Source organism: Aquarana catesbeiana, linkage group LG05, assembly GCF_042186555.1.
Source record: "Aquarana catesbeiana isolate 2022-GZ linkage group LG05, ASM4218655v1, whole genome shotgun sequence".
NCBI classification, from domain to species: Eukaryota; Metazoa; Chordata; class Amphibia; order Anura; family Ranidae; genus Aquarana; species Aquarana catesbeiana.
In genome coordinates, this window is record NC_133328.1 from 558,673,563 (window position 1) to 558,745,651 (window position 72,089).

The 72,089-nt window shown below is 41.9% G+C and overlaps 1 protein-coding gene across 1 annotated transcript; it reads left to right on the forward strand.

Annotated features, from left to right (window-relative positions):
- The first annotated feature begins 9,923 nt into the window (after positions 1–9,923).
- On the forward strand, positions 9,924–54,481 carry ATP6V0D2 (ATPase H+ transporting V0 subunit d2). The gene is made up of 8 exons (XM_073631907.1): positions 9,924–10,300; positions 23,430–23,601; positions 28,539–28,717; positions 30,246–30,325; positions 31,798–31,875; positions 40,103–40,279; positions 46,655–46,732; positions 51,641–54,481. Exons 1-8 carry the CDS (start codon positions 10,174–10,176, stop codon positions 51,800–51,802), a joined length of 1,053 nt encoding a protein of 350 aa, XP_073488008.1. The 5' UTR covers positions 9,924–10,173; the 3' UTR covers positions 51,803–54,481.
- The last annotated feature ends 17,608 nt before the right edge of the window (positions 54,482–72,089 follow it).

The window sequence follows — 72,089 nt, forward strand, 5'->3', positions numbered from 1 at the left end:
ATGCGTGGACTTTTTTGCGACGGACTTGTGTACACATGATCTGACTTTCCGACAACAAGTTTTGTTGTTGGAAAATTTGAGAACCTGCTCTCAAACATTTGTGTGCGGAAATTCCGACAGCAAATGTTCAATGGAGAATACACACGGTGGGACTTTCCAACAACGAGCTCACATTGAACATTTCCCGTAGGAAAGTCCGACCGTGTGTACGCGGCATAAGTGGTGTCTCCTCCTCTCCCAGTCTGAGAGCTGCTGTACAGGGGATTATAGGACACAGATAGCAAGACATATTCAGATACTCTCACTTGATTTTCTGATATCTTAACCAATACACAACTGCATGGATTGATGTTTTTTTTATATCTGCCTAGAGTTCAGAGCCATTAAATACTACAATCTTAAGTGTCGATTGATGATTTAATGAGATGAATACCACATAAGCTCTGACACAAGTGATAATTAAGACCTAGAATCAAGTTGTGTATTTGTATCACAGTGCTAATTACTTACCTTTTCCAGTGCACTGCTAACTGCTTCTGAATGCATAATCAGGTTTATGCAAATTAAAATGACTAAACTGCCATTGACAAAGCAGCCTATTTATAAATGGTCGAAATTAACATTTCCTTATTCTATTATGGGATCATGTTGATTGTGAAACGTTCACTTACTTTAGCAAAATATAATCCTATGAAGACTATACTGTGGATAAATTAACCTATTCAGAGGAAGGAAGACAGATATCAGATGCAATGAAAAATCTTCCAAAAACATTGTTTCCACTGCATCTTTAATTTGATATTTTAGCTGATGTACAAAGGATGAGGGAATCAAGATTTAGGCACAATAAATTATAATCGGTTATTTTGACGACTAACTCTAAAGAAAATGAATATACACTATATTACCAATAGTATTGGGACGCCTGCCTTTACACGTACCTGAACTTTAATGGCACCCCAGTCTTAGTCCGTAGGGTTCAATATTGAGTTGGCCCAACCTCTGCAGCTATAACAGCTTCAACTCTCTTGAGAAGGATGTCCACAAGGTTTAGGAGTGTGTCTATGGGAATGTTTGATCATTCTTCCAGAAGCGCATTTGTGAGGTCAGGCACTGATGTGGACGAGAAATCCTGGCTCGCAGCCTCTGCTCTAATTCATCCCAAAGTTGTTCTATCGGGTTGAAGTCAGGACTCTGTGCAGGCCAGTCAAGTTCCTCCACCCCAAACTCACTCATCCATGTCTTTATGGACCTTGCTTTGTGCACTGGTCCAAATCATTTGGTGGAGGGGGGATAATGGTGCGGGGTTGTTTTTCAGGGTGTAAGTGAAAGGAGACTTCGCGCTACTAAAAAATTTGTCACAAAAGGAAGAAAAAATAAACACACAAATAAACAAGTGAAGAAATAAAATAAATGAGCGTTCAAAGTGTACAAATATGAAGTGCTAATGTGAATACACCTGCTGCAAAACCTGATGGTGTCCACAATACACAAAGTAAAAGCAAATATAATAAAGTGATCTTGCGCAATAATTGATTAGCACTAAACCAAACAAAAGTGAAACAATCAATGAATAATAAAGTCCAGAAAAAAACTAAGGGATGGTGGGTCTCCAAACACTAGACGTTAAAAAGATGGAACAAGAAAAAACAGGGGTCCATAAAAGGTGTAGGTAGATGTATCAATATGGTGACCACTTCTTCAATATGTCAAATATTAAACTTCAATCCCATCTGTAATGTATATCCGATAGAAAATGAGCTTACAGAATTCTCACCTCGATTTTGTTAATAACCAGCATTAACACCATATCCGCAGCCTTAAACGTTCCAATACTCCATCCTCCACTAGGGCGTCTCCATCTTTAGGCAATCTTCCACGGTATCATACACCAAATGACTAAATGGGATGATGGATGTACCGTGTCCGGCCCTTTGCAGAACAGGCTGATGTTAGGCTTAATGACTATAGTTGTAAGCAGGACTTTCAAGCACGCTCCTTTACCTCCCCAGTGGGCAGCATTCAGCTGTGATGGTAGATATGATCTTGCGCTGTAAGGACATATGTGAGAGTGAGACTTTTTCACAGCCTGGCCACATAGAGAGGCCCTAGGCTCCTTGGCTGTTGGGCCTCTCTATGTGCTTACAACTATAGTCATTAAGCCTGACATCAGCCTGTTCTGCAAAGGGCCGGACACGGTACATCCATCATCCCATTTAGTCATTTGGTGTATGATACCTGGAAGATTGCCTAAAGATGGAGACGCCCTAGTGGAGGATGGAGTAATAGAAGGTTTAAAGTGGTTGTAAACCCACTTTTTGGACTTTTACCTATAGGTAAGCCTAGAATAAGGCTTACCTATAGTTAGTGGAAATATCTCCTAAACGTGCGCCGTTTAGGAGATATTTCACTTGTAGTCCGCCGGAAATTCCAATGGCGTATGCGTGGGGAAGAAACGAAACTAAGTGCCGTTTCTTCCCTAGCCTATGCCGTTAGTCGCGGCTCCCGTGCACATGCACGGGAGTGACGTCACGCGGCTCCGGCGCATCACAGAGCCGGAGTCCGCGGCCCGGAAGGAAGAGGGCCAGAAGATGGACGCTGCCCACACAGGGAACATCGCTGGATTCTTTTGCAGGTAAGTGGCACATAATGGGCTTGTATGCGATGCATACAAGCCCATTATACTTTTCATTTGCAGGCTGCAGCAGCGAGTGTGGCTCGGGGTTAAAATTCAGGACCATTAGCGGTAACCCCGAGCCACACTCGGGATTGCATCGCAGGATCCTGGTGCCTCCTTACTTACCTTGTCCCCGGGATCCTGCGATGTCCCCCGCAGTGTCCGCGGGCTGTGTCCTGTTCCGAAGCCTCTCTGTGCCAGGCTCCGTTCCCTGCGAGCGTCGCGACGCACGGGGGCGGAGCCTGGCAGCAAATTCAAAAAAATGTAAAAAGCATAACACATACAGTACTGTAATCTTACAGATTACAGTACTGTATGAAATCATTTCACATCCCATTTGTCCCCAGTGCTCTGGCCCATGCCCTGCATGCAGTTTTATATTGCATATACTGTTCTTTCTGCCTGGAAACTGGAGATTGTCCATAGCAACCAAAAAGTGTCCCTTTACGTCAAAAATGGCTTTAGACCAGCTAGAAGACAGCGATAGTAAATTAGAACACTTGCAGAATTTAGCGATAGTGAATCGTGTGGAAATTTATTTTATTACTATTTATTTTTATTTTTTTTAATATTATTTTTTTTTTTATTATATTATAATTTATGTTTTTGTGTTTCAAACTTTATCATACCCGGGATATCTACTAGACTCTTGTTTGGACAGATTTAAGTGTGTTGTTGTTAAGAATTACAGGCCTACAATATAAAACGCCAAATTTCCATGCAAAATAATTGTACCGCTTTCAGCACCTAAAATCCGAAATAATCATACCGCCAGGGAGGTTAAGGATGTGGATATGGTGTTAATGCTGGTTATTAACAGAATTGAGGTGAGAGTTCTGTGAGCTCAAATATACATTACAGATGGGATTGAAGTTTAAGATTTGACATATTGAAGAAGTGGTCACCATATTGATACATTTACCTACACCTTTTATGGACCCCTGTTATTTCTTGTTCCATCTTTTTACCGTCTAGTGTTTGGAGATCCACCATCCCTTAGTTTTTTTTCTGGACTTTATTATTCATTGATTGTTTCACTTTTGTTTGGTTTAGTGCTAATCAACCATTGCGCAAGATCACTTTATTATATTTGTTTTTAAGGGTGTTAGGGCTTGGCCCCTTAATTCCAGTGAAAGGAACTCTTAAGGCAATATAAATGATATGGTATAAAGGAAGGGCATGACCAAAGGGCTAAAACAGCTATATATCAAGAGATCATCAACCCGATAGTAAAAACTAGAAAGGTGTATGCAATGTGGGCTTTGAACGATGGTCTCCTGATATGTACAGTATCACTAGATATACATACCGTAATTGGTTCATATAAAAGAAGGTTTTTATTACATACAATATATCTTTAAAACAGGACAAAACATCCACTGGGCAAAAACAAACCTATATATAAAATAATAATAATAATTAATAATAAAAATACATATCTGCTTTACTTGCAATAGAACCATTCTGCATGCCCACAAAGGGCACTGTTTCAAGGTAAAAATACCCACCTTAAAGTGGACCTGAACTCAAAAATGGAAGATTTGCTATGTTATAGGGAACATCTAGAAATGTGAATTGTGTAATTCTTGTACTTACTGTACTATTCACTACTGTACTACTGTACCTACTCTACCAATTTGGCTCCATTCGCATACAGACACAGTGCAGAACAATGCATTGTAAGTTAGACATGTGTGATTTGTTTCATTACGCATCAAAGTTTGGTCCAAATTTATTTGGAGATTCGGATGTATCCAAATTTCTAAATCACAATAGTAAACGAGTTTCAACGAATCCGAAATATATTTTTACGAGACTAATTATCTGAATTTGAATTCAAGATTGAATAAAATTGGCAAATTAATTTGAAAATTAATTTGAATTCAAATACTGTATGAATTTGAATTTGAAATGGAAACCTATTGCAATAAATACAAAAAGGTATAAAAGTGAAATAAGATGATACTTTGGCTGGAGAGGAGACAGTAGAATAGAATAGAATAAAATAGAATGAATATAGCCGTCTTCTGAAGTTCAAATTAACAAATATACAAAACAAATCCAAATATATACGAAACAAACTCCAAAAACGAATTATTCTAACATAACGAATACGACAGAAAAAAATGATTGACCTAACGAACAAATCCAAAATGAAATTAAACAATATTTTCCATTGCGCACATCTCTTTTGTAAGCCAGTAATGAGAAAAAGATCAGCTGCAGATAAATCAAAGGCAATATTGCTGAATAGTCCTTTGCCCTCTGCATGTCTTTTTTTTTCTTTTAAATCACAGCTTCATTTCCTCTTTAAGATCGCTGACCTATTAATACTATTGGCAACAAGTTCCCTTTTTACTGAACAGTATGATAAAATATAGGCCAGTCAACAACCCTGCCTCACACACCCTTGTAACCTGTTTCAAGGTGCTAAACTATCATGTGCTAAAGAAAAGGAGGAGTAAGTGGACACAAGTTCATATTTGCGCACATGTACTTAGCAGTTACAGCCTTTAACCTTTCATTGCCACTGCCGAAGCCATAACAACAGGGTAGTCAATAGCTGTGCACCCACCCTGTAACATTAACAAAGTATAATTCAAAAAGTAAAGTGTAATTAAAATGAAATTAGATAATAAAAATAATAATAAAAATAATAATAAATAAAACAAAAAATAAAAAAGTCCACATATGCATGCATGTAAAATCCAGATACACGTAATGAGACAAACACAAACGATATATATATTAGACTTCTCCATATATGCCAAAGGTAAATTCTAAATTGATGAGCTTTACAGGTTTAAAATGAGTGACCTATTTACAATTTTGGGCATCTTCATTTCTGTAAGTGCATGAGACTTTTTACCTGTGTAGCCAGATGCTTAGCTTCTCCAGAAGGATGCAGTTACAAACACTGTGCTGCAGCTTCCCTAAGAACCCATTCACACAGGGGCAACTTTGGATCCGACTTCAAGTCGCCCCAAGTCGCCCCTAATCGCCTCAAGTCGCGCTACATGAAAAAATCAATGTAAGTGAATGGATCTGTCTTAATGCACACTACTGCAGTCACTCCGACTTCAGAAAAGGTTCCTGTACTACTTCAATCCGACTAGAAGGCGACTCGTACCCATTGATTTCAATGGAAGTTGCCTCCAAGTCTGATCACTGTTCATACTGAGGCAACTTTACAGGAAGCAGAAAGGAAACACAAAGTAATTTACTCCACTATGAGCCAGCCCCTTTCTTCTCACACACAGCTGATAAGCTCTGATTGGCCACTTGTAAAGTTCCCTGTCCTGGAGGCGACTTCAAGTTCTGTTGTAAGTTGCCCCAAGTCGTGCTGTGATTCATACTCAAGTCGTGTCAAATTTGCCTCCCAAAGTCGTGCTGGAAGTCGTGTTGCCCCTGTGTGAATGGGCTCTTAATGTTCATCCAGGACTCCTATATTGACATAGTCAATGCTGTTTCACCTATGCCCACTAGAGAGACCCAGTGGGACATGAAGGATTGAAAAATCCATTGATGCAGAATGCACTGGACTATGGGAGCAGTTCATGGAATGGACTTGGTTATGCAAGTGGATGAGATCTTGGACTACAATCCCCAGTGAAAAGGTGTATAAGGGGAAGGGAGAGAGCAGCCCAGAGTGCGTGAGGTTGGACTTTCTCTTTTCTATGGAACGACCAGAATGGTACATATGTCGGTCGCTGTGTGTGTGGCTAGCAGAGACGCCTTCTCCTTGAGCTGCAAGCTGGGTCTTCAGTGGGAGTAGCAGGGAAGAGATTTATACTAAGAGTATAACCAAAGGAGTTCCTGGTTACCAAGCATCTTAGCTGGAGCCTGCCAAGTGCACAGGACTGGTGGGTGGCCATTTTTTGTGATTACATTACCGCTCCTAGCAGAGGGAAACTGATCTTTACTAAGGAGCATTAACTGCTGCATGCAGAACCTTAACGGGATGATAATTACATGCATCACCATACAGACTGGGCCCCACCAAATAGCCAGCAGAAGATTTAGAGCAAAAACAGAAATAAGTAAATTGAGTCTACCAGGTGCAGGGACGAGCAATTGCTCAGAGATCGGACTGCGTGGCTCAGCCGAATATACTGATAGTGGAAATCGCCTAATAGTGGGAAATCCTCTCTCAGTTTCGCGTAACATTTCAGGCCCGTCTCATCAAAAATTTGGGACAAATATTTAACCCCTGTCGCCTCCCACCCTGTGTGACCACTGAGTTTAGCTAGCTCGGTGTAGAACCTGTTCCGCCAGATTGGCGTGCTACTGTAGGTAGGAAGCCATTTATTCCTAATCTCCGTTTGATACTACTCCAAAGTTTTTGAAAAGGCAGACTGTAGGGCATAGTGAAGGGGCCGCGGGGAAACCCATCTCCATATGAGATAGTTCAGAGTATGTCGTATTAGGGCTTATGAGTAAAGATTTTGAGGGATCCGATGCATTAGGCTAATTCCAGCCTGTGAAGTGTTGTATCTGTGCAGCATAGAAATATGTCTGAGCGTGAGGAACAGCCATTCCTCCTTGATCTTTAGGGTACTGTAGGTTGGTAAGTTTTATCCTGGCTACCTTATTTTTCCAGATTAGAGATCTAAATTAAGAGTCAATACGTTGGAACCAGTACTTTAGTATCCACACCAGGGCATTGTACAAGATATATAACAGTTGCGGGGCCCAGATCATCTTAGTCAGTTTAGCTTTCCCAGTGACTGACAGCAGCAATTTACACCAGGCAGCACACTTAGTTTTAAATTTCTGTAGTAGAGGCTTTAAATTAAGGGATATATAGTTCGTAGGATCATTTGTCACTACAATTCCTAAGTATTTAAAGGACTTTACCACCTGTATCCGGGCCACACAGTCTGGCAACGTCAAGGGGAGATCATCCAGCGGGAGGAGCACTGATTTGTGTCAATTGATGGCAAAACCAGAAAACTCTCCAAACAACTCAATGATTCGCATAGCAGCAACCAGGGAACCATCCGTATCCCCTAAGTACAGTAAGGCATCATCAGCATATAACGAAAGTTTATCTTCTCTATGTTTCCGTCTAAAGCCCAAAATATCTGGTGATTCTCTGATCCTAACCGCCAAGGGTTCCAACGCGAGGGCAAAGAACAGGGGTGACAATGGGCACCCCTGTCTAGTGCCCCGGAACAATGGAAAGGCCTGCGATAACATGTAGTTTATTCTAATCTTCGTTGATGGTGCTGCATATAAGAGTTTAATCCAGGATATAAACCCCTCCCCTAGGCCAAATTTAGCCAGCACTGTCCACAGATAGTTCCACTCCACGCTGTCAAATGCTTTGGCAGCGTCAAGGGAAAGAATCGCTCTATTTGCTAAATTCTCTATTGGAAGCTGAACATTCAGGAAAATCCTCCTGATATTCAGTGCCGTGGACCGTGCTGGGATAAATCATGGACCAGTCTAGAAATAGCCAGTCTAGTTGCCAATACTCATGCCAAAATCTTGACATCTGAATTTAGCAATGATATGGGCCTGTAGGAGTCTGGCTGTAGAGGGTCCTTACCCGGCTTAGGAAGCACCACCACAGCTTCCCCCATGGAGTCCGGAAGGCGACCAGTCTTAAAAGAATCGTTTAATACATCTAACAGACCTGGTAGTAGGGTTTCACCATACTGTTTGTATGTTTCTATCGGCAGTCCGTCAGTGCCAGGGGCTTTATTATTCGCCATTTGTGACACTGCTAGAGAGAGTTCTTCCATTTTAAGTGGAGCATTCAGCATTTCAACTTCCTGTATTGTAGCCTTTGGTATGTGGCATTGGTCTAGGAAGTGGGAAAGTGCTTCCTCTGTAGGATTCACCTTAGAGGTAAACACATCTCTAAAGAGTTCTGTGAACACCGATGCAATTTGGGCCTGCTCACCAACTGTGTTTCCAAGTGGGGTCTGAATGGCTTCTATATGCGTAGTGCCCTGTTGTGCTTTTGCGATCACTGCTAGGAGGTGACCCGTATTTTCCCCCTCATTGAAGTAATTTTGTTTAATAAAGAATGTCTTTTTCAGCTGCATTTAAAGAGACCTGTTGATAAAGGGCTTGGGCCTCCAACCATCTACTCTCTGTGTCATCAGTGGGATCCTGTACATATCGTGCTTCTGCTTCACTAGCTTCTTGCATGACAGTGTTTTCCCAGTCCTTAGTTTTAGTTTTGATTTTAGAGATCTGCCTAATGATAAGTCCCCTCATGTGAGCCTTCAAGGCATCCGACACCACTGTGGACCTGGCAGTACCCTTGTTAGTACGCAAAAACTCAGTGATCGTCTGAGGAATGGGATCAGGTGCTGGGAATAACGCAAACCAGAAAGGGTTAACCTTCCAGAGTTTGTTCTGTTTCTGTGCAACATTGAGCCTTGGCCGCCCATGACCCTGTTGCTGATTTGCCAGTTTTCCTTCTTTGGACCACTTTTGGTAGGTCCTGACAACTGCAGACCAGGAACATCCCACAAGAGATGCAGTTTCGTCGTTGCTCTGAGGAAGATTACTGGTCTTCACTCCCAGAAGAAGCACCAGTGAGCAGTGCCGGGACAAGGTTGTCTAGTGCCCAGGGCAAAGATGCCAAATGGTGCCCCCTTCCACAAAATGTTTGAGCATTATGTGTCACCAAAGATCCCCTCCCTCCCTTCCAAAAAAATTTGAGCACTAATCTGCACGTTTACCCCAAGCATAAATCCCTTTTGCAAACCGAAATTCTCCCCAAAGATTCCCTCTGTTCCAGTATATCTGCTAGCTTGTAGATAGGCACTCTTCATGCAACGCTCCCCACCTCACATGACACCACAGCGCCCAAGGCAGCCACCCCTCCTGGTCACCCCTTGTTCTGGCCCTGCCAGTGAGGATCATGTGATGACAGACACGGGTGAGGTTTTTTTAAATGAATGAATGGCAGGATAGGTTGGGGAGGGAGGCAGAATGTTGGTAGACTTTAAAGTACACATCATGAGGGAAATGTGGTATCATTATTGAAAATCCTTCAGAAAATACTAGTTGTCTGTCTGTCTTTCACAGTGACAAACCCAGAATAAGCATGCAAAAAGTGAAGGACACTTTTGAGGACAAGTTGAGAGGGTGAATCTCTGTAATGGGAACAAAAACGGGAATAAAAACCTGACAGGTGTTCTAATCCCTCTCCATTATCCAAACCTAAAAAAAAAAAAAAAAAAGAAAAGAAAAGTTTTGCTTTAAACACAGAGCTTGTATATCAGATATTACTAGCGATGTATACAGCACGCCTCCTCGCCTCGGCAGCAGTCGCAGCAGGTTTTCTGCAGTTCTCAGGCTGCTGTTTTCACAATAAACAAAAGAGATCTGTTTATAAAGCAATGAAAGAGGAAGACGGTCTCCAGAAATTCCCCAGTCTGTGACCTGCTGGAAATAATTGCCTGTTAGAGGACAGACCTTGTGAGACATACAGCAGTTCTAGTACAGTATAGGACGAGTCAGGGACCCCATCAAACATGCCGGCCTCCGAGTTCTACTTCAATGTGGACAGCGGCTACCTGGAGGGATTAGTCCGAGGATTTAAAGGTGGAATCCTGAGAGCTGCCGACTACATCAACTTGTCGCAGTGTGAAACCCTGGAAGGTAAAGAATGTTTTCTTTATGTCCTTATTACAGAGTGATCAGTGCATGATCTGTATTTATTTACTCTAAGGCCCCATATACACATGCTTTGCAATTTGAATGCGATTGAACATACTTTTTGCACTTAGACGTGTTTTTTATGCATTTTTAAAGGTATTTGCATTGCCTTAAATAATGTTTTCCAGACTCCTCTGTGTTGGTTTTCTATTGTATAAATTCTTGTACTATCATCTCGGCTAGTAACACTTTCTAAACGCATGTCAAACACGCTTTAAACATCATAGGGGCGTTTGAGGTGCATTTGCAGTGCCTTTGCAGCACATTTTAGAGATGCACTGAAATTTCAGCTGCGGAAACATATCGGTGAAAATTGTGGTACTGATAATGGTGCCGAAAAACGCACGCGATTTGGTCACAAATTCGCTGCAAGTTTACCAGGATTTTACTGCGCTTATGGTTTGTTTTTCATAGGTTATGCACACTAATTAGATGCAGGAAACACACAATGCTTTTCCCCACATTGCATCACACTCTAAGCAATTGCATGGCCTCAATGTGATCTGCTGCGGGTGTCAATGTTATCCTAACGACACCTCAAAAAACAAATGGCAAAATGCTGTGCAATTGCCAGAATTGCATCGCATGGGTGTTCAGGAGCGGGAGAAAAAAAGGGTCCTGCACCATTTTGGTGCGGATGCGATGTGATTTCAGCCATACAAACTGTTTTGCTAAAATCGCACTGCAAAGAAATCGCATGTGATGTGCACAGGAATGCGGTGCGATTCCTGTGCGAATCACATGCAGTGTTTTCCCACACAAGGCTCCAAGCTGTCCATTGAGCTCGGTGCCTCTGACAAGAAGTGGGGAGAGGCACTCTGAGCTCATCCTCTCAGTCTGCTGCAAAGAGAGTGTGCCAGCTTGTATTTGAACTGGCCGCTCTGTATGTAACTTCTGACGGGCTGCACAAGAAGCCCTGTATCTCCAAAACTGTAGGTGGCAGGAGCCTTCACCCCAAATTTGGGGTCTCTATGACCCCAGGTCGCCAAGCTACGACCCTCGAAGCTCGATCGTTTTATTTTTTTTTCCTGGGTTTTTTGGGGTATTTTATTGCTTTTGTTCATGTTCATGGCAGGTGAGGCTCTGCCTCCCCTGACTGCATGTCTGTGATGCAATCCGATTCCAGTGCGGACCAAAAAGGGTCCTGCACCATTTTGGTGTGAATGCAATGCGATTGCAGCCATACAAACTGTATGACTGAACTTACATTACACAGACATCGCATGTGATGTGCACAGCAATGTCTGGCATTGCACTAGTGTGAACCCAGCCTAACACCACAACGGAAGCACAACAGACCAGTGTGATGACATAGAATTTAAAGTGATTGTAAAGCTTCAATTTTTTTTCATTAAAATAATACCTGCTCTGTGCAGTGGTTTTGCACAAAGTGGCCCCGGATCCTCCTCCTCTCGGGTCCCCTGCTGGTGTTCTATCGAGAAATGTCTCCTGTCGAAAAATGCCCCCTATGGGTCTGTGCATGCGCGGTACCAAATGTCACTCCAGCTGATATGTTGATCTGCTGGCATGACGTCAGAGGCATTATCCGACGCTATGCAAACAGCAGGGAAACGTAGTTGTCAGATTGAGCCTCGCTGTTTAATGACTAATATCCCCACAAATCACTATCGCTCAATTCTGCAAGTGATTCTAATTTATTATCGCTGTTTTCTAGCTGGTCTAAAAATTTTGATGCAAAGGGACACTTTTTGGTTGCTATGGACAATTTCCAGTTTACAGGCAGAAAGAAATGTATATATATTATAAAACTGCTTGCAGGGCATTGGACAAAACATTAGGGACAAAAGGGATGTGAAATCATTTAATACAGTAATGTAATCTATATAAAGGTGATTGGACTATATCCAGAAAACAGAGACAGGACTCCCAATCCCTAATAAATAGGAAAATGTAAAGAATGAAATAAAACTCACTCTAAAGAGTAGTGGGACTTTAAAGGGAGATGATGTGTCTGTTAGACGTAAGCAGTATCACAACAGTTATTATAAAAAAAACGAATTTTATTGAAAATATATAAAATGTGCAATAAGAAAGTTACAATCCAGCGAGATATTACGACCGTACAGAGATTTTGAAATCACTTGTAGTCAGCCAACATGTTTCGCATATCTTTGCTTCATCAGGGCATTATAAGCATCACAGATTTCATCTAAATTATGTGCAAAAATATACATCATTAATATGGTCGTAATTATCAAATGCATTTAACAAGATAATATTTCATGGTATGGGTACAAAATAAATACATACAGGAAATAATATTTGAGCTTACCTGGTCTGTGACAGTCATGAGGGGAGGACTACTGATTACACACCATAACCAACCAAATGCTTCCCTATGGGTCACCCGGCGCCTAAAGACCCATGGATGCCAGGTCCAAAATGGGCCGTACCAGTAGGGGAACTGGACCGTATTCAAGGGAGGGGTAATCTAAAAAAGGGGTTTATAATGATAATCATCATATTGATCATTATAATATTAAGGTAGGAAATATAATATAACCAAGGGCAATTCCTAAAAACTGAACTTCTATATTATTTAAGCATAATGGTATGATCAATATTGACCTAATAATGGGTCAGCGTTAAATACCTGTGGTAACACCAATTAATAAAGAGATTAGATAATAACAAATAGGAATCTGGTAGGTATAGGAAATTAAATCAAATCAGAGGCCATAAATCAGGGGCTCACATTGGTGACTTAAGATGGTATGGGCTGAGAATATTATTATTACTTTCAGTGCCAAATACATTAGTAGGTCTTTGTTGTTAGGCAGTATGTATTTAAATGCAGAGGGATACATGCAGTCCCACAGCAAAGTAAAATACGTACAGACACTGCCATATTGTGGGCAGCCAAACTCACAAGCACATGTAGTCAGGTTGTCACATTCCGGAACTTACCTTGTGGCAGTATGTACACGTATGGCCAAATCCTGCAAGGAGTGCAATGGCAGTGCGGGAGCTCTGGCCCCGCTATGTAGTGCGGGGTGCGTCTGTCACAGACCAAGCCGGCACTGCCATCTTTTGTTGACACGGTCCTACTGGAAGTGAAAGGTCGGATACGACCTCTGGTGTCACTACCGGTCCGGACGTCCCTGCGAGGGTGCGGTCACACTGGGGGAGATTGTGCGCACGCACTTACCATACCACGCTCGAGCGGGGATGACATATGAGGGTGGAAAGGGGAAACTCCGCCCTCTTGCTCAGGGACACCTAAATTCTCCTACCATAAATATTATCTTGTTAAATGCATTTGATAATTATATGTTATTTTTGTACATAATTTAGATGACATCTGTGATGCTTGTAATGACCTGATGAAGCAAAGATATGCGAAACATGTTGGCTGACTACAAGTGATTTCAAAATCTCTGTACGGTCGTAATATCTCACTGGATTGTAACTTTCTTATTGCACATTTTATATATTTTCAATAAAATTTGTATTTTTATATTAACTGTTGTGATACTGCTTACTTCTAACAGACACATCATCACATTATTAAAGTCCCACTACTCTTTAGAGTGAGTTTTATCTCCCTCTCTACATTTTCCTAGTAATGTAATCTGTAAAATTACAGTGTACTGTACGCGTTTTCTGATTTTCCCTTTTTGAATTTGGCGCCAGGCTCCGCTCCCGTGCGTCGCGACACTCGCAGGGAACGGAGCCCAGCACTGTGATGATTCCACACGCAGCGGGGAGACATCGCAGGATCCTGGGAACAACGTAAGTAACTTTGCCTGGATCCTATAATGCGATCCCGAGTGTGGCTCGGGATTACCGCTTTTGGTACTGAAAATTCACCCCAAGCCACACTCGGGATTACCACTAACGAGGTTAAAGGAATACATTTTTCTTGAGCTTTTCTTGCACTAAAGGTGCCAATAATGGCGGAAAATAAATTTAAATTCATGATATTAATTTAAAAGTCGAATATGCTACAATTATATATAAAAATATTCATATTTTTCAGTTTCAGTTTTTGGCCAAGTGCATCCTGAATTTTCGGTTTCGGCACCAAAATTTCCATTCGGTGAACCACTAGCACATTTACATTGACATCAATAGAAGCATTTGGGTTCTGTAAAGCCAGTACAATGACGTGTCACATGCGTGCAGCACATTATCAGAAACTGAAACCATCGAACATGACCTAACATACTTTATTCTTAGGTTAGGACTGCATTGGGCAACTTGTGGCCCTTAAAGTGCATCTGTTACTTTGCCGATATGTTCAAAATACAGGTTATCCTAAAGTGTGCAGTGTGGTTAAGAAGAATCAAAGATGTTTTTCATGTTAGGTGCATGTGTATTAAAGCGATTGTAAAGTCTTGTTTATTTTTATTTTTTTTTTGTTAAAAATAATAAACACGTTATACTCACCTCCTCTGTGCAGTGGTTTTGCACAGAGCAGCCCAGATCATCCTCTTCTCGGGTCCCACTTCGGCTCCCCTGGCCCCTCCCTCCTGTTGAGTGCCCCCACAGCAGGCAGCTTGCTATGGGGCACCCGAGCCGAGCCACAGCTCCCTCTATCCATTCAGACACGGAGCTGCAACCTGGCCCCATCCCCTCTCTCTCCTCATTGGCTTACTGAATTTGACAGCAGTGGGAGCAAATGGCGCCGCGCTGCCATCTCAGCCAATGAGGAGGGAGAGGTATGGGCAGCCGAGACACCAGTGGCGCCCCCCCCCCTGCCCCACACACATTCTTAGTGTTATTTTTATTTTTTTTACTGGGGAGCAGGTACCTTTTTTTGACAGGTACCCATTCCTACTTCCTCAATTTTCGGCGAAAATTATGTCCACATACCCCTCCAATCACTCACTGTATTCGTTCAGGAGAGGAAAAAGCCAATAAATAGGACATATTTACCGGCCCCTTCCCTCGCTCTCCATCTTGAACTGATCCCCCTGTGTGCCCTCCCCCCCGTGTACCCTTGGCAGCTTCCGGCGGGAGAGGAGAAGAAGGAAGCCGGAAGAGCTGCAGGGTAAAGAGACAGGTAAAACGTTTCTTGTAGTTGGTTACCAGGTTTGCACACATCTCAGGAGGGATTTTGGTCCACTCTTCTTCACAGATCTTCTCTAAATCCTTAAAGTGGATGTAAACCCAATTTTTTTTTTTTTTTATCATACTATAGAGTATAAGATTTCCTATCATTTGAGCCCAGTTTTGCCACACAGAGTTAATCCATCTCTGAGCAATCCTTTTATTGTTCAGTGAGATCATTCTTGACAAACTGAGAAAAACTTTGTCAAATACTCCCCCTTGCTGTGAGTGACAGCCTAAGAAACATGCAGTATTTTTTAATTCCCTCCCCCACTCCTTTCTTCAGCAGCTCTGCAAGGATTGGCTGTTCCACACCTCAGCATGATTTGGCATGCTGAAGTCATGTGGTTACTTTCCTGTCTTTTCACTGGATGTTAGAGATCATAGCAGAAGTTCAGTGTTAGAAATACACAGGGGAGTGTAGAGGTGGGCGGGGAGTCTACTGACATCACGACTCCACCCACCGAGCTCCAGACAACAGACCCACCCACAGAATCCTCATCTGAGCAAGCAACCTGGCAGGCCAGGATGGGGGGGGACGAGCGAGTGCCCCCCCGAACCATATTTTGATTTTGAGGGGGGCCCCCACACCATTTTTTTAAAAAAATTGGTGCGGCGTTCCCCTTAACCTTAACCACTTCAATACACAGTGTTATATATACATATATACGCTCGCTCGTCCCCCCCTATCCTGGCCTGCCAGGTTGCATGCTCGGATAAGGGTCTGGTATGGATTTTGGGGGGGGACCACGTTTTTTTTATTATTTGGCGCAGGGTTCCCCTTAAAATCCATACCAGACCTGAAGGGGCTGGTATGGATTTGGGGGGGAGTCCCACGGCATTTTTTTTAAATTTTGGCGTGGGGTTCCCCTTAACCTTAACCACTTCAATATACTGTGTTATATATACATATATATACGCTCGCTCGCCCCCCCCACCCTGGTCTGCCAGGTTGCATGCTCGGATAAGGGTCTGGTATGGATATTGGGGGCCCCCCTTTTTTTTTTATTTGGAGCGGGGTTCCCCTTAAAATCCATACCAGACCTGAAGGGCCTGGTATGGATTTTGGGGGAGACCCCCATGGCATTTTTTTTTTTATTTTGGCGTGGGGTTCCCCTTAACCTTAACCACTTCAATACACTGCCTGCACTGACTGAATATAGAGTCTATACTGAATATCTAGTCTACACTAAATGCAGAGTATATATAAATATATATATATATATATATATATATATATATATATATATATACACATACATATTAAATACACTGCCTGCACACCACCAACTAACCTGCCTGCCTAATCTAGCCCAATCTATCTCTGTCCACACACTATACACGGCCGCTATGTAAGCAGCCTTTCTAGTGTGGGGCGTGGACTTATGCCCTGTACAAACTGAAGGTTTTTTCGACCGAGTTCTGACGTAATTCTGCTGAAACTGTCTTGCGTACACACGATCACACCAAAGTCCGACCGCCAAGAACGCGGTGACGTACAGCACGTACAACAGGACTAGAAAAGGGAAGTTCAATAGCAAATAGCTTCCGTCTCGTACTTGCTTCAGAGCATGCGTCATTTTTGGTCCGTCGGAACAGCATAAAGACCAGCGGATTTCCAGATAGGAATTGGTTCTGTCGGAAATATTTAGAACATGTTCCATTTCTAGGTCCTTCAGAATTTGCGAAAAAAAAAGTCCGATGAGGCATACACATGATCGGAATAGACGATGAAAAGCTTCCGTCAGACTTTTTCTGTCAGACGTTCCGCTCGTGTGTACGCGGCATTAGTCCCCCTGAGTCATAATTGACCATAGGCACCCTGCCTTTGGCCAATTATGGCTCTCACAGCGCAGCGTGCTGTAATTGGCCAAAGCATGCAAGTCAAGTGCATGCTTTGGCCAATCATCAGACGTCAATGCACTGCAATCTCGCAGTGCATCATGGAACATTCCGCAGTGCTCAAATTTGCCACGAAAGCCCCATATGTTCGATTAGTTTGCGAGCAAACGAACACCAGAAGAACCACAGGCTCATCCCTATTGCACATACGTAGCTATGTTGTGTTGCAATGCCTTATGGCAACATGCGATAACGTGGGATTTTAGAATACAGTGTCACAACACACAAGTGTGAATGGGCCCTCAGTGACACAACACACAGTCATAGCCCATGGAGGGTCGTCTATATTTTCCAATGAATGTTTCTGCTTAATGACACAGAACGTTGTGCATCAGCTCTGTCGCTACTCCCAGGCATCTCCAGCACTGTGACCTTTCCTGTGTTTTGGCAACAGTCGGCGTGTCCTGTGTGAGGACAAACATCTCTCTGCACTCAGGCAGTTCATGCTGGTACTGTTCAGCTTGGCTCCGAGGAATCTGAAGAAATCCTGACTTGCCTTCTCATCTGACTGACCTTCAAAAATAAACCTTTTGTCAGATTCTCCGTTTTATGGGGCTTATTTGTATATGCATTGATCAGAAGAATTACTTTTGTGGTAGAAGCCCCACATGGAAGCTGACAGGGGAACTTCACCTATTTAGAAAGGCAGCTCAAGAAGCAGAAATATACCATATATACAGTATACTGTGTGTATATATATATATATATATATATATATATATATATATATATATATATATATATATATACTATATTTTCAAAAGTATTGGGACGCCCGCCTTTACACACACATGACCTTTATTGGCATCCCAGTCTTAGTCCGTAGGGTTCAATATTGAGTTGGCCGACCCTTTGCAGCTATACCAGCTTCAACTCTTCTGGGAAGGCTGTCCACAAGGTTTAGGAGTGTGTCTATGGGAATGTTTGACCATTGTTCCAGAACCGCATTTGTGAGGTCAGGCACTGATGTTGGACGAGAAGGCCTGACTCCCAGTGTCCACCCTAATTCATCCCAAAGTTGTTCTATCGGGTTGTAGGCCAGTCAAGTTCATCAACCCCAAACTCGCTCATTCATGTCTTTATGAACCTTGTCCAAAAGAAGTCCCTCACCCATTGAACTGCATGCACACGTAAAGACACAAACTTAGCAGATGCATAGGGGTGCCAGAATTAATGGCATCACTGCGTGTCTGTTAAAGGGTTCCGCATTTCTGTGCGTTTCAGGAAAGCGCACAATTTTGCATGAGAATATAGGCTACAGCTGGCCATACATTTATACATTGATAGAAATTCATCTAGTTTATCGAATTTTGATCCATGTGTGGCCACTGCCAATCAACAGAAGTAGACCTATCGATTGACTTCTGTTGAACAGGCCTCTTGAAAAAAAGGTGCTCGATCATCAGCTGCAGAATACAATAGAGGAGCGGAGAGGATTCCCCCATCCACCTCGATTGTGTGGATGGGGGAATCGGTTCAGTTTTTTTCATTCAGCCCACCTAAGTGTTACCTGGGAGGATAGAAATATGAAAGTTGCTATTGCTGATTTGGTCTTTCAAATTCCATCTTATCCTGTTATCCTAAAGTGGTTCTACAGTTTACACCATCAATGGAGCTTAATGACACCAATGATGGGACACAATTCCTCCCAATGACACCAAGAATGGAGCCCAATACCAATGATGGGGCACAATCCCTCCCAATGACACCAACAATAGGGCCCAATGACACCAATGATGGGGCACAATTCTTCCAATGACACCAACAATGGGTCCCAAAAACACCAATAGTGGGGCCCAATTCCTCCCAATGACACCAACAATAGGGCCCAATGACACCAATGATGGGACACAATTCCTCCCAATGACACCAAGAATGGAGCCCAATGCCAATGCTGGGGCACAATTCCTCCCAATGACACCAACAATAGGGCCCAATGACACCAATGATGGGGCACAATTCTTCCCAATGGCACCAACAATGGGGTCTAAAAACACCAATGGTGGGGCACAATTCCTCCCAATGACACCAACAATAGGGCCCAATGACACCAATGTTGGGGCACAATTCTTCCCAATTACACCAACAATGGGGCCCAAAAACACCAATGGTGGGGCACAATTCCTCCCAATTACACCAACAATAGGGCCCAATGACACCAATAAAATTAAAAGAAATGGCCGCACACCACTGTAGATCAAAATCCTCTTTGTTTGGACATCCCAAAAATTACAGGCATCAGAATGCTGGGTAGATGCGTTTTGCACACTTCATGTGCGCTTAGTCATTAGTCAATGACACCAATGATGGGTCACAATTTCTCCCAATGACACCAACAATAGGGCCCAATGACACCAATGATGGGGCACAATTCCTCCCAATGACACCAACAATAGGGCCTAATGACACCAATGGTGGGGCACAATTCCTCCCAATGACACCAACAATAGGGCCCAATGACACCAATGATGGGGCACAATTCCTCCCAATGACACCAACAATAGGGCCCAATGACACCAATGATGGGGCAGAATTCCTCCTAATGACACTGATGATGGGGCACTATACCTCCCACTGACAAAGATGATGGGACACTATACCTCCCACTGACACCATTGATGAGGGATTGTTTATTCCCATTGATGTTGGGACATTTTGTACTCCCAGTAACCACAGTCCACGGCGCACCTAAAGTCTGAAGGACATTAAACTGGCCTTTGTTTAGAAAGTTTGATGACCTCTGCTGTAGAATATCACTTTAGTGACATTTGGATGTCTCCACAAGGCAGATTTTTACAGGTAAATAACATGCATAAAATGTGTTAAATGCACATATAATCTATTGGGCTATAATCTATTTTGAAATGAATGGTCTGGGGACCAGGGGCTCTTGCAAGGAGTATTTTGTTCTGTACAATTCTCAAAAAGTTTGACTTTCCCTGATAGAGAGACACAGACAGATGTTCTTTTGGGTGCCTGAAAAATCAGTGTATCTATAGTAACAAGCACTCTTCAGTTTCATTTACATATTCTGCGCTGGTAATCATCAACAGGTCAACCAAAGAACAGGAAGAACGATTTCAACAGTGGATTCAACCTTCCGGAGACAATAAATGAGTCAATAAATCACATCCTCTGTCATGTGATTACTAAGTTTAGCAATCATAAAAGACGTTGTTCATGACACATTCATTCCCTGGAGATTATAGCATGGTTTCCATTTATTTCTTGGAAAAACTAAAGTAATGCAATGCTTGTGGTGTCAGCTTAAAGGAAACCCGGACTGAACAATTACATACTATAGGTTGCTATTGCTGAATTTTGAAACCTTTGAAAATCCCAGTGTCCTTTCTGCTAAGCCTCGTACACACGATCGGACTTTCCGACGGGAAATGTGTGATGACAGGCTGTTAGGCGGTAAATCCGACCGTATGTACGCTCCATCAGACAATTGTTGTCGGATTTTCCGCGGACAAATGTTGGATGGCAGGTTTTTAAATTTTCCACAGACAAATGTCTGTTGTCGGATTTTCCGATCGTGTGTACACAAGTCCGTCGAACAAAAGTCCAAAGTAAAACACGCACGCTCGGCAGCAAGGATGAGCCAGAAGCGGTCGGTCTTGTAAACTAGCGTTCATAATGGAGATTTAACATTCGTGATGCGGCAAATTATGAAATCTCGAAATGCAGCGCACAATTCTCTTCTTCTTTAACCACTTGCCTACCAGGCACTTACACCCCCTTCCTGCCCAGGCCATTTTTCAGCTTTCAGCGCTGTCGCACTTTGAATGACAATTGCGCGGTTGTGCTACATTGTACCCAAACACATTTTTTATATTTTTTTCACACAAATAGAGCTTTCTTTTGGTGGTATTTAATCACTGCTGGGTTTTTTATTTTTTACAAAAAAAAGACCAAAAATTCTGAAAAATTAATGTTTTTTACTTTTTTTCGTCAGTAAATTTTGTAACTAAGTAATTTTTCGCCTTCACTGATGTGCGCTGATGAGGCGGCACCGATGGGCACTGATAGGCTGAACTGGTGGGCATTGATGAGGTGGCACTTATGGGCACTGATGAGGTGGCACTGATGAGGAGGCACTAATATGCCACACTTATAGGCACTGATATGTGGCACTGATGAGCACTGTTAGGCGGCACTGATGGGCACTGTTAGGTGCCACTGATGGGCACTAATAGGCAGCACTGGTGGGCACTGATAAGCGGCAGTGGCGGGCACTGATAGGCGGCACTGGTGGGTACGGATAGGCAGTACATATGGGCACTGATGGGCATTGATGGGTGGCACTGATGGGTGACACTGATGGGCATTGATTGATTCCCAGCACTGACTGGCATGGCTAATGAGCACTGATTGCTGCCACTGGTGGGCACTGTATGCTGGCAATGTCAAAGCAATAACTCCAATGCTATAGAGCTGAAAAACTACATAGTGCGTCTAGTATGTCACTACGTTCGTAATTGTTGGCCAACAATTGTGTGGCCTTGTGTATACAAGACAAGTTTGGGCCAACGCCTTACAGACAAAATTCCACAGTTTTGATGCCCAACAATCCGATCGTGTGTACGAGGCTTAAGTCTAATTTTAAAGCATAACTCCACTTTTGTTGAGAAAAAGCATTTCCCTCTGGGTGATCTATGTACATTACAAGGGTTTAAAAAAAAACTTTGTTGCTGATTCCAACCTTTTGTTATTCTGAAGAAATCTATTTGTGTTGGTATCCATGTGGGAAAGTGAAATTAATGGGAGAGGTATCATAATTATCAAGCAGCTGCTGCACCTGCAGGGCTCTAATGAGGAAAGCTGCTGGGCCTGCATCCCTTTGAACGTGATTTCCTATTGGGATTATCTCACCAAAAATAATATTTTTGTTGCAGGGGATACCTGAAATCTGACTTGTATCTTAGTGTAGACTTCTGGGAAAATCAGTGAGCCAATCACACAATCAGGACATTATGTTTCTGGGGGGTGGTCAGTACACATTCTGTGTACAAAACAACTCCAGGTAGACATATTGCATTGCAGCAGATGAAAAGGAAAGGCCATTTTTTTTAACATTCAATTACAATATGACTTGTGTCGCAATTGTATACGCTATATTATTTTTTTTTTGGTTTGCCTTTTTTTTCCCCCATGAAAGTGGAGTTTACCCACTTAAGGACCGCCCCATGTACATATACTGCGGCAGGACGGCCCTTAAGCACAAAATCACGTACCTGTACATGATTCCTTTCTTCGGCTCTGGAGCGCGCGTGCCGCCGAAGCCCCGCTCCCGCTGTGATTGGATACAGCAGGAGCCAATCAGCGGGTCTGGCGGACCCGCTGTCCGTCGGAAACTGTCCGTCGGAAACCCAGCGATTGTTCTGAGAACCCCATTCTGCTAGTAAGAAAGACAGAGATCTTGTGTTTCTGCTAAGCAGGAACACGGATCTCTGTCTTTCTTCAGAATCAGAAATCACTCCCAGGGAACACAGTTAACCCTTTGCTCTCCCCTGATGTTAACCCCTTCCCTGCCAGTGTCATTAGTGCAGTGACAGTGCATTTTTTTTTAGCACTGATCACTGTATTGGTGTCACTGATCCCCAAAAAGTGTCAGATTTGTCCACCACAATGTCGCAGTCCGGCTAAAAATCACTGATCACCGCCATTACTAGTAAAAAAAATTAAAAAAATAAAAAGTCCATAACCCTATCCCATAGTTGTAGATGCGACAGTGTCGCACGACCGTGAAATTGTCAGTTAAAAGCAACGCAGTGCAGTATTGCAAAAAACGGCCCGGTCAGCTGAATTGGTTAAAGTTCTTATTCTAAAGCTGGCCATGCAATATACGTTTTTTGTTTTTTGTTTTCTTTGTTAAGCCATCAGGCTGAATTAAAAAAACATTCTTTAATCCATGAAAACTAAGTGAATGGAGGCATATCTCATCATTGTATTCTAACTGTGGAACTCACAGCAGCCAAAATACGCCAATCTCCGCACAAGTATGGACAAGCTCTTTACTGACGTTAAAACCATTTCTAACCCTACAATCATTTTTTTTCTTTGATCTAATAATCTATATGTCTTCTATTTTTAGACTTGAAATTGCATTTGCAGTCCACAGACTATGGAAGCTTCCTGGCCAACGAGACGGGTCAACTCACAGTGCCCACCATTGATGGAAAGCTGAAAGAGAAGCTAATGGCGGAGTTCCACTACTTCAGGAACCATTCCTTCGAGCCACTGGCCACTTTCCTGAACTTCATTACGTAAGAATTGAAGGAGCAAGTTTAAAATGATTACTACAGAAAGGAAAAGCGCAGGTTTACTGAAGAAGTGAGGTGCAGTGAGGTTAGGTCAAGGAAACGTGAGCCCAGTTTAATAAAATGTAAAGTGTAAACTTTCTTTTTTTTACTTATCATTCAAATGTGTGAAGAAGTTATATTTTTAAAATAGCCTGTACATAATTAGATGTTTGGTGCAGAAATAGGTTCACTACACCTTACTTCACACCAGGGCTTTTTTTCAGGGGGAACTTGGTGGAACTCAGCTCCACCACCTCTGGCTCAGACCCTTTGGTGCCTGCTCACCACAATCACTTGTAAACACAGAAGTCCGGTTTCTGTGTTTACAAGTGACAGCTCTGCACTCTGTGTGTAACTCCCATGAACTCTGCACTCTGTATAGGGTGTGTGGGGGAGGGGTTTTGGGGGGTCATGGTTGAGTTCCAGCACTTATTGTTTGAGAAAAAAAGTCCTGCTTCACACTATAAATAAATATAAGTGAGACCCAGCTTCACATAACATCTCAGGCACCTATAGACTCTGACGGGTATAAACTCTTTTTTGCTTGGGGAAGTGGGGAAGAATAGGCAAAGCCAGGGCCACTGATAAGGCAGTACAGCCATCCCTCCCGTACTGGGCCTGGGCCCCATCAGTTCAAAAGGGGGGCCCAGGCACTTGTTGGGCAGGTGGGCCGGCTATACAGCAGACACTGATCCTCTTCTGTCTCCCTCTGCAACACTGCCAGCTTCTCTTCCTCTCCCTCCCTCCGGCTGAACTGCAAGGGGATTGGTTCTAGCACATGTGCCCCTTCTATCTGCGGTCTGGGCCCTCCCGTGTACACCTTTCTCCCACAGCACTGCTGGCTCCCTGCCTTTCCTGCTGGCAACTGCTGTGGGCACACAGGGGGATGCCATTTACTGGCCCCTTCTTTTCCTGAATGAACACAGTGAGCGATCGGTACTAACTACTCCTGTGTCCATTCATCATTGAAATGGTGCTTTTCAGGCGCTATGGGGCGCTTTTAACCCCCGCTAATGGCCGAAGAAGGGGTTAAACATGCCCATGCTGTGGTGCTTCCGAATCGATTTTCAGGCGCTTTCATTGCAATGGGCAGGGCGTTTTGGGAGCGCCGTATACACCGCTCCCAATCCGCCTCATAGATGCTGCTTGCAGGACTTTTCCTAACATCCCGCAAGCGCACCGCCCCAGTGTGAAAAGTCACACTGAAATGAATGGGAGTTGGTTTTCAGGCGTTATTTAGACGCTATTTCTAACGTTAAAGTGCCTGAAAACCGCCTCAGTGTGAATATGGCCTTATACATTCTATGCATTGAGGTTAAAAACCTTCTGCATGCAGCTACCCCCCAATATTTACCTGAGCCCAACTTCGATCCAGCGCTAAGAGCAGTGGCTCTCCCGGCTCACTCCCTTCTCACTGGCCTTTGGCTCCCGCTGCTGTCAATCATAGCCAGTGCTGAGGGAGTAGGGGCGGGGCCAATCCACGCTCTGTGTGTCTATAGACGCACACAGCCTGGCTCTGAAGCAAGCCCGCACGAGTACCCCCATAGCAGGCAGCTTGCTATGGGGGCACTCAGCGAGGGTGGAGCAGCCAGAAATATCAGCAGAGGAAGATCTGGGCTGCTCTGTGCAAAAACATTACACAAATCAGGTAAGTATGACATGTTTGTTATTATTTTAAAAAAATACTGTGAGCCTTTACAATCACTTTAATTCTTTAGCTGCTTCCTGCCCGCCATGCGTCATATGACATCCTTGAATCATAAAAAAAGAAATCCCCCTATGTGTGGGACTTTGACAGGCCACCAGACTCGTGAAATAGAAAAATACAAATTTTATTAATATATTTTTAAAAAAAAGGACGTGCAAACGTCTATAACAAACAAGTTTAAAAAAGTTTTCACTCCATAATCAATACAACAATCGAAATAGATAATATAGATGAGATGACAAAAAGTAGATGTACTCTCATAAGGGTAGTGTACCCTGATACCCGACACGTTTCTGGTAATCTAGTACCTTCATCAGGGGTTTGAGAGTTGTAGATATTTTGTGCATTAATGAATTCAAACAGGAATGACTCTGTGCTTAGATAGCACCCATGACCCCTGGGATTAAATAACGTGTTTATTGTAAATGCCAGACCACGGCTAAGTAAAGCTGAATGCATACATTGAGTTTGTTGATATCAACAGGCAAAAATAGATGAGCCAACTAGAGAATGGAGCGTTCAAAAGAACCGTTTGCATGCCGGCTGTATGCCGGAAGGATCAATGTCCAGTGGCAAACCCATAATAGTGGGCTCCTATTCAGGACCCTTCGCGTATACAGGTCCAATGGGGGGTGCCTTCCCTTGTTGAGGCTAGCAGTCTCAGGTCTCGCAGTCCCAAGATCGCCCATTCCTCAGCTGGGGCTGACTTACAGACATCTCACCCGGCAGGCTGCTTAGTTTTGATGGCCATGGTGGCATTTCTCCCATCATAAAGCCACCTAACAGCACACTTTTGATTCTTGTCCATAAAGCCCCATTCACACATGACCATTCTGGAAATGTGTGCAGAAACACAAAAAAAATGTGTCGAAATGCATATTGCACTCACACTTTGTCGTGCACCAAAACGTGCATCTGCTAGATGTGTTTGAAGTGTCATTAAGAAATAATGGCACCACAAGCGAAATGCATGTTTTGGCAAGTTTTTCATGCATTCTAGGAACGCACACAGAAAAATGCATTTCTGCATGCATTCCCGGAACGCTCAGGTGTGAATGGAGCCTAATGCACCAAAATGCGCAGTTAAAAAAAAAAACACGTCAAGTTCTACTTCCAAAAAAGGTGCAGGAGCTTATTTGCCATGTTGGTTGCACGTAGAGCAGCATGTTCAAGTTAATGCGTGGCCCTATGCTGTCGTGCTAAAAACGCAGAAAAAATGTGAGAAAAACCCTCGCATTAGCATAACATGCAGATGTAAATGAGGCCTGATAGTGTTAAAATAGTGTTAAAACAGCATCTCAAAAGTATAATGTCAATTCCAAGTTTGGGATTATTCCAGCAGCAGCTCCACTGATGATTAATATAACATTCAGCTAACTGCTATTTTGTTTCTCTGTAGTAGGTAAGAGTGTTGCTCTGTAAATTCCATTTCTGAATTTAGTCCAATCCATGATATGAAGAATAAACTGTATATTAACCTAGGAATACAACACAAGGATAAGGATCTTTATTTTATCCATGTGACTTTAATGCGGTATTAAACCCAAAACCAAAAAAGTTATATATTGCAGATAACCAATCATTAGATGTGGTGGCTGCATTCATTTTCTTTTTTAAGTGTTTTTTCCCTCTGTTTTTACCTGGTGATCCAGTTAGTAACACACCTTCTCTATTAGGGTCGGTTCACACATGGGCAACACGACTTTAGCGCGACTTTGTACCGCGACTTCAACGCGGCTTCAGCGCGACTTTAGCGCGACTTCAGCGCGACTTCGGCAAATTACGAGGCGACTTGAAGTCGCCTCCATGACAGGCGACTTTGTCTGTGGCCAATCACCTCTCTGGGAGGGAGGGGGGGAGGGAGGGGTTTTCTCTGCAAAGTCGCTTGACTTTACAGAGAGATCCGACTTGCAGGCGACTTACATTGAGTTGAATGGGTACAAGTCGCCTACAAGTCGGATAGAAGTAGTACAGGAACCTTTTCTGAAGTCGGAGCGACTTCAGTAGTGTCAATTAAGACGCTCCCATTGCCTACCATGTTAATCTAAATACAAAGCGACTTGGGGCGACTTGGGGCGACTTGAGGGCGTACAAGTCGGATCCCAAGTCGCCCCAGTGTGAACCGACCCTAAGCGTGCCTACACTCTGGATGAAGTAGCAACAGAGACACCTTTTAAGCAGGTACAGCAACAGTTTTTTTTCTGTTTCTGGGATAAAGGTTTTACATAAATAAATAAAAGCTGATCATTGTAAGCACCCCTGTTAGTGGTAAATGGTTTGATTCAACCCTCTAACAGCTATATCTGCAGGACAGCATGTCCAGATCACCAAGTGAAAATAAAGGAAAGAAAGCCTAAAAGAGAAAACTAATGCAGCTACCACAACTAAGAATTAGTAAGCTGCAATATAATAAATGTTTGCTTTTGGGTTTAATACTGCTTTCATTTAGGAATTTGTAATACAAAATAATAGCTGTAATATGACTGACCTAATCTTCCAGAATGGCTTGCCATTGTATTGTGAAAAATACAAGCATTTTATGACAGGCATCTGCCATAGTATTACCTTTACATTAAAGTGGATGTAAGTCCTCTCCTATACCCAGATGATACACAGATGAAACAGATCTCCCTACATAAGTTTTACATGTATATCTGCTGTCTTCAGCTTGCTATATTCTATAGAAGGTGCATATCGTGTTAGAGATTTTCTTTTCCTGTTCAGCAATGGGAGTGAAGTCTTGGCATACAATGTGTTACAGCTAATTGGAGGAAAGGCACACCCCCCCCACTCCATATAGGCAGAAGAAGGAAGGAATGTGCAGAACTCTACTGTGAATAGACCAGCTCTCTGCTAATCTATTTATATCACTCACCCCGACACAAATTTCAGGCTGGTTTAATCTTGGTTGTCGGAGAACTTGTCAGAAGTTATCATGCTGATAACAGAAGAATGGAGCAGCAGTAAGACACGGGACTCATGGCTTTGGAGAGTGATAAGAAAACACTGCCCATACACATGTGCCTAGGTCAAATTTCATGAATCAGGTTCACAACCACTTTATGTCATATTTTACAAAGGTCAATGGTGCTTCCATGTTCTCCATTATATATAATTGTAATAACTCAATTCTAGTGTGGGGTGAACATTGCTGCCTTTCACTGTATGTATCTCTTCCCTTTTGTTCTTACAGGTACAGCTACATGATTGATAATATCATCTTGCTGATCACAGGGACCTTACACCACAGGCCGATTTCTGAGCTAGTTCCCAAGTGCCATCCTCTGGGCACATTTGAGCAGATGGAAGCAGTCAGCATTGCTCAGACTCCTGTAGATCTCTTCAATGCCATAATTGTGGACACTCCGCTGGGTAAGAAAGTGTAAAATCATAAAAGAGATCTATAGACTTTACATTTTTTTTAAGATGTGCATGTATAAGAAATAAAAGAGAGTGACAGTACTTATACTTGTATATATATTTTTGTATTTATGTTTTTTGTTCGGGAGTAATAAATACAATGTTTGAAGATATTTTGCATCTCTTTTTTTTAGTTGGGTAGGTATAAAATAATCCCATTACATATTGAATAGTTATTCTTTCATAGCCATTAGGTGTCAAGTACAAGTCTGATACTCCAGAAATTTTATGGCTGGGTTATCGATCCCTTCAAACTATTGGCTGTTGTGACTCAGCTGACCGAGGACTTTACATCGCTTTAAAGATTCTTTCTTTCCTGGTGACAAACCGGCAAACTTTTCTGGAAAAAGTTTACACTTTGAAAAACCCATGGTAGTAGCTGTGAACCCCAACGCAAACCCACACTAGCTGAAACACACATGAGGGGCCTCGTGTTTAAAGGATAAGTAATTGTTAGTCCACTTTTGGGTTTCTACTTCCTGGCCTACCCAGGGTCAGTTTATTAGTTATGCTCGGTGTTGTTTCCAGCAAGCTTTTGATTGTGGCCCATTCTCTTGAAGAAGCCATTATGGTCATTTTTGTCTTTAGCTTGATATATTGGGCTATTATCAACCCTTGGGTGCTGGAATACAGAAAGCACTTAATCTTTTTATCTTCTCCTGTGTGCAATCACAGTTAAAATACGCTATAGAGGGCAGGGATCTGGGGGTATATTATGCAAATTTACTTTCTAAATATCCAGTGATGGCCCACATTTAGAAATATTCCTAAGAAGTAGGGGTTGCCTGCAAGAGGCATAGGAAGAACAAACCCTGCAGTGCTGATACTGAATGCATTGGATCTAACATTGATTTCAGCTTGGAGCAAAGCAGACATTGTTCATTCCTCATCCATATTCAACTCTTCAGCTCAATAACATTTTTTTGGGGCATACTCTAATGCAGTGGTCTCCAAACTGCGGCCGGGGGGCCAGATGTGGGCCTTTGCGTGCCTTTATCAGGCCCTTGGGACACTATTCTTCCCACTGATAAAATGCACTGTTCCTTCTACACCAACAATGGGGCACTATTCTTCCCACTGACACCAATGTTCGAACACTATTCCTCCCACTGACACTTGACCTCATTCTGACCTGCATTTACCTGTGCTTCATGCAGAGTTTTCCTTCCAATAGACTGGAGGGTGACTGGAGGGGGAACTTTAGGAGGAAAAGGTGGGACCTATAGAGGAAGGGGTGTGGTTTACAGATGGCAGGGTGGGTCTAAAGCAGGAAGGGGTGTGGCCTCAACAGGAAGGGGTTACCATATATAAATTAGGGGGTGCGCGAGTTTAGTCAGGCCTAGAGCAGCACAAAACCTAAATACACCACTGCCTAAGCCATGTTTGATGCTCATATGCACTTGGTGATCTGTACCACCAAAACGCTGTTGTAAATATTTTCGGATTTTATACTTAATACCGTGTTGTGTTGTAATTGTAGCTGAATTTTTCCAAGACTGCTTGTCAGAAAATGACATGGATGAGATGAACATTGAAATTATGCGCAACAAGCTTTACAAGGTATGTTCTGCCACATATAACAGTAGAAGACTAAGGGGGTTATTTACGAAAGGAAAATCCACTTTGCACTACAAGTGCACTGCACATGCACTTGTAAGTGCAGTGAAAGTGCACTTGGAAGTTCAGTCGCTGTAGATCCAAGGGGAACATGGAGGGAAAATTTAACAAAATGAATTTTAGCTTGCACATGTTTGGATGATAAAATCAGCAGAGCTTCCCCTCATTTCAGATCTACCCCTCAGATCTACAGCAACTGCACTTCCAAGTGCACTTTCAGTGCACTTACAAGTGCGCTTGCAGTGCAAAGTGGATTTGCCTTTCGTAAATAACCCCCCATGTGTAACAACATACAAGGAACAGGAAAACTGATCTACAGTAAATACTAGGGTCCAGGCTCACATACTATATAGGAGTTTATTTACTAAAGGCAAATAGACAGTTCACAATTTGCATTTAGTAAATCAAACCCATAACCTTTTTGTATGTATGCTTTTTTTTTTTAAATAAACCCAAAAACTAAAACTGGCTATACATGGAAAGAATTTTGTCTGATTCCTGATGATATTTCAACAGTCAGTGGAGCCAGCAGTGAAAATTCAACAGTTGCAGTGAACAATTTGTCTGTCCGCAATCTATAGCGTGAATGGAGGAATTGGTCAGATTTTCTTTGTTCGGCCTGCAGGAAGTTGATTAAAAAAAGAACTATAATGTTTCGTGTATGGCCAGCTTAACAAAAGAAAGATAAAGATTTTGAGCTAAAGTGGTTTCATTAAAACTCTCCTATTTCCAAAAAATAGGCAAAAAAGGTTTTAATTAAAAATGTTATTAGCATGTTGATGATGGAGAAAGGCGGAACCAGTGGAGCAAAATATAAGGAGAATACACTTCAGCTTTAATAGAAACAATACACAAATAGTAAATACATTGCAGAAAAGGTGTTTACTACCATACATAAACAATAACAACAGAAAAGTATTTAAATACTAAACAGATAAGCCCTCCGTAAATAGTTAAAATGCAACAAACAGAAGAACAAAACAAAATGAACTACAACTGTAAGGCTCCGTTCACATCACGGCACTCTGGATCGCAGGCGGAATCACCGCGACTATGCCCACGATTCCAAATCGCCGCAAAACGTGGGATGTTCTTGCGATCCCTGTTACTTTCAATGGCATCCCAATCGCGGCGCGCTTTTGCCGCAATTGTCGTTCGACGAATCGTGGTAAAATCATGCAAACAGAATCGTGGGGCGCCCATCTCCCAAAAGAAGTTCCAGAACCTGAGATCCAGAACGCCATAGTGTGAACAGAGCCTAAAATGGAGCACAAGTTTAATTAATCATTATATATATATATTTTATTTTTTTAAATTTTTTTTTTTATAGTAAATAAGGTTCATATATGCTTAAAACAAGGTAGCTTTAGGTGTATGCTTTGTATAGAACCTAATGAATTTGTTTTCTTTGCCAGTCTTATCTGGAAGCTTTTTACAAGTTCTGCAAAGGTCTTGGAGGGACGACCGAAGAAATTATGTGTCCTATTCTCGAGGTACAAATCTATGTGTATGACATACAGCAAAACTAAAAGCTACACTATTTTTTAACATCCATTTCACATGTATATTTGTAAGGTCTATATGTACCATATGGCATTTGTGCACCAATACCTACAACAGTATCATAAGAGCAGTTAGGGCCCTTTCACACTGGGGCGGGGACGGTAAAGCGCCGTTATTGTAAGCGGCGCTTTACCATCGGTATGCGGCCGCTAGCGGAGCGTTTTTACCCCCGCTATCGGCCGAGAGGCGCTTTGCCGGCGGTATAGCCACGCTGTCCCATTGATTTCAATGGGCAGGAGCGGTGCAGGAGTGGTATACACTCCGCTCCTTCACCACTCCGAAGATGCTGCTAGCAGGACTTTTTTTACTGTCCTGCCAGCTCATCGCACCAGTATGAAAGCTCTCAGGGCTTTCACACTGGAGACAAAGCAGCGGCACTTTCGGTTCGGTTTGCAGGCGCTATTATTAGCGCAATAGCGCCTGCAAACCACCCAGGTGTGAAAGGGCCCTTCTTGTCTGCATTGTCTATGCGGGAATGATAGACCAACAGAAGACCAATACTGTACTGCCTTATGGAAGACATACTACATGAGATGCACATTCCAAGGCTTCATGCCTTAGAACTGGATGTTTTCAAAGCTGCTGTTTTTGGCTTCAGATGATTTTTTTTCTTCAGCCAATAAACTCCCCAGCATGTCATCCTATGTGTCCATGCACACATAAGCTGTTAACAGCAGTTTTTGGCTGGGGTAGTTTTCTGGCTGGAAAAAAAACCCAAAACTAGTGAGTTTTGAGAAGAGTTTTTCAGCTGTAAAAATGCTCTAACTCTGAATAAAGCTTAAAAATGCCAAACAAAAGCTGAAAAAAGCGGCAATTCATCATTTATCAGCGTTTTTGAGCCATAAGCTTTTGTGGGAGTATAATTTTGTTAAAAATGAAAAAGCTAAAAAACTCTACAGCTAAAAAACGCAGAAAAACGCTACTGCAAAAACACTGAAAAACTCATTCTACAGCTACAGCTTTCTACAGCTAACGCTACTGGCTTTTTTATAGGGTCCAGTGTGCACGAGGCCTAAATGCTATCAGTCTTGGGCATGTTGGTTGTCATTTAAATCTGCAGAAAGTTATCTGTCTGGGGACTATTTGTAAATGATTCATTGTTTAGGATAGATGATTATGTATCCTTTCTGTGTAACTCCGTGGTACTGTTATCACTGATGGTTGAGCATAGTGGTGGAGACTTTGACTACTCTCTCTCCCAAACACCACCTGTAATGTCTATAATCACACACAAAAGCTAAAGCTAAAGCTTATATGCATGCCAGGATATCCATTGTTTTTAAATTCCTGTTCCCGTTACTTAACACCACACACACACACACACACACACACACACACATACACACACACACACCTTTTTTTTTTCCTACCGAACCTTTCCTATTGTCAAATTACTTGTTCAAGTCAATTTGTTTTTGGACTGTCAGGCAATGCATGTACCCCAATATATTGAGCCTGCAAGCTCAATACTTTGCTTGATGTCATGGCCTACTAGTTGTACAATTTTCTTGAAATCAGTTAAACTGTATATAAGAAAACAAAAACAAAAGTGAATATGGGGCAGCACCACAATGTTACACACACAACGGGGGAGATTTACTAAAACTGGAGCGCTCACAATCTGGTGCAGATGTGCATGGTAGCCAATCAGCTTCTAACCTCAGTTTGTTCAATGAAGCTTTGGCAATATAACTTGTAAGCTAATTGGTTTCTCTGCAGAAGTGAGCCTAATTTTGCACTTTCCAGCTTTAGTAAATAAAAACCAATGTTTGGCTTGGTCTTTATGGATACAGGCATACCCCACTTTTAAGTACACAATGGGGTTTATTTACTAAAGCTAGAAAGTGCAAAATCAGGCTCACTTCTGCATAGAAACCAATGAGCTTCCAGGTTTTATGACCAAAGCTTAATTGAACAAGCTGAGGTTAGAAGCTGATTGGTTTCTATGCAGAAGTGAGCCTGATTTTGCACTTTCCAGCTTTAGTAAATAAACCCCATTGTGTACTCAAAAGTGGGGTATGCCTGTACTTGTGGGTAAATCCAGCAGGAGAACTGATGCAGACATAGCAGGGGCAAACTAGAGGAGTCCCAAGATCATACAGTAGCTCAAGTAGCATCCATCTTCTTCTGTAGCCTGCAGAATGGTGAACGGTGGGAGTTCTGTTTATGTATCACGCTGTTTCAAAGTACTCAAGATTTACATTTCATATTTATCAACAGGCAACCTAGTTAAGAATGAAAAAAATTGATGTCTGTATGAAAAGGTTCATTATTCATGTATGCCAAGGATCATGGATGCCAGATAGAGCTCTAAGCTTAGTGGTTGATACTTTAGGTGGGTCAGTATTATAACACTAGATTATGTTAGAGATGATCTGGATAGTAGCCCAGGACACATAGCACTAAGAGAACATTTCCAAATCAGACTCTGTGGTGTCATTATGACCTTCATATGAAGGAACAGAAGACTGGGGAACAGGTCTCAGAAAATGTTACAGTGTAGTGTGGAGGGGGTGATCTTAGGCATTGCAACATCAGTGTGTCTTGCGTATTAATTAGTACATTAACTATGACGATACCAAGTGGCTGATCAAGCACAAAAAATGTATACAAATGACGAATACTTATAGATCCCCACTGGTCTTGATTTAGTATTTTTACCTGGGTACAATGGTTCTAGTAACAGCAATGAGAGAAGGACTGACAACCCCCAGATCATAGGCGTGCGCAAGGGGTGTGCCAGGTGTGCCTGGGCACACCCTAATCCTGGGGTTGGCAACCCATCAATGGCGATCTCCTCAGTGATCATGGGCAGGTGACAGGTAAACTGCAATCCTTCCTTGCTGACCCCAAGGCATAGCTCTCAACTGTCCCTGATTTTGAGGGACTGTCCCTGATTTGGAGCAATGTCCCTCTGTCCTCCTCATTTGTCCCTCATTTTGGTCTGATCTATATAGATGTATATAAAATGCACTTTTTATCTATCAAAAAGGGTTTTCCAGCATTAAGCCTTTCATCTGATTTCTAAATTGCTGCATTTGTAAATTCCAAAACCCAATATAAAAGAATAGTAGTGGTAAAAAAAGCACTTGGGGGTCAGCCAATCTTGTTTTTTGTACAATTCCCCTTTAAGGGGGCGTGGCAAGGGGTGTGACCTATGCCTGCATACTTTTGCTGATAGGTGTCCCTCATTCCCATCTCAAAAAGTTGGTAGGTATGCCCAAGGACCTGGAGAGGAGGGGCAATTTAGTGGAATCAGTCTATATTTTCCTCCTGCAGCAGCTGAAAGTAGGCTTCTCCTCCTCTCCCTCTCACTGACATTCAGCTGCCACAGGAGGAAAATACCACTACCATACCAATATATGCCACCCCCCCCCCTTTCCCTGTTCTTTCGGCTGCCTGGGTCACCCGGTGAGCTCCCTTGCTCGCTCCTCACCCCTCACCCCATTGCTTCAGGAAGGAGAGCTGGGAAGAGGCCAGTAAATATGTCACACACACACGCATGTGTGTTGGAGCTTTGAGGCGCACACAATTGAACACTTGCTAGGCACACATTTAATCCCTTGTTAACCCCTTCCTAGCCAGTATCATTAATACAGTGACAGTGTATCGTATTGTAGCACCCTGGTGTTTAGGCAGGGTTGCTAAGTAAATTTAGTTGCCAGGCAGTAGTTGTTCTGGTTAATTGTTAGTTGATGCATGGATTCCTCTCTAGTTCTGGGCTTGCTGCACCTTCTCTCTTCTGTCGCTAGGTGGCGTCATGCTGTGCTTAGCAAGGTCAGGTCATGAATAGATGGGGTGTCTCAGCCAATTGGCGGGGGTTTCTTTAGTCCCTTGGCCTGCTGGGAGAGCCTATTTATTTGGGTGGATTCAGGTGATCAGGGTTCTGTGCAACCTGGACAGCAATCTGGGTGTACGTGTGTTATGCTGCCCCAGGGTGCTAGGCCGAAAGCCTGAGGCCTATCCCGGGGACATCTGGCTGCTAGGCTGTCTGAGGTCCTATCCAGAAGCAGGAGAAGCAGTGCAGGGTTGGGACTGCAGGACTGGAGTCCAACTGAGAGTAACGGTTCAGCCAGAACCAGTTGAGGTCGGGGGTAGAGGAGGAGCTGTTGCCACTAAGGGACCATCCACCTTGAGACCATTGTGAGTAAGCTAGAGCCAGTACCAGTCTTCTCACCAGCCGGGGACAGTGAAGAAGTGGGAAAACTCCAGCAAGTGCCAAGCCAGGGGCCCAGCAAGACAGCAGAGGTGAAGCTTGAGGAGCATCAGTGAGTGCCAAGCCAGGGACCTAGCGGGTCAGCAGGGGTGACGCTTGAGGAGTATATGTGAGTGCCAAGCCAGCGACCCAGCAGGGAAGCATGGGTGACGCTTGAGGAAGATACTGAATAATGGAGGTGGAAGAGCTCAGGGGATCCAGTGGCACTTGGGTCTCAGAGTCTAATGAGAGACTGGGAGCTTAGTGAGTGAAGACATACAGTGGGAGACTGTAGTGTGTGAGGTGAACTATTCTGTTACCAATAGTTAAGTACAAATACCGTTAGTGACTGTTACAAGATTTGTTCCCGTAGGAGACAGCGGTCCTACCTATATAGAAGTGGTGTCTGGTGGAGGCCCTCCCCTGTATAACTGTCTACCTATAGATGTCTCGGAGTTTGCCAATTATCATTGCATCTACTTAAGGGTTTCCTGGCCCTAGCCCTCTCTCCCACAGTTCTTGTTCAAGGGACAATAAATCTCTTTGCATTCAAAAAGTGTCTGGCGCCCATCACTTCAGCTTGTATTACACCCACCATAGTTTGTATACCACTCTACCAAGAAGGATGCCAGCTCTCCCTGACTCTGGAGGTCACCATTAGGCTTCTGGAGGACCGGGGCCTCACTACAGTATTATCACCGTTCACTGTATTAGTGTCACTGGAAAGGTCAGTAGCAGTTAGTCAGTTCCCACACATTGTCAGTAAGTGTCAGATTGCTATCCGCACTATCGTAGTCCCATTATCAGTCACTGATAACCGCCATTATTAGTATAAAAACAAAAATTCCAGCACCATAGTTTGTAGTTGCTATATCTTTCATGTAAACCAATCAATATACACTTACTGGGATTTACCGGGGTGAAGCCCGGTACCATTTTCTAGACCGTGTGGTCGGCCTTTTCATGATAATAACCAATGTGGCTCAGCAGCCGCTCGGCCATTATCATAAGGATAACGTCTCACCGGGAGGCCCGTGAGATCAGCCAGCATGTCCGTCGGCTGGCCGGAGCCCCGAACAAAGCCGAAACTGGCTTTGATCAGCTCTCCAATGTAAAAACCCGGAAGCAACTTCACTTCCAGTTTACTTGACGGCCAATGGCGTCGATTTAAAAAAATCTACAGTATTCCAAAATGCCGATTTTAACATTTTGACTACTTTTAAGTGCAAAGGAGGGATAGGAACACATTTTTTTTTTTTTAAAGCGTCCCTGTCCTCGCGTGCTCGCGCACCAAGAAAACACATACGTAAGTCACGCCCGCAAATGTAAATGGTGTTCAAATCACATATGTGAGGTATCGCCACGATCGTCAGAGCGAGAGCAATAATTCTAGCAAAATACCTCATCTGTAACTCTAAACTGGTAACCGTTAAAAATTTTTTAAAGCTATAAAGATTTTTAAGTACCATAGTTTGTTGCCATTCCACGAGTGTGCACAATTTTGAACCGTAACATGTTAGGTATCTATTTACTCGGCGTAACATCATCTTTCACAATATACAAAAAAATTGGGCTGACTTTACTGTTAAGTTTTTTTTTTAATTCAGTGAAGTGTTTTTTCCCCCAAAAAATTGTGTTTGAGCAATTGCAAATATATGTTGCAATATTTTATATATAATATATAAAATATTGCAACAACCGCCATTTTATTCACCAGAGTCTTTGCTAAAAAAAAAGATATAATGTTTGGGGGTTCTAAGTAATTTTTAGCAAAAAATACAGATTTTAACTTGTAAACAACAAGTGTCAAAAATAGGCTTGGTTAAACAGCGTATGTTTAGTATCACATTAAGTGCATGAAAAAATGTTTCCAGAAAAAAACAACACTAAGAAAAATCTGGAGACTTCCACTACTGAGCTTGTCTTTGGAAAATGGTTGCTGCCTGGCTATGATCCAGTGCCTCCAATACTCACAAACACAAATGAGTATGCAGGTCACTTATGACTTCCTGTTACAGGGGATTCAGAAAGCATCAAAACTAGAGATAGCCAGACAACCAGAATATTTCAAATTAAGACAAAAGTTGGGGCATCATGAAGAATAATTCCTGCATCCCACTTGCCCTAGAGCAGGGATATGCAATTAATGGACCTCCAGCTGTTGCAGAACTATAAGTCCCATGAGGCATAGCAAGACTCTGACAGCCACAAGCATGACACCCAGAGGAAGAGGCATGATGGGACTTGTAGTTTTGCAACAGCTGGAGGTCCGCTAATTGCATATCCCTGTAGGCAAGCAGTGTCCGGGTTTATATGACAACGGAAGGAGTCCCAGCGCCCAATTGATCCTTATCTAGTATAAATGGGCCTCTAATGCTGCGTACACACGGCTGGTCTTCCCGACAGAAAAAGTCAGATGGGAGCTTTCGGTCGGACATTCTGACCGTGTGTATGCCCCATCAGACTTTTTCTGTTGGCATTTCAGACGGACTCAGATATAGAACATGTTCTAAATCTCTCGGTTGGAAATGCCGACGGAGTTTAGACAGTTCACAAGTCCAGCCGTGTGTACGCAGCATTAGTTCTAGAGCCTGAACAAATGCCCAACCCTGCTGTATGAAATATTTGAGGTCACAAAGACATTCCTGTAATACAAAACAAGCAGTCTCTCTCATAATGGTACCTTATAATTACTGGCACGTGAGTTTCAAAATGTAACTGCCAACAAAGATTTTTCCAAAAGTGCCTGACAACACAAGTGCATGACTTATGAAATAGCAAAAGTAAATGAAGCTTCTGGCCACTAGATGTCATCAGTCTACACCAAACACCATTAGAAATGTACTGAGCTATGTGTTTTCTGTTGTACCAATAACTAATGAATTCTTCCTTCATATTGAAAGACACTACAGTCCTCTATAACTCAAGAATGCTAAAAAAGTAGAATTCAAGACAGGAGAGCATTCAATAATAATAACTGTGTCTGCTCTTTGTTGGAGTTTCTGCATTGGTTGAAAATGTGCTGATTCACAATGTATAAGATGGGCATTCTTATTGGGCAAAGGTTCCAGTTTCAGTAGAGCTACAAATAATGCAACTTTGGTGTCTGCATTGTAAATAGGGTTGTCACCTTTTCTTCAAGTCAAACCCGAACACTTTAGTGGTGCACAGCAATCTTTTTTTATAGTATGAACTATACATATATTTTGCAATTAAATAACATTTCTAATCAATTGAAGTTAATTACAAGAGTTCCCCTTTACATCAGAGTCCAAAGAGTTCCCCTTTTACTTCTGAACTCGCAGAGTTCCCTTACTCTATGACTCTACAGACTCTGATCTAAGGGAGAACTCCGGGGGCTCTAACATAAGGGATGCTCTGGAAACCCTGATCTAAGGGGGAACACTGAGAACTCTGATGTACGGAGAGGACTCTGATGTTAGAGGTGCTCTGAGAACCCTGATTTACCTTATTGTACTCACTCAGAGGCAGGAGAGAGAAGGCCTCAGAAGGGGATAGACTTCAGTCAAAGACAGGGATGGATGGTGAGCTCACTCACCCATTGGCAGTCAGCACCTCTCATCCAGATGTAGCTCAGGCTGCTGCAGTTTTGGTAGACACAGAGCGGTAGGGGCAGAAGGAAGAGGAGCAGATCAAGCCCTTTCTCCTCTCCCATCTGTGTGGAGGAGGAGTAATTGTTAGTGCTGGCTTTGGGCAGTGTGAAAGAGAGTGTAACAGACACTCTCGGCTTACACAACTGCGACCCCATAGTCTGGTCTGAATAATGTGTCCGGGTTTCAGGAGGTCTGAAACCCGAACGCATGATTCCAGACCCGAACAGGTGGCAACCCTAATTGTAACCCTGGAGCACGTTTGTACCATTTGGGTTCTGACAGATGTATTTTTGCCATGGTAAATCTTTTTTCTTTATAAAGTTATATTTCACTTGTTTCCTATTCCAGTTTGAAGCAGATAGACGGGCATTTATTATCACTATAAACTCTTTTGGCACTGAGCTTAACAAGGAGGACAGGAAGACCTTGTACCCAACATGTGGGAAGCTGTACCCAGAGGGGCTGGGATTACTCGCCAACGCTGAAGACTACGAGCAAGTGAAAAGCACAGCTGAATATTATGCTGTAAGTCCATACACCTTCACTAATGTATATATCTTATCATATACTGTTATAGCAGTAAGTATGCATCCTGAACCACCTGAAAATGCCACCTATATTTCATTGTTTGGCTTAAATACTCAAAGGGATCAAAGTTTAGCAAGACTGTGAACAAGTTTTTGTTTTTAGTAAAGGAAATTTTTGGCCAAGTCTCTTCCAGCTTTACTGAAATCCATTCTTTACCCTGCACAAATAGCATACAGAATGCATGTTTAAGGCTGCATTCACACCTGAGTATAGCGCCTTTGAGTGTTTTTACTGCATTCTTTTGTGTTTTATGCGCAATTGTGGTGAATTTTTATGCTTGTTTTTATACAGCGTTTTTTTATTAGCCAATAGAGAAAACTATAATCTGTTGCATCATTTGTTGCTAGGTGTTTTACAGCTTTTTTAGCTTTTCCATCACCTTTTTTTATTATTATTATTCATTTTTTTGTTAGGGTAAGGGGCTAGAGTTAAGGTTAGGGTTCGAGTTAGGATTAGGGGTTAGGGTTTGAGTTAGGGGTTAATCATTTATTTATTATTATTATTATTATTATATATATAATTTTTTTTTTCCAAGGTTGGGGCATTTTATTATTTATTTATTTATTATTACATATTATTAATTTATTTTAATTAGTTATGATTATTTTTAGTTATTTGTTTAACAAAAATATGCTAAAAAAAACCAAACAGTCATTTCAACATTTACAGCGCTAAAAATGCAATAAGAAAAAAAGTCCTTTTGAAAATTCAATCCACTACAGCATATAGAAAGAAAGTCCATTAACTTGAGCCTAACTTGAGCTACAAAAAAAGCTCCAGAACTTTTTTGAGTTTCAGGCGTTTGGCTTCAGGTGACTTGGATTGGAGATGTGAAGCATCTCCATAGAGAATAGATTTTTTTTTGGTGTTTTGGAGCTTCAAGCTACAAATTGCTGAGGTGTGAATGGGGTCTTAGTGCTTGCTGAATAGAAGACAGATTGTTTAGTGGTTTGAACACCATTGCAAAACGTATCAACATTTTTTTGGGGTGAAGACCTGCCTGCTTGTCTATAAATAAGGCGTTTACACTTCGTAGACACTGGTCAGTTGTACAGGCTCTGTCCATGTGAAGGTGATATTATAGTTATGGTAGATCTTGGTGGGATGAGTCAGTTTCTTATATGTCTTTTGTTTCTCCAGCAGTGAGCATTCCCCACCATAATTCCTGACTCTTGTCCTGTCCCACTGGGAGTTTTGGGGGTTCTGGTCCACTTTTGTGTGCTTCCTCCTTTTTCATTTCAATAATAAACATGTTTTATTCTAGCAGAATATGAACCAATTATATTGGTCACAACAGGTGTGTATACTCAGGAATTCAGTACAGTACAATTAGGGCCAGTTCACACTATAGAACGCAGTCCGGATGCATTCCAGATGCTTTTCTGCAGGCATGTTTTTGACGCGTTTTCCAGTGCATTTTTTCCCCCCTCTTTTTTCTTAACCTTAAATAAGGACACGTGTATTACAGTGCGTTTAGATGCATTGCAGTGCATTTTTGATGCATTTTGCAGCATTCCAGTACAGTCCAGTGCAGGAAAAATGCAGCATATTCTACTTATTTTTTCTGGAACTGCAAGCACCAGTGTGAACTATGCCATTGAAAACCATATAACCTACTTTCTACGCGTTTGTGATGCATACAAAAATAAGCTGGACTGCATGTGGTGTGAACTGGCCCTAAGAGATTTTGGAAAGTGTCAGGTAGTGTAACTAATCAACATCTATCAGAAATTAAATTTTAAATTACCAGTCCAGGGATCCAGTGCTTTAATCACCCAGGCCGGTTCTTCGCTGGTCTTTGGGTCTCTGGCGCGGCCATCTTGCTTGTCGGAAGCTGGCTGTGACCTCCTGGTGTTTCACAGCCAGCGCCCCACTGCGCAATGGAGAGACATGCCGCGTCTTCTCAATGGTCCTGCATTCTTCCATGTCCCAGAAGGATGGGGGGGGACATATTGGAAGTGGAAGCGGGTGGCTGTCACAAATATATACCTGCTCCCAAAAAAAAAAGCTTCCAATACAGGCAGAGGAGGAGGACCAGTGGAACTTCCCTTTTCAGGTGTGGGCTCTGCTTTAAAAACTACTATAAGAAAAACATAAAAAATAAAAAGATCTGTCTGAACAGTCATGTAATGTATGTAGCCTAATAATGGGGGCAATAGGCAAGCGGACTATTTACAGGTGGTCATAAATGTGCCTCTTTATTAGAATTGTAAGCCGTAGGCATCTAGTGTTGTCTTTTTGCCATCTTATTTTAAAACGGAGCTCCACTCAAAAGTGGAAGCTCCGCTTGTTTGCTTCCTCCTCCCCCCTTCCGCTACCACATTTGGCACCTTTTTGGGGAGGGGGGGCGGGAGCGGATACCCGTCAAAACCAGATATCCCCTCCCACTTCCGTGTAAGATCGCTGCATCGTTGTGCAGCAATTTACGAAACTTCCTACCCCTCATCCTTCCCCCCGCTGCCTTCTGGGAGACACACAGGTCCCATTCAGAAAGCGAGGCGCAACTCACGCATGCGCAGTAGGAAGCAGTCTGTAAAGCCGCAAGGCTTTACTTTCTGCTTCCCTTAGTGAAGATGCCGGCGCCTGCACCCGGAGCCAATAGATGGATCGGCTTGGGATGCCGTCATTGCGGCTCCCTGGACAGTTAAGTGTCCTTATTTTAAAAGTCAGCAGCTACAGTATTTGTAGCTGCTGACTTTTTTTATTTTATTTCCCCCAGGCTGGAACTCCTCTTTAATGAATTCAGTTGTATGATTTGTAACATATCAAAATACACTATATTACCAAAAGTATTGGGACACATGCCTTTACACGCACATGAACTTTAATGGCATCCCAGTCTTAGTCTGTAGGGTTCAATATTGAGTTGGCCGACCCTTTGCAGCTATAACAGCTTCAACTCTTCTGGGAAGGCTGTCCACAAGGTTTAGGAGTGTGTCTATGGGAATGTTTGTCGATTCTTCCAGAAGCGCATTTGTGAGGTCAGACACTGATGTTGGACTCGCAGGCTCGCAGTCTCCGCTCTAATTCAGCCCAAAGGTGTTCTCTCAGGTTGAGGTCAGGACTCCGTGTAGGCCAGTTAAGTTCCTCCACCCCAAACTCGCTCATCCATGTCTTTATGGATCTTGTTTTGTTTAAGAATGGTCAAACATTCCCATAAACACACTCCTAAACCTTGTGGACAGCCTTCCCAGAAAAGTTGAAGCTGTTATAGCTGCAAAGGGTGGGCCAACTCAGTATTGAACCCTACGGACTTATGACGCATACACACAATCGGATATTCCGACAACAAAATCCTGTATTTATTTCCGACGGATGTTGGCTCAAATTTGTCTTGCATACACACGGTCGCACAAATGTTGTCGGAAATTCTGAACATCAAAAACACGGTGACGTACAACACTTACGATGAGCCAAGAAAAATGAAGTTCAATAGCCAGTGTGGCTCTTCTGCTTGAATCCGAGCATGCGTGGAATTTTGTGCGTTGGAATTGTGTACACACGATTGGAATTTCCGACAACGGATTTTGTTGTCGGAAAATTTGAGAACCAGCTCTCAAATTTTTGTTGTCGGAAATTCTGACAACAAATGTCCAATGGAGCCTACACACGGTCGGAATTTCCGACAACAAGCTCCTATGGAACATTTGTTGTCAGAAATTTGGACCGTGTGTACACGGCATAAGACTGGGATGCCATTAAAAGAGAAGTATGGGTTTGGGCTTTTTTTTAGATTAATACTTACCTAGGTGGATGCAGCATCGGCCGATGCTGCTTCTGTCCCCCCCCCCACCTCTGCACTGAGAACCAAGTGATCATACACCGTTAATTGCTCGGTTCTGACTGCTCCCTGAGCAGAGAGCTGTAGACTGTCAGTCACAGCTCTCTGCTCTGCTCCCTCCTCGCTCTTTGGAACACTGGGCTGCGGAGGGGGGCAGAGGGTTCAGGGTCTCAGTGGCGGTGCCTGGACTGACTTCTGTGACGTCAACAGAGAGCTATCTTCAGTCCGCTCTCTGCTGTAAATGAGTCAAAGGAGTGCAAAACTATGGTCCATAGGAGTGCATGTAAAGGCAGGTGTCCCAATACTTTTGGTAATATAGTGTATATATGGATGTTACAATAAGGACTTTTGACACTTGCAGAACACATTTACAGTATCTCACAAAAGTAAGTAAACCACCTCACATTTTTGTTTTATTATATCTTTTCATGTGACAACACTGAAGAAATGACACTTTGCTACAATGTAAAGTAGTGAGTGTACACCTTGTATAACAGTGTAAATTTGCTGTCCCCTCAAAATAACTCAACACACAGAGAAGAATGTCTAAAGCGCTGGCAACAAAAGTGAGTACACCCCTAAGTGAAAATGTCCAAATTGGGCCCCAACTGTCAATGTTTTGTGTGGCCACCATTATTTTCCAGCACTGCCTTAACCATCTTGGGCATGGAGTTCACCAGAGCTTCACAGGTTGCCACTGGAGTCCTCTTCCACTCCTCCATAACGATATCACGGAGCTGGTGGATGTTAGAGACCTTGCACTCCTCCACCTTCCATTTGATGTCCCACAGATGCTCAATAGGGTTTAGGTCTGGAGACATGCTTGGCCAGTCCATCACCTTCAGTATGTCACAGTACATGTTCAAATTCATGGTTCCCTCAATGAACTGTAGCTCCCCAGTGCCGGCAGCACTCATGCAGCCCCAGACCATGACACTCCCACCACCATGCTTGACTGTAGGCAAGACACACTTCTCTTTGTACTCCTCACCTGGTTGCTGCCACACATTCTTGATACCATCCAAACCAAATAAGTTTATCTTGGTGTCATCAGACCACAGGACATGGTTCCAGTAATCCATGTCCTTAGTCTGCTTGTCTTCAGCAAACTGTTTGCGGGCTTTCTTGTGTATCATCTTTAGAAGAGGCTTCCTTTTGGGACGACAGCTATGCAGACCAATTTGATGCAGTGTGTGGCGTATGGTCTGAGCACTGACAGGCTGACCCCCCACCCCCTCAACCTCTGCAGCAATGCTGGCAGCACTCATACATCTATTTCCCAAAGACAACCACTGGATATGACGCTGAGCATGTGCACTCAACTTCTTTGGTCGCTCATGGCGATCAAAGTGGGTTCTGAGTGGAACCTGTCCTGTTAAACTGCCGTATGGTCTTGGCCACCGTGCTGCAGCTCAGTTTCAGGGTCTTGGCAATCTTCTTATAGCCTAATGCCGCGTACACACGGTCGGACTTTTCAGCTACAAAAGTCCGACAGCCCGTCCGACAGACTTTCGACGGACTTTTGATGGACTTGCGGCGGACTTGCGGCAGACTTTCTAACGAACGGACTTGCCTACATACGATCACACAAAAGTCAGACTAATTCATACATGATGACGTACACCGGACTAAAATAAGGAAGTTGATAGCCAGTAGCCAATAGCTGCCCTAGCGTGGGTTTTTGTCCATCGGACTAGCATACAGACGAGCGGATTTCTGGGTTCGGCGTAGTTACGACGTAAAGATTTGAAGCATGTTCCAAATCTAAAGTCCGTTAGATTTGCGGCTGGAAAAGTCAGCTGAAAGTCTGGGGAAGCCCACACACAATCGGATTGTCAGCCGGCTTTGGTCCGTCGGCGTCCGTCAGACTTTTGTAGACGAAAAGTCCGACCGTGTGTACGCGGCATAAGCCATCTTTATGTAGACTAACCATTATTTTTTTCAGATCCTCAGAGAGTTCTTAGCCATGACGTGCCATGTTGAACTTCCAGTGACCAGTATGAGAGAGCGATAACACCAAATTTAACACACCTGCTCCCCATTCACACCTGAGACCTTGTAACACTAACAAATCACATGACACCGGGGAGGAAAAATGGCTAATTGGGCTCAATTTGGACATTTTCACTTAGGGGTGTACTCACTTTTTTGCCAGCGGTTTAGACATTAATGGCTGTGTGTTAAGTTATTTTGATGGGACAGCAAATTTACACTGTTATACAAGCTGTACACTCACTACTTTACATTGTAGCAAAGTGTCATTTCTTCAGTGTTGTCACATGAAAAGTTATAATATAATATTTACAAAAACGTGAGGGGTGTACTCACTTTTGTGAGATACTGTGTATTCTGCACAGGCTGATTGCTACAATACATGCTTGCATTCCTTAGGCCGCTATGGGTCACTATATTATGGTTTGAATATGAATGAACATGTAGCCAGTGAGCAGTCTTCTTCCAATATCAGCAAAATGTTCTTCAACTGGCAGCCCATGACCTTCTGTATAACAGACCACTGGTTTCCCTTTCAGGAGTATAGAGCTATGTTTGAAGGGATTGGAAATGGAACCGGAGAGAAGACATTGGAAGACAAGTTTTTTGAGCATGAAGTAAGAGATTCCTCAACTAATTGAGAAATGACTAAATCTGTGTAGCTGTAATAAAGTACCTGTTCTTTGAAATGTATAATATCTCACCTGGGTGAAGTGTACCTACTATAGAACTAACCATACTGTGATGCAAGGGTTTCCCAATAAGGCAACCCTTTATGACACCTATCCCTACCTGAGTGCTGTCCCCTTTGCAGCATCTACAAAAGTAAACCAAAATCTGTGTTGTGTGTGTTGGGTAGAGAGTTATGTGGTGTATCGTGGCTCTTTTTTTCTCTGCATACAGGATCAGAAAGCAGGAATCCATGTTAGAATTAAATTATTTGCTGAGTCAAATTGGTTTTGGCTGGAGGTTCGTTTCTCCTTTTAAAAGTGCTACCAAACCCTCATAAAAAATGCTTATAGTCCTGCAGACCATAGAACATAACATGATTTCATGTCTGTTGTACAATTAACACCTCCTCTGAAAAGGCTGTTACCCAGCTTGCCATTCCTGGGCGGCTCCAGCAATAAGCCACTACCCTGCTCCCCCTCCTTGCACCTATGCTATTCTTTCTGAACAATACCTGTGAAGTGCACAGGGCATGGGCACCGGAAGCTTGCATACCTCCAAACTTTTTGAGATGGGAATGAGGGACACCTATCAGCAAAAGAATGCAGGCATAGGACACATGCCTTGCCACGCCCCCTTAAAGGAGAACTGTACAAAAAACCAAGATTGGTTAAACCACTACTATTCCTTTATATTGGCTTTTGGAATTTACAAATGCAGCAATTTTGAAATCAGATGAAAGGTTTAGTGCTGGAAAACACTTTTTGATAAATAAAAAATGCATTTTATATACGACTATATCGATCAGATCAAAATGAGGGACAAATGAGGAGGAAGGGACATTGCTGGAAATTAGGGACAGTCCCTTGAAATCAGGGACAGTTGGGAGCTATGAGCTTGGGGAAGCACCTCTTTGAAACATGGAGTCATCAAAGGCACACTGAGGGACTGAAATGTACCAAGGTATGTTAAAAAGCATGAAAAAAGTTAAAGAAAGAAAGTGAAGTTTTTAGTAATACTTAAAGTGGTTGTAAACCCGCAGGGTATGTAATATAAAACAAAGGTACCATAGTAAAGTGCCACATCTCCATATTAAATCTATGTATTTTTACCTTCCAATTCTTTTTCTATGCGCCTGTATGAGCCCTGTCAACATCAGATATGGGTGGAAAGGTCTCAATGCCGGAACTTGGGAGTCGGAGTCGTGACATCACAGGGCTCTCCTCCCATCTCTACACTCCTCCCTGCAGTGACTGCCCGTCGAGGGGCACCGGAGCGGGAGAATGAATTACAGAGGCGGGGGTGTTTTTTTGAAGCACCCGATTAGAGCCAGAGGCTCTAATAGGCTTCAAAATAGGGTGGGCTCGTGGCACAGAGCATTGCGCCAGGAGCCCACCCAGGTGTTACAACAGTGAATGAATATTCACTATTGAAACACTTATCCTCAATCCGGCCAATCAGAAGCAGGTCTGAGACCCATTTTCTGATTAGCCGAAAAGAGAAGACTCCCAATTGGCCGCCGAGGAAGAGGGAGGAAACGGAAGCCGCCGCAATGCCCATGGAGAGCAGGGGAAGGGAAAGCTGTCGCTGTCGCTGCCGCTGAGCAAGGGAAGCCGCCGGTGAAGCCCGGGAGAAGCACTGCCCACCATAGATGGAGTAAGTGCACCAAATCCACCCGACCGACCACCGACCGACCGACGGACATAGGAAAGTGAGCAGAGAGTGCTCACAGTCTCCTCAATGCGCGCATGTCAGACTACCCAGCACCTGTGTGTATGAGAATTAATGGCGCTGGTAACTTTTGACAGTTGATCCATAGAAATCAGAAAATATGGCTTGGCAAAATAGAACATGGTGAGGAATTTGATCCCAAACAGTAGAAGTCTATGTCTAGCAAAGCAGTATACTTTTTTTTTTCATGAAAACGCCTCCTCACGAGTACCAATCAGAACTCAGGGAAGGCACCACATGACTTCAGCATGGCCAATAATGCTGAGGCGAGGAGCAGCCAATCCTGGGTAGAGCTTGCAGAGCTGGACACACTCCCCCTCAGTGGTGGCTGATTCTGGAGCATTTTGGGAGGGCGCGGGCAGCCCCCTCCAGATCCGCACTTACCCATACAGCGGAGCTCCCCTGGACTGCCCGACACCACAGCTTCAGTCTTCACCCAGTCTTCTTTCTGGGTTCGGAAAGCAGATGCCGATTCGCTAGAATCGCAGGGTGGGAGTATTTGTAGCTGCTGACTTTTATTTTTTATTTTTTATTTTTTTACAGACTGGAATTCCTATATTTAAAATTTACATTTAAAAATTGTATTTATTGCAGAACTGTATTAAATTTTGTGCCGTTTTGTTGTTTTCCTTCCGCTGCTTGAAGAGCAACATTAAAGGAAAAAAACACCTAACATCTCTGAAATATTTTACTAATAACATAGTCCAATCTAGTCAATGTGGGAATAAGTACAGGGATTTTCTGATACATAGCAGATCTGTGGCTGGTCTACTCCCTGAAAGTGTAATTTCCTACAAAGGTTTCAAATTGCTGGAAATTGCAACATAATTCAGTCACATAATGTAGAATTTTGTAGAATTACCTACAAAGACAGAAATTTGTTGCAATTTATTTCTTTATTTTCCAAAGCCCGTTGCCTTTTTTAAAGCTGAAGCACTGGCAAATATATGTGTAGGGGTGGGGTAAACGCTGAATACTAATACTTCTACAGAGGCACCGTCCCATGAAGATATGCAGCTATGTTTCAATAAATATATGGAACTGGATGGGACTTTAATTGTGCCTCTGAGAAGTGTAAATGAATGAAAAACAATTTATGAAAATATACATAGTTTTATTTAATATAAAAACAGTTGAAAATACATTACAGTTTTGGACGATTAAGTTAAGATTGAGGATGTGCAAATCCCCAACATTAAACAGAAATGTGGCCTACGCGTTTCGCGGACAGTGCCGCTTCGTCAGGGCCTTGAAAATAGCACAGTATGATGACGTGTGAATTCTACAGATAGGACATCAATTAGTACTACATACATGATATGATTGCATAGATAAAAATTGAATACAAAATGTATACAGGTATCCATACATAGAATTTTTATAGCTATAGATAGATAGATAGCATTTTTATTATTATTATTTTTTTTACTAGTAATGTCGGCGATCTGCGATTTTTATCGTGACTGCGACATTATGGTGGACACATTGGATAATTTTGACACATTTTTGGGACCATTGGCATTTATACAGCGATCAGTGCTATAAGAATGCATTGATTACTGTATAAATGTCACTGGCAGTGAAGGGGTTAACACTAGGGGGCGATCAAGGGGTTAACTAGGTTCCCTGGAAGGTGATTCTAACTGAAGGGGGAGGGGACTGACTGGAGGAAGTGACGGATCGTGGTTCCTAGCTAATAGGAACACACGATCTGTCACTCCTGACAGAACAGGGAAGTGTGTGTTTACACACACTCGTCCCTGTTCTGTGTCTCCTGCTCACGATCGCTCGTGGCAGGCGGTCATTGTGACCATCAGCCACAAGCATCGGCACCCCCGCTGTGCAGCAGTCACATGTGCGCCTGCTATCCCGATCCCGCGAGCCGACGTATAGCTACGACGGTTCGCGGGATCGCGCCGACCTGCCGCCGTATAATGACGGCGGCTGGTCGGCAAGCAGTTAATTGCTTCAAATGCTCTAAAAGTTAAAGTAAGGTGGACCCAAAGGGCCTGGTATGGATTTGGGGGGGGGGGGACTCCACACCATTTTTAAAATTTGGTATGAGGTTTCATACCAGAGCCAAAAGAAATAGTTTTGAATAGGAAGTCGCAATCATCTCAAAGTCGGATCAAAATTGGATCCTGTTCATTCACGTCGCATGGAAACAGGGTTGCCAACCGCCAGTAAATTTACTGACAGTTACTGATCATTTCATGCTGTGTTGACTTTTTAAGTGTAAATCAAGCAAATGACTTTGTTTATAGGTATTGTCAGTGTTTCCATATCATGTTTATACTGTTTAAATATGCACTTTGTTAGTTTTCAATAGGAGCTCTGTAATTTGTCTAGTTGCCAGGAAGAATTGTGCTCCGCCAGTAAATTTTCCATGTTTTGTCAGTAAAAAATGCTGCGGGAGGTTGGCAACCCTGCATGGAAATCAGACCTGAAGTCTCAGGGCAAAGTCAGATCAGAAGTTGTGAGACTTCCGTGTCGGATCTGTGTGAACATCGCCTCACTCATAAAGTAAACATGCAAACTTGATAGTGTAAAGCACCACTTGACAGAGACACCATGGGTGAAGTGTTTCATTGTTTCACTTTAGGAGTGTTTTAAAGGAACATTTTAGAAATGAATTAGACTCATGTGGATTTGGTATGTTATTGCCATCATCCCTTAATATACAGAACAAACTAGAACCTCAGAGATTCAGGATTTTTAAGGCAATATAAACAAATTTTGTATAAAAATATATTATTTATCGATACAAAATTTCCTAAAAACAGAGATCGTATAGAACCAATCAGAATAGCAAAAACTGATGCAAAATACATAAAATTACAGATGGTATACAAATGATGGTGGCTTAGACAAGTGGCAATTTGCAGCTGCGATTCAAACACAGAGATACATCACATAGCCACTTTCTGAAAATACAAAATTCATGTCAATACAAATTTGAAAACATTATTTGGCATATCCAAGACGCCTGGTGAGAAACACTTACATGTTGAAATGTTGATTCGCATGTAAGTGTTTTTCACCAGGTTCTAGTTTATAGGAACATTTTAAACTGCTTGTATATCATTTACAGCCTGTATAAATGTTTGTTTATTTTTGTTTTAAAGGTTAAAATGAACGTGCTGGCGTTCAACAATCAGTTCCACTTTGGTGTCTTCTACGCTTATGTGAAGCTGAAGGAACAGGAATGTCGGAATGTTGTCTGGATTGCTGAGTGCATTTCTCAGAGGCACAGAACGAAGATTAATAATTACATCCCCATTCTGTAGAAACATTACCACTCAGATTATGGCCTATTATTTATTAAACACTGCCCCATTCTGCAGTGTTCCACTATGCTCCTTGAATACTGTATATAGATTTGAACTTGAGTTCTGATAGGTTTCCTGACATGCTGTTACAAGTTGTGTAAGGCCTCATTCACACGAGCATACCCATGCGAAGGGCCATCTTTGCAGGTGTTCTGTCGAGAAGTGCCCCATTGGATAGTGCCCGGGCTGAAGGGTGCATGCGCAACACATGTACAGTACGTAACGGCACAACAGCTGATTTTAACATCAACTGTTGTGACGGCGAGACCGCGCAGGCGCAAATAGCCGTCAGAAGTTTTATTTTCTGTCATATTGTGCCCCACGCTCCCCCGTGCTCCCCCGCGCCCCCCCGCGCTCCTCCATGATGGGAGGAATTCTACAAGTTGTGGGCGGATCGTGGGCAAAATTAGATGGGCAGTATTTAAAAAATATATAACTTTGTGATGGGCGGATTTTTACATTTCTTGTGGGCGGAATAATCACAAAGTTGTTTTTTTTTTTTGCTGCACTGGCCACCTAATTCCACCAACAATTTGTAGAAATCTGCCCATCATGGACATGAACTCGGCACGGGAGCGCGGGGAGCGCGGGGCACAATCTGACAGAAAATAAAAATTCTGTCGGCTATTGTGCGGCTGCGTGGTCTCGCCGTCACAACAGCTGATGTTATAAACAGCTGTTGTGCTGTTACATATTGCGCATGCGCCCTTCAGCCCGGGCATTATCCAATGGGGGGCATTTCTCGACAGAACACCGGCATTGGATGCAGAGATATTCATATCTACAAGGATGAAGTGGTTGCATGGACACAGCTGCTGGTCCCAATCTGACAGCTGTGCGGGTCCCTGAATGCAAACAGTATGCGTTCGGGGACATGCATCCAAATTGGGACCAGCAGCTGCATCCATGCAGCCACTGCATTCCTATAACAATGTATTTTTATTAGATGATATAAAAAATGTACAAAAGCAATAACAAAATAAAAAAAACATAAGGAGAGATCAAATCAGCGGGAGGAAGATAACTCATCTTGCTTTATTATATAACTTTACTAAACCAGTACAAATCTCAAAAGTATACCAAATAATAAACATAACAGGTTCTTTGGCAAGATTTACAAAAAAAAATGTGTTTAGGCTCTGTGTTATTTTGACGCTGAATTCCAATTTAGTATTAGTCATTGTCTTTTGACTAAAATGCCATTTTAATTTCATATTTTAGTCATCTTAATTATTTCAGTTTTAATCGTATTTTAGTCGACTAAAATCTCCAGTCCTTTTTAGTCTACTAAAATCTTCGGTATCATAAACAAACAAAAATATTGCTTGACAAACAGAAGTGCAACTTTACATTTTTTTTTAATTTTTTTTATACATTTTAGACTCTATTGGCTGTAATGCCATTGCACATATTACCGCATTCATGTACACTGCTGCTGGTAAGCGGATGTTTAGGAGCAGTTGGGCGTTTTTTTCAGCTCCCCCTGAACTCCCCTCTGCTATCTTATCAGTACATGTACACAGGGTCGTTTATAGTCCTTTCTAGGCAGTTGAGTTTAGAAGCATTTGTTGGAAAGCAAAGAAATGCGTTTAGGACGGATGTTCAGAGGCATTTGAAATGCCAAATGCCTGTAATAGCTTGTAAACCCGTGTAAACGGGGTAACTCGTGTTTAGCTGTGTTTCGTTTACAGGCATTTTTAATTTTTTATTTAAAAAAAACGCTTCTAACTGCAAATGCGGCTAAACGCGGCAAAACTCGCGTTTTTACACGTTTCGTTACTATCTGTCAAGTTAAATAGTTCAGGAGAGGTTGTGAAACATCCCGTGTACATTAAGCCTAATGCCCTGTACACACGGTCGGATTTTCCGACGGAGAAAGTGCGATCGGATTGTGTTGTCGGAAATTCCGACCGTGTGTGGGCACCATCGGACTTTTTCCATCGGAATTTCCGACACACAAAGTTTGAGAGCAGGCTATAACATTTTCCAAAAACAAAATCCGATCCTTTAAATTCCGATCGCGTGTAGACAAATCCGACGCACAAAGTGCCATGCATGCTCAGAATAAATTAAGAGACGAAAGCTATTGGCTATTGCTCCGTTTATAGACCCGACGTATGTGTTTTACGTCACCACGTTCAGAACAATCGGATTTTCCGACAACTTTGTGCGACCGTGTGTATGCAAGACAAGTTTGAGCCAACATCCGTCGGAAAAAAAAACGATGGATTTTGTTGTCGGAATGTCCGATCGTGTGTACAGGGCATTATAGTTTTCTGTAAATGATGAAAACAAGTATCAAGTAACATCTTTATAAATAAAACCAAGTTTTGTAAACAAACAAGAATATTGCTTTTTGACCAGTGTCAAATTTAGATTTAGTTTTAGTTATAGTCTTTTGATTAAAATGCCATTTTAGTTTTAGTCGTATGTTAGTCATCTGAATTAAAGCTGAATGTTATTTTTGTTTAGTTTTTGTCACTGAAAACATGCGGCTGACAAAAACTATGACAAAAGCATTTTCATCAACAAAATGAACATTGTGATACACTCAGTGGAGACGATGTACGTCTAATTTAAGCGCATTGGAAAAGAGACATAAGGATAGGCAATAACCAATAGGTTAATAAAAAAAGAAACGAATGAAATGATCAGAAAAAAAAGAAGAAAGAAAAAAAAGGATGTGAGTTTTTAAGGTGGGACTTGTCAGGCAGCTGATCATTACTATAAAAAAAAATACTATACTTAGACATGTTTCTAGGTCATAAGGATGACAAAATGTACACTTTCCATGAAATGTATCCAGAGTGACCTAATAAGTCTGAAAGACGGTGTCTGAGGCAAAAGCGTTATAAATTTTAAAGACCTTACTCTAAAAACTGCATTCCTATAGCTATGAAATAGACTGCCTGCACTGCCGCTACACAGAACACCGCTCCATCCTATGTGAGTAAAGACGGCCCTTCGCAGGTATACAGATAGGTACACTCGTGTGAATGAGGGAGAATGCAGCAAGGCAACGAGATACAATTTTATGTGGTTGTGCTGCTCAATAGAGCTAAAAATAAATGAGTGAAACAATAAACACCCTACAGGGGTACCAACCCCCTGGTGAGAAATCAAGAATAGGCAAAAACTATTCCTAAACCACAAATGATGAATACTAAAGACAATCGAATAAATAGCAAAAGTATTTGTAGATACAAAAAAATAAAACCTAAAGTAATCAAAAAACCTAGGGTAATGAGCCCAAGTGTAATGCAAGCCCACTATGTACGTGCACACAAAAGGTACTATAGCATAGAATAATATATAATCTTATCAACATAAATCAATAATGTTCAAAATGTGACAGTTAACACACTCCAGAGGTGTAAACACAAAATGTGTAAAAAAAAATTGTGAAAGGGCTAATATACTGTATATAAATCCAATGTGTAAGTGCGAGCAAAGACACTTCAATGTGAAAGGCCAAGTGGGTGGTAAATGAGCACAAATGTCCTGCTGTTAGGAAAATGTATCTATTAGTCCAAAATCTCAAGAAAATTAGATACTGTTTTATTGTTAAAAATCATAGGATGTAAGTCAAACAGTAAGATGGTTGTACTTGAAGATGCTTGAATCAAAGCCAACCACCCCGTATAGTAAAATCTGCCCATAACCTCCCCACCAGCACTACTGCCACATACACACATATACACACAATACACACTCACACACATATACACACACACATATACACACACATACACACATATAAACACATACACACACATATACACACACACATACACACATATACACACACACACACACATACATACACACACATACACACACATACACACATATAAACACATACACACACATATACACACATACACAAATATACACACACACATACACACACATACACACATATAAACACATACACACACATATACACACATACACAAATATACACACACACATACATACACACATACATACACACACATACACACACACATACACACACACATACACACATATAAACACACACACACACATATACACACATACACAAATATACACACACATACACGCACACATACACACACCTATCTGAATGACCCTGCATCGTACTAGACAGAGCTCTTAGGATTTCTGGTTCGGCTCCTCCTGGATATTACAACTAGGATGGGAGTTCATTGCAAAATGTCCTGCTATATAACTTTTAAGTTCTGTCTAATCCACCATTGACATTTCCTGCTTCAGCAGAAGGAGGCATTTTCTATTATATAAAACAGATGAAAAGACGAAGCAAAAGACAATGCCTTCATAAAGGGGGGGCTAGGACTTCAGGTCTAGAAGTGTTCTCACTTCTCAGTAGTTATAAAAATTATGTAAGTGACTCAAGAACTATCAGTGAAAATACGATAATACATGCAATACATAAATTAGAATTTAAGCAGAACTTCAGTCATTTTTTCAACTTTCCATCTATTGAATCTTCTGTCCTTGTTGTTTTAACTTTAGAGAGTAAAACATTTTTTTCTGCCAGTAAATACCTTATACAGCCCACTTCTTGTTTCTTGTCTGGTCATTAGCTTAGGCTTATGACATCATGCACAGCTCTCTCTCTCACTCTCTTGACAGTTTGCCAGGAAGGGAGGGGGGATGAGTCATAAGAGGGGCAATGAGAGCTGCAGAGCTGGAGGTGTGCCTCTGTGTGTCTGTGTAAATCCAGGAAGTGAACAGGCAGCAGCTTCAGCTGCCAACAGTTAAAATGGTTGCAGCCAGACTCAGTGGAGGGAGATTTCTGCAGAATATTTGCAAGTACAGAATCACAGTATATATATAAAATAATATGCAAAGTGGTTGCAGGGAAGCTTCAAAATGGCAAAGATGTTTTTATTACAAATTATGTGAGCAGACTGCAGTTCCTCTTTAAGATTTGCGGCACTACAAATAAGATGTACTGTGCACCATTTTAGTACATCAGGGCTCAGCAGCCAGACTTAGCCTAACTCCAGCTTTGATATCACTTTAGTTAGTTTAAGCAAGCTGGTTACATGTGTCAAGGATTGGTGATAGCTGAAGTACATATAATCATGTTTCTGTAAATTGTCAATTGAATAATCCATACATAAAGTAATGTCACATTGTATTCCATCATTTCCAATAACAATAATTGGTTTAATGGCCATAACGAGTGTACAATGCTGTTCCTGCAGAAAGCTTAAAGGGTAACTTAAAGTGTTACTAAACCCAGGAGCCTGCATTCCCTATATCTGGTCTCCCACAGTACACCGAACATGGAAATGCAATTATTTTAGTAAATATAAACTGCTAAATACCTTTTCTCATCAGCAGTATATAGCTGGACTGTGCTGATGACATGCACTCTCCCAAGAAAAAAAAAACCTCTCTAGCAATACACACCAAACTGAGCATGTGCAGAGTGACTCCAAAGGCTCTGTACTATCAGGAGATCGATTGGGTACAGTGGGAGAAGGAGAGGATCAGAGAAGACAGGATCAAACAGCAATTTTACACAGTGAAGAGGATTAACCCCTTAGGTTCCACAGTGAGTACAACGAGCATGCTTTACTGCATATACACACTGATTTTACTGTTGTGGGTTTAGTAACACTTTAAAAGGTGCCTACTTTTGTAGTAAAAAGATAAAGCAAATAAAACAAAGATAATAGCATATGCATTAGATGCACAAGTCACAGTCAAATCAGGCTTGTCCTACTTACATCAGGATCTTAGTCATAGTGTAATCTATTGTTAAAAATGACCTTTCCTTTTCAAACTGACATTTTCTGTATAATCCAATGCAATATGGCAACTTAAATTACTTAAAGTGGTGTTCCGGCCGAAATTATACTTTTTAAATAAAAATACCCCTATAATACACAAGCTTAATGTATTCTAGTAAAGTTAGTCCGTAAACTTAGGTTTGTTTTGTTAGTTTATAGCAGTAGTTTGTTATTTTATAAACTTACAGCAGGCCGTGGCCATCTTAAGTCTGGGCATCTGAAGCCAGACTGTATTTCTTCCTGGATCTCATCCTTGCAGATCTCGCACATGCTCAGTGCAGCACAAGCAGTGTAATTGGTTTCAGGTCAGGTTTCCATAGCAACGGCAGTGTCAGAGGAAGTTGCCGCCCCTTCCCAGAAGGCATTGCAAACAGGAAATGATGCAATGAGCCGCGGCCAGGGAGGAGGAAGTGAAAGCGCACCAGCTGATTAAAATGAATTAATCACTCCCTATCAGAATCATTATCCAAAGACACAAAGTGGAACAGCTTTTTCTTCAGAGCAGAAACAGGTAGGAACCTGCAACAAAGATTGTTAAAATCCTTGTAATGTACATGGATCACCCAGAGGGGATTTTTTTTTAAACAAAAGTGGAGTTACTCTTTAAGTCATGTGACCATTCTATGGTATGTCACTGAGGGGTACAGGACTTCATGACCAGGTCACAAAACGAATACAGATCACCTTTACAACTGGCTATAATCTATTATAAGGAAGTTATAGTACGTGGTTTAACCCCATTCCCACCGACGTAACACATATATGCGGCCCCACTGCACTGGGCTTTTTTCTGTGGAGCCGCATAAATGTATATATCTCCCTTTGTGCTGGGAGCCCCGGGCCCCGTACTAACGATCGGGACCCAGAATTCAGGGTCACCTGCTCACTGATTGGCTACCACAGTGATCAGTCACTGTGTTTCTCTCTTTGTGAATGGAGAGGAAAGATGTAATGGGGGGTTATTTACTAAAACTGGAGGGAGCATAATTGGGTGCACTTCTGCACAGAAACCAATCAGCTTCCAGGTTTTATTGCCAAAGCCTAACTGAACAAGCTGAAGATAGAAGCTGATTGGTTGCTATGCAGAACTGCACCAGATTTTGCACTCTTCAGGTTTATTAAATCTCCTCCACAGTATCTTTTTTCCTTGCAGAGAAGAAACAATAAAAGTGTGTGTAAAAATAAATAATAAAATAAAAAATACCCAGATCAAGATGTGATCTAGGTTAGTGCCAGGGTTAGTGCTTGGGTCAAGTAAGGGTCAAGGTCAGGATCAAAGGTCATGGTCAGCATATTTTGGGCAGGATTTTTTTTTTTAACCCCTTGCTGACCAGCGCACGACGATATACGTCGGCACAATGGCACGGCTGGGCAAATGGGCGTACCTGTACGTCCCCTTTAAATCACGGCATAGTGATTGTGCCTGCAGGTCCCGCGGACTCTATGTCCACCGGGGGCCCGCGATCATGTCACGGAGCGGCAGAACGGGGAGATGCCTATGTAAACAAGGCATTTCCCTGATCTGCCTAGCAACATGACAGAGATCTACTGCTCCCTGTCATCGGGAGCAGAGATCTCTGACATGTTCTAGTGAGACAATTCCCCCTACAGTTAGAATCACTCCCTAGGACACACTTAACCCCTTGATCGCCCCCTAGTGTTTAACCCCTTCCCTGCCTGTGTCATTTACAGAGCAATCAGTGCATTTTTATAGCACTGATCGCTGTATAAATGGCAATGATCCCAAAATAGTGTCAAAAGTGTCTGATGTGTCCGCCAAAATGTCGCAGTCATGATAAAAATAGCAGATCGCCGCCATTACTAATAGAAAAAATTAATAATAAAAATGCCATAAATCTATCCCCTATTTTGTAGACGCTATAACTTTTGCGCAAACCAATCAATATACGCTTATTGCGATTATTTTTTTTTACTAAAAAAACCTTTCTCGGCCTAAACTAAGAAAGAAATTAGTTTTTTTATATAATTTTTGGGGGATATTTACTATAGAAAAAAGTAAAAAATATTGCTTTTTTTTTCAAAATTGTCTCTCTTTTATTGTTTATAGCGCAAAAAATAAAAACCACAAGGGTGATCAAATACCACCAAAAGAAAGCTCTATTTGTGGGAAAAAAAGGACGTCAATTTTGTTTGGGTACAGTGTCGCACGACCGGGCAATTGTCAGTTAAAGCAACACAGTGCTCAATCACAAAAAGGGCTCTTGTCAGGAAGGGGGGTAAATCTTTCCGGGGCTGAAGTGGTTAAATTAGCATCAGTGTCAGTTAGTGTCAGTGTGTTTTAGGTAGGACAAAAAAAAAAAAGCAAAATACGCACTATTGCTTCTGGGCTGTACTGCGGGTACAGATAACAAATAACATACACATATGTGGTATCACTGCGAACGTTAGGAGCAGGATCATTTATTTTGGTTTGTTCTTTGGTGTTACGTTACAGTAGTAACAAGAAATATACAGCTACATTTTTTATAAAAAGGTTTTTTTTTTTACTATTTTGGGCCAGTTTTCCTTTGACAATAAAAAATAAATAAAAGTCAGGAAATACCCATAACCATTTACTACCAAAATGAAAGCCCAATTTGTCCTGAAAAACACAAGAAATAATTCACCTGTATGCTCAAAGTAGTTGTGATGATATGTATGGTTTTACTAACATATGTCAAAGTTGCAAAATTGTGCTTAGGCATTAAGATTTGTTTTACCTTTAGGCGTGAAGGAGTTAAACATACTTGTCAAATAATTTACATGTGCAAATTATTCCATATCTGTTAAATTTAACCTAAAGAAAATGATAAAATAATAAACATGCTTATTCATTGCACTTTGTATTTATAAATGTAATTTTCTTTGTTTGTGACTAGATGGCGCCATTTGAAAACAGTTCAATTTCAAATAGACTGCAGTATGTTGTTCTTTTTGGTTATTTGCAGATATGAGAGAGTCAATACAAGTAGACCCAGATCTGGACTGAATTGTTTCACTGGATAGTAGATATGAAATAATATTTGTGCTAGTATAGCAGGGGTACACTTTACTTATTTTAAATCTTCATTTTTTTAATTTTTTTTTTACATGAAAGAAAATCCAATACTCCTAGAAATATAACACTGTAGCACAACGAACGTTTGTACAAATATTCTTATGGACATTTTTTAGTACATTTGATGACTTGACAAATGTCGTTCAAAGGTACTTCAAAATAGCTTTTGCTTTTAACATTTGATTTTGGATGTAATTTCTCAAACATTGAAGAAATCAGTTCACTGGAAAAAAATTCTGTCCTGTTCCTTCAAATTTTCTTGTCACTGCTGTCAAAAATGAACATCAATTTGACCTAACAATCAACTATAAAATCAAACAAACGTTCTTAAAATTAAGGTTTTTGAAAGATATTTTACTCTCATGCCTGATGAGTTGCTGGGAAAGCACTCTATGGATGGCCTCCTCTGTTCTGTATGCAAAGGGAAAGCTGCTCACATAGATCCTGGCGTAGGCGTGCGCAGGGGGTGTGCCGGGTGTGCCTGGGCACACCCTAATCACCCCGTGTGACGCAGATTCCCCAAAGCCCCATAACAGGGCTCCTAATTTTTTTTTTTTTTAATAATAAAAAAATTAAAATAAAAACCTACTGACACCATCCACTGCCCTACTGAAACCAACCTCTTCCCTACTGACAAGTCCACTGCTCTACTAACACTGTCCATGTTTTAATACATTTGGGGTGCATACCCTAATGCAATAGGCTGCGCACACCTATGGATCCTGGGCAGGACCCAGAAGATAACAGCTATTACTGTAGTAGTGCATACTTCAATCGTGCCAAGCTGGACCAATGCAAGTATGTAATATAGATAATTCCTTGATTACAACATTAAATTACAGCCTTTATGTCAGACACCATTGCCTTTTCTGTACCAGTCATATACCACAGCTCCCAACTGTCCCTGATTTCGAGGGACTGTCCCTGATTTGGAGCAATGCCCCTCTGTCCCTCTTTATCTGTCATTTGTCCCTCATTTTGGTCTGATCTATATAGTTGTATATAAAATGCACTTTTTATCTTTCAAAAAGTGTTTCCCAGCGCTAAACCTTTCATCCAATTTCTAAATTGCTGCATTTGTAAATTTTGAAAGGTCAATATACTGGAATTGTAGTGGTAAAAAAAAGCACTTGTGGGTTTAATTAATCATTTTTTTTGCATAATTCTCCTCTAACCGCTTCAGCTCCAGAAGAATTTACCGCCTTCCTGACCAGAGCGTTTTTTGCGATTCGGCACTGCGTCGCTTTAACTGACAATGGCGCAGTCGTGCGAAGTGGCTCTCAAACAAAATTGACGTCCTTTTTTTCCCACAAATAGAGCTGTCTTTTGGTGGTATTCACCTCTGCGATTTTTATTTTTTGCGCTATGAACAAAATAAGAGCGACAATTTTGAAAAAAACGCATTATTTTTTACATTTTGCTAAAATAAATATCCCCCAAAAATATATAAAAAAACATTTTTTTCCTCAGTTTAGGCCGATCGTATTCTTCTACATATTTTTGGTAAAAAAAAATCGCAATAAGCGTTTATTGATTGGTTTGCGCAAAAGTTATAGCGTTTACAAAATAGGGGATAGTTTTATGGCATTTCTATTAATAATTTTTTTTTTACTAGTAATGGCGGCGATCAGCGATTTTTATTGTGACTGCGACGTTATGGCGGACATGTCAGACATTTTTGACACATTTTTGGGACCATTGTCATTTATACAGCGATCAGTGTGATTAAAAATGCACTGATTCCTGTGTAAATGACACTGGCAGTGAAGAGGTTAACCACTAGGGGGCGGGGGGGGTTAAGTATGTCCTAGGGGAGTGATTACTAACTGTAGGGGGGATGGGCTGTGTGTGTCACTACGCTAATCACTGCTCCCGATGACAGGGAGCAGTGATCAGTGACACTTGTCACTAGGCAGAACGGGGAGATCCTGTTTACATCAGCATCTCCCCGTTCGTTCCCTCCGTGAGGCGTTCGCGGGCATCCCCGCGGCGATCGAGTCCGCGGGACCCGCGACCCGACTCACGGAGCTCCCGGCCGGCACGCACGCAATGGCACGGCGGGGAATTCAAATGGACGTACCTGTACGTCCATTTGCCCAGCCGTGCCATTCTGCCGACATACATCGGTGTGCGCCGGTCGGGAAGGGGTTAAAGTGGTTGTAAACCTCTGATTGTGACTTTTATCAATAGGTAAGCCTAGAAGAAGGCTTACCTATAGCCAGTGGAAATATCTCCTACATGTGCGCCCTTTAGGAGATATTTGCTGTACACTGCGCCGATTATCTCATCGGCGCATGCGCTGTGAAGAAACGGCCCTCCGTGCCGTTTCTTCACTCACATGTGCCATGACTGATGGCTCCCCACGCGCGTGCACAGAAGTGACGTTATGTGGCTCCGGCTAGTCACAGAGCCGGAGTCCATGGCCCCGGAAAGAAGAGGGGCGAAAATGGATGCAGCCACCAGCGGGGACAGCGTGGACTTTGTTTGCAGGTAAGTGGCACATAATGGGCTAGTATGCGATGCATACTAGCCCATTGGGCTTTTACTTTGCAGGGGAACAAAGAGGAAGTAAAACCCATCAGGGTTTACTTCCTCTTTAAGGGGACGTGGCAGGGGGTGTGTCCTATGCCTACATACTTTTACTAATAGGTGTCCCTCGCACCCATCTCAAAAAGTTGGGAGGTGTGATATAGCATTGGTCACTGATCACATCAGCAGCCAGGGTGAGTAGTCGGCCCGCATTCACACAACTGTAGAGCGCAGCGCAGATGCGCATTGTCACGCTTCAAGCATAGGGCAGTCTATTCATCTCAATGGGCTGTCCTACAGGTAAAAAGATGGCAAATAAGCTCAAGTACTGTATATTTTTTAGCTTTTTTAACTGTACACTTTGCCGCATATTTTTCTCATGCAAAACCATGCATCTCGCCTGCCACATTTGGGTGATATTAACAAAGAATGCTACCTCAAGCGCGACCCTTTTTTTGTGCGTTTCCTGAACACACGCAAAAGTATACTATTGTGCACGCGTTCACGTGTTTCGCATGTGTGAATGCAGGCTTATAGATGAAGATAGGGCTTAACTGCTGATATTTGACAAAACCTGAAAATTTGCATATCATGACAATGTTAGTTACTCCACCTTGGCTGCACTTTTTGGGGGAAGAAGGAGGGTTCCAAGGTTATAAAGGTAGGATATGTTTACATAGTTTGGGATAGGAAGGGGAAGAAAAAAAAATCACAAAATAATATTATAAGAGCGCAAGATTCCATTCCAGTAATCTAACTAAAAGTGAAAAGTAACATTCAGGGTCAAAGATAACACTCGTCCTCTCCCCAAGGCTAGCAATCTAGATCTACAAAAGAGAACGTATTTTGTCTTTATGTAGCAGTCCTACATTTGGTAAATCGATTATACATTCTTAGAATTCACAGAAGTATTGTGACAAATGTAAAGGCTTGAATAGACGAGTATTGTTGTCAAACGCTGCCTAATAAATTTGAATTCAGCACTGCTCAAACACAAAGGTTCAAACGCAAAACATAGCAAAAGGCTATGTCACTAAAGTAAATGGGAATCTGCATTTGTGTACTGCTACTTACTGTACATGACTGAGTGAAAGCCTAGGTATTTGGTCCTGTGGTCTCTGCTGAAGGCAAGGATCAAAGCTCACACTGGTTGATCTTCAACAGAGATTATGTATACTATATTATGTATTGCCTTAAGCTGGGTATACACTGGCAATACCTAATTTGTGTAGTGCAATCATCATTGTCAAAGGTAGGCGCATCCAACGTGTATGTTTACATTGGTGTGCGTGTGTACATGGGGGTGGTGGGGCGTTTAACATTTTTTTTAACTTAAAGTAGACATGTGCCATTCGTTTCGTTACAAATTCGTTTTCGGACTAAATTCAGGATATTCGGAAACATCCGAATGAACGAAAGACTCTACGACGAATTCGTACGAAAACAAATTTTTAGAAAGAAAGAAAACACAAGAGAACGAAAAACGTTTCAACCTACGAGTTTAACGAATCAATTACATTTGAATAATTTTGTTTTTTGTATTTTCGTTCTTTCCGACTATTCGCTATCGATGAATATAAAGAAATAATGATTGCGTTTTTTTGTTCTTTAAATACATGTGCTAGTAGCTGTCTGAGGCCTACTAAATTAATCCCAATCTTAAGTGATACTAAAGGAACGTTTTTTATTTTTTTAAAATAACAAACATGTCATACTTTCCTCCACTGTGCAGCTCGTTTTGCACAGAGTGGCCCCGAACATGCATTTCTGGGGTCCCCCGGGCGGCTCTTGCGGCTCCTCCCTGCATTAGATAACCCCGCTCTCCCGAGGGGGTTACCTTGCGAGCGCGCTCCTGAGTCCAGCATTTGGCGTCCATAGACGCCGAATGCAGGACTAGGCCCCGCCCCCCAGCGGCCGCGTCATTGAATTTGATTGACAGCAGCGGGAGCCAATGGCTGCGCTGCTATCAATCTATCCAATCAAGAGCCAGGAACCCGTGAAGAGAGGGACGGTGGGCACGCGCTGACGGAAATTCAGGGCTCAGGTAAGTAAAACGGGGGGCTAGGGGGCCGGTGATTGCCAGGTGTTTTTTCACCTTAATGCATAGGATGCAATAAGGTGAAAAAAACACGTACCTTTACAACCCCTTTAATAACAAATAATAACGAATAATAATGAATAATAAAAAATAAAACGAAAAAATCCAAACTAACAAAGGTTACAAATACAACCAATGAACGAATGGCCTGAGTCCGAAGTAACAAATGCTGCATCTAAGCAAATAGAATAAAACAAATACGAGTGCATCCAAAACGAATGAAACGAAAACAAAAAAACAAATGTTTCTGTAGTACACATGTCTAATTTAAAATATAACTGAAGGCAAAACTTTTTTTTTGTTTTGAATAGAGTGCAGAGGGATTAGAACATCTGTCAGTTTTTCAGAGATTCACCCTCTCTATTTGTCCTGTCATTATTACTGAAAGTGAAAGTAAAAGAAAATCCCACATTTTGGGTTGTCCCCAGAAAAGTAATAGAGAGGAAATCTTCCAAAGTGGACGCTAGTTCTGGTGACTTGGGTGTCTTCAAGGAATTCCCCTAATTTTCAGGGATTTCCTCTCACTTCCTGTTTGGCTGTGGGACAGGAAGTGAAGGGAAATCTCCGCAATGGTACACAGATGGCAAAAAAAAATTGACAGAGGTAATAACCCTTCCTTGCTCTATCCAAAATGAAAAAAAAAGTTTTGCCTATAGTTCTACTTTAATGTTTTTGCTATCAATATGGGAGCTGACAAGCCCCCATGTGATAGCACGATGGTATTGACAGGTTTTCTTTAACTAGACATCAGGGATCTATTAGCTTCCTCGTGGTCACATCAGCGGTGGGAATGACAGCACTAAACCCAGAAGCGAGAATAATTTAGTCACTTCTGGGTTCTGTCATCCCCCTAATAGAAGCTAATAGATCACTGATGTCTCATTAAAGAGAACCAGTCACTTCCACTGTTTTCACCAGATGGCCAATCAGCAAGCTGATGTTTGCTGATCTCCCTCTACTCTGCTGCTAACACCTGCCATGGCTTTCCCAGGCCTGCAGGAGAGGCAGTGGAGCCCAGTATACATTGCTGGAACTCTGGAAAATGTACCCAAAAAGGGACTGGTCATCAGCAATTCCTGTGGTCTCCCTGGCCTTTACCCATTACTGACTAACCATGTCTTGTTCTGCATGTTTCTGGTATTGAGGCAGCCATCTTGGTAGTGGCAGGGCTTTGCTTCCTCATATCAGGGCTTCCAACAAAAAGAACAGTGGGCAACACAGTAGTGACATTACCAAATCTCAGTGCATGTGACTGCTGAGCATAGTAGTCACATGCAGTGGTGTCTTAAATCTCACACTGCAAATACCAAGAAGTGCACTGCTGTGTATGTGTCTGAGGGGAATTCAAGACTATTTAGGCACAGCTAACATTTCTAACTGTTCATAAAACATGGTAAAGCTTCACTTTTTGAGTACAGGTCCACTTTAGGATTTACATTAAAATTGAGTGTAACGCTTCCCTCATTGGAGCCACTGGATATAATGGGTCCCCTGTTCTTTGCCTCAACCTCCTCATGAACCTCAGCCCCTCGGACACTCTTGGATGAATAAACTTGCAATGACACAGAAAACTCCCTGGAAGTAACACTTGGCAATGAACGGTAATACCTTGAAGCAGACATTAAACAAATCAGTAAAAGCATACATTACCACTAAACAAGGTTGATAACATAGCAGCACAAGGCTGAATCAAAGATGGTAGTAACACTCTTATGCCCTGTACACTCGATAGGATTTTCCGATGGAAAATGTGTGATAGGACCTTGTTGTCGGAAATTCCGACCGTGTGTATGCTCCATCACACATTTTCCATAGGAATTTCCGACACACAAAGTTTGAGAGCAGGATATAAAATTTTCCGCTAATAAACGGTCTCCAAAGTATAATAACCACTCTATACTTAGTTACCCACCACTGCGCCTCGGAGTAAAAACCAACTTTAATTAATAATAGAAGTTGATATACTGATCTGAGTTGAACCATTGGAGTTTTGTGTGAAGTGTGTGTTAATAAACTGGTTTTACATTATCACACTATTTAGAGCATTTTTTTCACTTCACATATGGAACGTGTTCTCGGATGGAGAAAGTGTTTGCTGAATCCTGGTGATTTGAATCATTAAGCTTTATAGCCTTACATGCAAGTGGGGGCAATTGGAGCTGGTGAGTGAATTTTCATTGGGAGTGGGCTCACCGAACACTTAGGTGTGGTGGAAGATTTTGAAAGAAGATTTTACACATGGTGGTGTGAGGACTTTTTTGGCACGATTTGAAATGAACTTTTATTTCCTGTCACTGGATCACATTTTTATATATGCTAAAGGATATATAAGAATCTCACACTTTTTATTTTGATATTAAAAATCATTTTGTATAATGTTATTTTGAGCAGTATTGATACTGTGTTATAACCTGTGAGTGTGTTCACGTGGTGTTCACCATATATATATATATATATATATATATATATAGAATATTTTTATAATTTTATTATTATGATGTACACTTGAATAGGTGTTCACTAGTAGAGTAATTTAGTTACTTTAAAGGGTGAAATTGATTTTCTAGGTAGCGCCACTTTTTTATTCTTCACATGTGATCCATACACAATAGACACGTTATAGATAAAAAACATATGGTATAAAATTTTCCGACAACAAAATCCGTTGTCGGAAATTCCGATCGTGTGTACACAAATCCGACGCACAAAGTGCCACGCATGCTCAGAATAAATTAAGAGACGAAAGCTATTGGCTACTGCCCTGTTTATAGTCCCGACGTACGTGTTTCACGTCACCGCGTTCAGAACGATCGGATTTTCCAACAACTTTGTGTGACCGTGTGTATGCAAGACAAGTTTGAGCCAACATCCGTCGGAAAAAATCCATGGATTTTGTTGTCGGAATGTCCGATCAATGTCCGACCGTGTGTACGGGGCATTAGTGTAATAAATGATGAGTGATAGAGACTAAGCATAAGATGACATTTGGTTTCAGTAGCAAGGCAACCTTAGGCACAGCAGTGAGCAGTAATAGGACTTAAGCTACCAAGTACAGGAACTATACTGCTGGAGTGCATTAATGATGGCGATGCTAGACCTAGACTGGCTGGTATGCACTAAGAAAAAAATGGTGGTAATGGACAAGGAACAAAAAGGGGGTGTGTAGGGTTATTCAATGGGAGGTGCAATATTTTAACCACTTCCGGACTGCTCGCAGTACATTTGCAGGCCTGATATTGTACCTGTATGTCATCCAGCCTGTTCCGGGTTAAGGGCGTGTAGCGCGCTGCTCCTGGACAGAGAAGTTTACAATTACCAGGTATCGGGTATCATGTGATCGCTATGATTGGTCACAGCGATCACAAGATAACAATGTAAACAAAACTGTCATGAATGGATTTCCATTCATGAACAGCTTGCTTACAGCTGTGATCGGTGATTGACCCACAGCAATCACATGGTACCTGGCTACCTGTACCATGTTATTAGCTGTAGCCAATCACAGATCACAACCATAAGCAGGCCGTTCATGAATGTTAACCCATTCTTAAAAGACAGAAACAGCAAAACAGGAACCCTCTAGCGGGACTTTAAAAGGCAATGACTCCAAAAAATATGTGTATAGACAATAGATTTAAAAATGAATATAAGTTTAATAGTACAAATTGTAAAAACATAGATACATGGAAAATTTGTATCACAAGTTTACAAATCCAATGGTATGTACATGAGATCATAGAAAACCACCTATTTTATATGACTCTTGTGCAATAGTAGAGAGATATAAAATAGGTGGTTTTCTATGATCTCATGTGGATACATACCATTGAACTTGTGATACAAATTTTACATGTATCTATGTTTTTACAATTTGTACTATTAAACTTATATTAATTTTTATATCTATTGTCTACAGTACACGCATCATTTTTGGAGTCATTGCCTTTTAAAGTCCCGCTAGAGGGTTCCTGTTTTGCTGTTTCTGTGCTTTATTAGGGATGTGGGCAATGTCTCCAATTCCCCATTAGAATTGAGCTATTTTCATACATATTCAAGGAAGCTAAAATTATTGCTTATACAGTGATAATCGCTGCATAAGCAATAACAGTGTAAAAAAAAAAAAATTCCCTGATCATCCACCATATTCACTATGTTGACACTGAACTACTCTGTTGACAGGATGTACAAAAATAAAAGTAAAAAAAGTAAAAAAAAATTGAACAAAGAATAATTCTTTTTACATACTATCACCAGTCAGCATCCCTGATCATCGCCACACCAGCCACAGCCGTCACCAGCCACAAACCAGTTAATATATACTTATTGGAATTTTTTTCTTATCAAAGACACGTAGCAGAATACATTTGGCCTAAATAAATTAGGAAATTATATTTTATTGGATTTGTTTTACAACAGAAATAAAAAATATTTTTTTTTTTCAAACTTTTATGTCTTTTTTCATTTATATAGCGACCTATATACAGTATATAAATGTAATTTGTGTACAGTGTTGCATAAACGTGCAATTACCAGTTAAAGTAGTACAGTGCTGAATAGCAAAAAAAAAATGGCCTGATCATGAAAGGGGTAAAACCTTCCTGAGGTCAAGTGGTTTTTCTTCTGCCAATGCCAGCTATCATTGGGGCCCATTAAGAAAAATGGGTGCACTTGTTGGCAGTCCTAGTAAACCAGCATGCAGTATAGGGTGGTGGAGATGCAAAAAGGATGGTGCAGATGTAATTTCCGAGGAAGGGGTGAATAAGTGCAAAATAGGTAAGGTGCAGGTGTGATATGGTATGCTTAGTGTCCTGAATTAAATAGCTCAGTTTCTGCTAACAGTGCTTATGTTTGGAAGGGAGCCCTCTCACCTGTTCTTGTGAGGAAGCTAGGTGCTTGCTGTAGAATGTGGCCCAGCTCTTTCTCTCTCTCTGAGCTGCCTCATAAGTCCAGCTGTGGGAAGCAGCCGGTAAGAGGGCACTCTGGTTCCTCTGCGGCAATGGTGCAGAAGGATCACTATAGACTGTGTTGGATAGCAAGGGCATCTCCCTCTCTTCTCCTGGGCCTCCTGCTCACTCTATCCTGGACCGGCCTGACAACAGTCTGACTGTGGCTGCAGATATGCACTCCCTGAGTCCGTTGCATTAAGAGAGTAATATTTTCTAAGGAAGTCCAGTAAAAGCTCTCTTGCCCCTGGCCCTGCTCCTCAGTGCCACTTAATAATTGTAGTGTAAAGAGTCTACTGGCCCCATTATGGCGGCAGTCTTGGACTACAACTTCCATGATTTACAGCGCTCTGAATAAAAGTCTGTGGGCTGGTTTGCCTATGGGTTTCCCCTGCTGATTGGAGGGGGAAATGCAGCATCATATTAGCATTACCGTAAAAGTAGAGCTACAGAGGGCATTGTCTCTTTTTCCAAGTTGCTGTAGCCCAGCATCTGGCTACGTGAGAATAGATTGGCTTTAATTTTTCCACGCACTAGCTTTTAAAGTCGGAGCTTTGATATACTGGATGGCCCTCATTCTACATTCAAACAGGAACATATTGTTATTGAACAATTCCATTTTTTTTTTTTTTTTTTTATCCTTGAAGCATAATAGTTTAATGACAAATTTCTAGAGAAAAGGACCTTCAGTAGAATTCTGAAAATGAAAATATCTGCCAATGTCTGCCAGCCGAGGACATTTCCTATTCAGACAGTATTGTTACCTTTTGATAAGTACCTGCCTCTGTTAATTTATGTATAGTCATCCTTTAAAATGTATCCTGCTGCCAAATAACATTTCAAAGTCACATTCTGTACAGAGGGTTCCTCCTGTTTACAACCTATAAATGGTCTGTGCAAAAGGAACACAGAACAAAACCACAATCTGAAGATCATCATTAGTTGAGTTATTTTTTAAATACGGTATATGATATATGCAGTATGTTGCACCACTTTGCAAAAAAGCCCTGAACAATTTACCTCAATCCCTGTATCCCCAAAACCCATTAACCAACTTAACAAATTACAGATAAAAGTACTGAAAAATCACGTTTTTTTAATGCTTACTTATAGCATTTTCCATAAACAGTTTTTACTCAGGAAGAGTTGATTCCCTAGCACATCTAGAGTTTCTCCTCTCTCCTGCCACGTCTAGCAATTACCACCGAAGGAGCCACTGAAGCCACTGTTCCCAATGTCCACAACTATCTAAGCAGTACCACGCTCTCCAAAACACCAGGGCTGAAGAGGTGGATATTTATTGCAACAATACAGAAAAATTAAACAATCAAAGAATGGAATGGCAATAAACACTTTAACACGTATGCTAAACAGTTGCAAAATAACATATTCAGTACACATAAGTTGTTTAGTAATAAACAAGCAGATCAGTTACTTATCTCTATACATATAGGTCTTCCCCTGCTGATCAGTGTGTTGGGGCACAAATCTTATGTTGGATCTTGCGTATTAAGTTCCTTTTAAGGTATAAGTGCCAGCACAATGTTCCCGGTAAGCAATGCTGTTGTTCCTTTACAGAGGTTGAAAAGGCTTTTTTTTCATTAAAATAAATGAGAAAATATATAATACAATAAAGTACTGTGCAACAAAAGATACAAAATAAAGCATGTGTATGTGCAAAAAAAATATTTATATATACAGTATATATACATGTTTTTACACATACTCATGTTTGTTTTGTATCTTTTGTTGCGCAGCACTTTATTGTATTATATATCCTGATGTGGAAACATATGACAGTTGCTAGCAG

Bases quoted from the DNA above. Each gene is read 5' to 3' on its own strand.
- ATP6V0D2 (XM_073631907.1), top strand. From the start codon at position 10,174: ATGCCGGCCTCCGAGTTCTACTTCAATGTGGACAGCGGCTACCTGGAG. The intron at 30,326-31,797 runs GTATGTTCTGCC...TTTCTTTGCCAG, and splicing joins TGCGCAACAAGCTTTACAAG to TCTTATCTGGAAGCTTTTTA. The intron at 31,876-40,102 runs GTACAAATCTAT...TTCCTATTCCAG, and splicing joins TTATGTGTCCTATTCTCGAG to TTTGAAGCAGATAGACGGGC.